The sequence below is a fragment of the Salvelinus namaycush genome, chromosome 2 (genome assembly GCF_016432855.1).
Source record: "Salvelinus namaycush isolate Seneca chromosome 2, SaNama_1.0, whole genome shotgun sequence".
Lineage (NCBI taxonomy): Eukaryota > Metazoa > Chordata > Actinopteri > Salmoniformes > Salmonidae > Salvelinus > Salvelinus namaycush.
In genome coordinates, this window is record NC_052308.1 from 34704526 (window position 1) to 34776614 (window position 72089).

At 42.5% G+C, this 72089-nt stretch overlaps 1 protein-coding gene across 1 annotated transcript; it reads left to right on the top strand.

Annotated features, from left to right (window-relative positions):
* The first annotated feature begins 328 nt into the window (after window positions 1–328).
* On the top strand, window positions 329–29556 carry LOC120025591 (E3 ubiquitin-protein ligase MARCHF9-like). Its single transcript, XM_038970146.1, has 4 exons — window positions 329–670; window positions 26397–26552; window positions 26891–27083; window positions 29222–29556. The coding sequence occupies exons 1-4, from the start codon at window positions 329–331 to the stop codon at window positions 29554–29556; spliced, it is 1026 nt and encodes a 341-aa protein (XP_038826074.1).
* Window positions 29557–72089: the final 42533 nt, after the last annotated feature.

The window sequence follows — 72089 nt, forward strand, 5'->3', positions numbered from 1 at the left end:
CTACACCTGGTAACAGAGAAAAATGTATCAAGGAGAGATACAATCTATTTACATTGTCATATTTGGATTTCTATTGACCAAGATTTGTGCCCGGCAGCCATACTTTTTATAGACACCTCTGATATTTTGTTTTGATACCATAGCCAATAGCTAGAGAAGGCTACTTGAACCAAATAGGCTCGCACTTGGCAATAATAATAATAATTCTAACGAAGCCCCTTTTGGCTCCCAAATCATGCAAACTAACTGCCTGATTCATCCAACTCCCTTTATTGATAGCTTCTATTTCACCCTACAGCTGCATTTTGCCTATGTGGGCTAGTTCATGATGTTTAAGTACCGGATCCGTATGTTTTTCAATGAACTGAAAGTGCTGGTTTTCATGCGGTCTGGCTCAAGAGGGGAGACCGATTCAGACACAGACACAGACAGGCGAACGAGCAGCATGCGAGGGCTCGGGGTAGGAGGCTGCGGGTGGCCACGCTTCGACTGCTCTACTCGGGACGATGAGGAGGAGTACTATGGCACCGATCCCCGGCCGCGCAGCATGGCATTCGAGGAGAAGGATCAGAAGCTCCAAGCAGACCTGGACGCTGTGTCGCTCACAAGCAGCTTGGACAGTGGCATGCGCTCGCCGCAGTGCCGGATCTGTTTCCAGGGCCCCGAACAGGTAGGCTCCCCTGTCCTGAACCGTAGCCCTGCACTTCACCTATCTATCCAAGTCTAGGCTACCCTACCCCCCCCCCCCCCCCCCCCCCCCCCCCCCCCCCGCTCCTTGTGACTTCCAATTGTTTCCAGGGTTATTTCTATAAGTTTCTTCAAGGCTTATAAGTTGGTTCTTTGCATGTACTGTATTTCAGGTCTATACATAAGCACACACTGCAGGGAAGCTCAGGTATCCCTCTACTAGGCTATGGCAAACAAGCATGTCTTTTATCAGGTCAAAGATAAAACTGTTTGGATCAAGCCAACCTTTGTCTCCAAAGACCCCATATTGGCAGGGCCTCCCGAGTGGCGCAGCAGTCTAAGGCGCTGCATCTCAGTGCTAGAGGCGTTACTACAGATCCGGGGTCATTCCCGGGCTGTGCCACAACTAGCCGTGGCCGGGAGTCCCATTGGACAGCGCACAATTGGCCTAGCGTCGCCCATGTTAGGCAAGGGTTTGGCCGGGGGGGCTTTACTTGGCTCATCACGCTCTAGCGACTTCTAGTGGCGGGCCGGGTGCCTGCAGGCTGACCCCGGTCGCCAGTTGAACGGTGTTTCCTCTGACACATAGGTGCGGCTGGCTTCCGGGTTAAGCTGGCGGGTGTTAAGGAGCGTGGTTAGTCGGGTCATGTTTCGGAGGACACATGACTCCACCTTCGCCTCTTCTTAGTCCGTAGGAGAGTTGCCGCGATTAGACAAGATTGAAATTGGGTTGGTAAAATATATTTTTTTTTAAATAATAATAATATGACATATTGGCTCAATGCAGACTGTTACATTTTCCTGGAACCCAATAACTAAAGCGGATACAAACCTTTTAACTTAAACTTTGTTGACATGTTTCTGCATCATCATGTTCCAGCTGAAGCCAAAACAGACAGTGATACAGGTTCCTTCTATTGAGGAGTTTAAAAAGGATTTTGGTTGAATTGAAACTTTGCCACTGTGACCCTATTAGGGTGCCAAAAGTCTCATTTCAGAAAGCAACACATTAAATATGTAAATGTCTCCAATGGGTAAAACATTGTTGTTTTGTTGCATACATTGATCCGTACATACATCTTGTTCCATACATACAGCTTGTTCCAATACATTTTTCCATACACATGTTGTAAAAATAAATATAGGAAGGAATGCACTGCCTGCCGAAACGTTGGTTACATTAAATGTTTGGGAGCATAATTAGGGTATGCTTCTTACCTTCTTTATTTTTATAATTTACTCCTCATTAGTGTCAGTTTATGTCTTTTACTAGACCGTACACATGTTGTTCCATACATTGTTCCATACATACATGTTGTTCCATACATTGTTCCATACATACATATCGTTCCATACATTGTTCCATATATACATGTTGTTCCATACATTGTTCCATACATGCATGTTGTTCAATACATTGTTCCATACATACATATTTTTCCATACGTTGTTTCCATGTAGATAATTTCAGGGAAAAACAGGCAGTGGTTTCACCACCAAGAACCAGATTCAAATGAATACTGTAGGTACATACCATGATTTTAACAGAAGTGCTTTTGATATTAATCTGATTGTTGTGATTTGATTCAATGTCAGTCTGAACCTGACACTACTGTATGACACCAACGGTCCTGAAAGGTTTGCATCCATCGCAAACCTTTTCAGGATTTCATCACAGGCAAAAAGGAAAACACAAATAATGTGAAGAGGTGTACAACATGTTAGGGAGCAACAATGGCATACAGTAGTTTTAACACAGTAGGACATACCTAGTCTGTTGCACAACTGAATGCATTCAACCGAAATGTGCTTCCACATTTAACCCAACCCCTCTGGATCAGAGAGGTACGGGGGGCTGCCTTAATCAATGTCATAGGCGCCCAGGGATCAGTTGTTGTTTGGGGGTTAACTGCCTTGCTCAAGGGCAGAACGGACAATTTTTCAACCTTGCCAGCTCGGGGATTCAAACCAGCAACCTTTCGGTTACTGGCACAACACTCTTAACCGCTAAGCTACCAGTAGATAAAGTGAAATACAGTTGTAAAGTGCATCCTGGGTAATGCATTTAATGACCTTTGCCCTTTTATAATGACATCCAATCACAATTAATCAACAAAGATTATTGTTTGCGCAAAATATTTTAAACATTGTTAAGAAATACTGTACGTATAAAAACAAGTCTAATTCAATCTATTAGTGATGGTAGAAAATGTCTGTTATTCTAGAAAATCAACTTCCTGTATTCTTGAGTCAATCAAAATACATTTTGTTTGAATTGGGCTATTTGTCAAAGAGCTCCAAATAAAAAAAGGCCCAAGCTAAGTCTAGCTTTGGGCTGTAGTTTTATAGATAGGAACAGTCTCTGTTGCAGCACCATGTCCTGTGATATAGGGATCCACTGAGGGAATCAAATGAGACAGGACCCTTGAACACTTTTAATTAGGCTTGGTGGTATCCTTTGAAAGGAGGCACGTGGGTCCATTAATAGAGTGGAGATGACAACATTGCATGGAGTTGATTTATAGGAGTGTCGTGATGGGGACTTACTGTGCAGGGAAATAAGAGATGAAGAGAGGACTGTGGAGTCTGCAAGACAAAACCATGTAGCTAAAGGTATAGTGCCCTAAACTTATCACAAATCTACAGTCAAGTGTATTATTCCACCTCTGCACTGGGGAATGATATTCCTTCCAAACCTCTAACTGTACATGTATATTAAAGGGGTCACATTTTGTCATTTAGCCAAAAGACTGCAGATAAAGAAGAGCTTAGGAAGGGGGTTTCAAATGGGAGGTCGAGGAGTCTTTTATCCTAGATGATAATTCATTTTCAAAGTGTAGCAAGTATGGTTCTAAGAATATCCTTGAAACGGCTGGCTATAGCTCTATGTTATTTGCAGTGATGTAATGGTGGTGGTGCACGTGTATGGACCCAGGCTCTGCTGGTTGGAAAGTGCTGATGTGTAAGGCATTGGACTGCAGGCAGATTCTGACATTCATCCAACATCACTGGAGAGACATGCTCATGGAACCAAGAGTGCCCACAGTGGATTGTCTAGATGGACCACTCCCACATGCAATCCCAGGGTTTTAGCTGAAACACACAATGAACACTGTATTCCACTCCATTACATTAAAGATATAATCAACTTGAGTCAGTTGAATCGCATTCTTCCATCTACTTGTGTATTTGTTCTCTGAATAGAAACTATACAGAAAGTGGTCATTACCATATGGGTGAAAGAATCTGATCACCTTGTGCATGAATTCATATACGCTGTTTTTTCACACTGGTCTAGTCAGAGAGGAATCTTGTAAATCATGTCTGAGACCAGAGACAATAACAACCTTTCTGTCACCGTCAGGTGTTTCTGGAGCACTAACTCTGTGTAATTGTGCACATGTCAACATATGTGTATGTGCGGTTGTGTCTGTGCACGCATTCGTGAATCCGTGTGCGTGTGTGTGTCTCATTATGTAGTACATCCTAAATGATATGAACCAAGCAGAGAGCAAGATCATAAAGGAGCGATGATAAGAGATGGAGAAAGACAGTGGGGGAGGGGAAAGAGACAAAGGAGAGCGAGGGATAGAGAGAGGGGGAAGTGAGATGGACAGTTAGGTAAAGTGTAGTATGGTGGGAAAAGAACAATAGAGTGGGAAATAGGTGATGAAAAGAAAATGCATATTTTATGGATTCTGTTATCTCTTAAAACCACATGGTTAATTGAGAGCGTTCATTTTTACATGTACCTTTCTAGCTTTTGAGGTTTCATTATGATGATTCTATGTAAGCTATTCACAAAAAGGTTACTCTGGCTTTGATATTGGTACAGTATGACATTTTAAATGTTCATACATCAGCCCTTTCTATAGCCAGGTTATATTAAACTTGATAAACACTTGAATGCCAGTTGTGTTTTCAATTCAGAAGGTAAACTGGAAATCCAATTCCAATTCCAAATGTTTCTAATTGAATGCCATTGAGGAAAATATACACTACCGTTCAAAAGTTTGGGGTCACTTAGAAATGTCCTTGTTTTTGAAAGAAAAGCACATTTTTTTGTCCATTAAAATAACATCAAATTGATCAGAAATACCGTGTAGACATTGTTAATGTTGTAAATGACTATTGTAGCTGGAAACGGCATATTTTTTTATTTATGGAATATCTACATAGGCGTACAGAGGCCCATTATCAGCAACCCTCACTCCTGTGTTCCAATGGCACGTTGTGTTAGCTAATCCAAGTTTATCATTTTAAAAGGCTAATTGATAATTAGAAAATCCTTTTGAAATTATATTAGCACAGCTGAAAACTGTTGTCCTGATTAAAGAAGCAATAAAACTGGCCTTCTTTAGACTAGTTGAGTATCTGGAGCATCAGCATTTGTGGGTTCGATTACAGGCTTAAAATGTCCAGAAACAATTAACTTTCTTCTGAAACTCGTCAGTCTATTCTTGTTCTGAGAAATGAAGGCTATTCCATGTGAGATATTGCCAAGAATCTGAAGATCTCGTACAATGCTGTGTAGTACACCCTTCACAGAACAGCGCAAACTGTCTCTAACCGGAATAGAAAGAGGAGTGGGAGGCCCAGGTGCACAACTGAGCAAGAGGACAAGTACATTAGGGTGTCTAGTTTGAGAAACAGACGCCTCACAAGTCCTCAACTGGCAGCTTCATTAAATAGTACCCGCAAAACACCAGTCTCAACGTCAACAGTGAAGAGGCGACTCCGGGATGCTGGCCTTTTAGGCAGAGTTCCTCTGTCCAGTGTCTGTGTTCTTTTGCCCATCTTAATCTTTTCTATTTATTGGCCAGTCTGAGATATGTCTTTTCCTTTGCAACTCTGCCTAGAAGGCCAGCATCCCGGATTCGCCTTTTCACTGTTGACGTGAGTTTTATTGCTTCTTTAATCAGGACAACAGTTCTCAGCTGTGCTAACACAATTTCAAAATGGTTTTCTAATGATCAATTAGCCTTTTAAAATGATAAACTTGGATTAGCTAACACACCGTGCCATTGGAACACAGGAGTGATGGTTGCTGATAATGTGCCTCTGTACTCCTATGTAGATATTCCATAAAAAATCAGCCGTTTCCAGCTACAATAATCATTTACAACATTAACAATGTCTACACTGTATTTCTGATCAATTTGATGTAATTTTAATGGACAAAAACTTTTGAACGGTAGTGTACATTTCAGTTAATGGGGGCAATTGAAATGGAATTGATCCCGACCTTAGTTATGGTCAGCCTTTTACCCAAACGTAGTGAGAGGTAACCGCTGTCCTTGAAACAGCTTCAGGAAAAAGCTGAGGATTTTGAGGGGCACAACATTAATCACACACAGTGCAATAGCACTACACCTATATCACACTTCTATCACAGTTTCTCTCTTCCATCTCCTCATCGATTCTTCAGGTTAAGTGTCTCAACAGGTGATGGCCCGACCTCCGTGGCGCTTGCCATTTATCTTCGACAAACACAATTAGCCACCTCGTCAGGAGGTATCAAATATTCATGATCATTAGCAGGCCGTCCTCCAGGGGCTCGGTGATGGGGGTGACTCCCTGTTGACACTGTCAATCTGAGATGGAGAGATGAACATTCTGTGTCACTGTAGGTCAACCGGCCTGGGCCTGTATTCACAAAGCGTCTCAGAGTAGAAAATTGGTTGTATGTGGTGAGAATAGATACATTTTACTCCTACTGTTATGGGTAAAAATAAAAGCTATGCATGAAGCCTCTTTAGTCATTAGAGTCACATCTAGTCTAAATATATTTAGAAGACCTCATGAGCTGTCGTAACCAGTTAAGAGTTACCAGCAGGTGTCTTGATTAGGAAAATGCAGCGAGTCAGCGATTCCTGTTGTTCCTGAGTTGTTAAAATAATGTTTTGATATTTCTATGAGGACCATAAATAATCTAGACCTACATGCAATAGTATCTCTTTCGCTTTGACAATGATTTCACACAAGGCCTATTTCACATCATATGCACATCATATAACCCCTACCCACTGGGCACAGAAGTCAGTTCAACATCTAGTTTTGGAGTTGTCAAGTAATGTGAATTCAATGTGAAATCAACAAAAATGTCACCTTGTCATTGGGTTTAGGTTAAACGTTGGGTAAAAAAATACGAAATTACCCTACGTTAATGACTTTTTTCAAATTCAAACCGCTTTCCAGGTTGATTCAACATCATAACAATATATTGTTTTGTTGAAATCAATCACATGGAAACAAAGTTGACTTAAACAGTTTTTACCAAGTGGGTGGGCTATAATAAACAAGTTTTTCTTTTGATGGTTTAATTACCTGCCTTCCATTCATTTTTCCCATAGGGGACTTTAGAAACACTTAAAATAAGGGCTGTGTTTCATGTAGGCTTACCCTGGCGTGATGTTTTGATAACCATGTAAATCTCTCTAGGACAGGTGACTTTTATCAATATATTCGCAAGTATTTACCCCCCAAAATGAAATGCTAATTAACTGCTAATGTGAATATCATAAAGAACTACAAATGCCATGATGACCCGCACAAGACTGCCAATAGAGGCAAAGGTCAGAATCTCTGGATTAACTATCTAATGTTAGCTAAATTTAGTAATCAATAAATTGGCTACATTTCTTAAAATTTACAATTCTGTGATCTGTCTTGTGCAAGTTTTCAATTGACACAATACCTGTTAGCAAAGGTTTCAATTAGTGATGACAGGGATTTTTAGTTTTGCATGATGTCTACTTTGATGCTAATTAACATTTTTGAATCTGAGAGTAAATAAACGTGAATATATTGGTAATATTCAACTTGTTCGAGAGAGATTTACATGGTTATCAAAATGTCACGCCAGGGTAAGCCGACACGAAACACAGCCCTTATTTTAAGTGTTTCTAAAATACCCTATGGGAAAATTAATGGTGGAAAAATTATTGGAACCATTTCCCTGTTTGACCGCTAGGTTTTATGGTTATTATGACTCATACTGTGGTACTCTATGTCATCATTGGTTCACCTGTCTCTCCATAACATCCCATTAACAAATAAATAATTGGTTACTTAGCTGTCTACATTATTTGATTCATAAGGCATTATGCCCAAGGAGCAGATTCACTTACCCTTGAATTAGCCTATTTAATGTTGCTGGTTCTTTTTGGACCCAGCTACTTCGGTCCTTGCCAATTGAACCATCAACTGCTGTGGATATTTATGCCCCGAAACAAATCTTATTTATATTAAGTTGTTGTGATGGGCACTCTGTGCGTGTTTTGGGATGGGAATCAAGTTTGGTCCCACCCATGCTCAATACTCCATACTTCATCCGCCAAAACATCATAGTGACAGAGAGGCAAAGATACAATCCAGCTAACAATTGTTGGTTCCCAGAATATTCCTAGGGTATTCCAATAATGTTAATGACAGACACATTCCATGAATTGTTCAGGAACGTTTTCAGTACTTTGTGTAGACATTCTTTCAACATTCAATTTGTATATGAAAATAATGTTTTGTCCATGTCTGTGATCGTTAGCTGTTAGCTGAGAATAAGTTGATTGACGAGATAAGTATTGATTGACGATAATAAGTATTGATCAAGACTGAGATACACTTGGTTGCAGGATTCAAATACAATATAATGTTCATAGAATGAACTACAGAGACCAATAACACATCTCAATGTAGAGAACAAAATCTGGGCAATAAGGGTGAGAGAAATTAGTCCTACTGTTTTGGATGAATTAGGATGTATCACAGAGGAAATAATCACTGTGATTGAATGAAGGAAAATACCAAATCAGAGCATCAGCACTGACTGACTATGATTACTCCACATACAGTGTCATCAGAATGTATTCACACCCCTTTACTTTTTCCACATTTTGTTCTGTTACAACCGGAATTTAAAATGGATTAAATTGAGATTTTGTGGCACTGATCTATACACAATACCCCATCATGTCAAAGTGGAATTTTGTTTGTAGAATTCTTTTGGGCTCAGCTGGTAGAGCATGGTGCTTGCAAGGTCAGGGTTGTGGGTTTGATTCGCACGAGGGGACCAGTAGTAAAAAGTATGAAAATGAATGCACTCACTGTGAGTCGCTCTGGATAAGAGTGTCTGCTAAATGACTAAAATGTAAATGTAATAAAACAAATAAAATCGGAAATGTCTTGAGTCAATAAGTATTCAACCCCTTTGTTATGGCAAGCCTAAAAATGTAAAGTATGTTCATGAAATGGACCGCATAAAAGCTCAAGAGTGTTTTGTAAGTGTGCGTAATTGTAAAGTGTTTTTATCCTAAGTGGACACTGGGCACTGTCACGATCGTCTTGATATGAGCGATTGGACCAAGGCGCAGCATGATATGAATACATCTTCTTTTTTATTATACGAAGACGTCACACGAAACACTTATACAAACTAACAAAAACAACAAACGACCGTGAAGCTACAAACGCAAGTGCACACACAAACTACTTACGTTCAACATAGACTAGACATAGAAAATGACCCACAAACAGCTAAAGCCTATGGCTGCCTTAAATATGGCTCCCAATCAGAGACAACAATAACCAGCCGTCTCTAATTGAGACCCAATTCAGGCAACCATAGACTTTCCTAGACACCTACACTGAACATTAAACCATCTATTCTACTAAACCCCCTAAACCAAACAACACCCTAGACCACAGGTGTCAAACTCATTCCACGGGGGGCCGAGTGTCTGCGGGTTTTCGCTCCTCCCTTGTACTTGATTGATGAATTAACATCACTAATTAGTTAGGAACTCCCCACACCTGGTTGTCTAGGGCTTTATTGAAAGGAAAAACCAAAAACCTGCAGACACTAGGCCCTCCGTGGAATGAGTTTGACACCCCTGCCCTAGACAATACAAAAAACACATACTTCACCATGTCACACCCTGACCTAACTAAAATAATAATGAAAACAAAGATAACTAAGGCCAGGGTGTGACAGGCACTACATAATTTCAACGTGGAAGATTGGGTAACATTTGGTTGAGACATTGATCAATAAGATTACAACCTATATTCACCCACTCAAAAAGACAGTTGAATTTCCAATGCTTTCAACCATCTAAAAGCACAACCAAATTCCAATGGAAAAACAATGTCTGATATTTTTTGGTTAAGTTGTCACACAAACGTCTTACCACTTCACTTTCAACCATTTAAAATCACAGCAGAGTTCAAATGGGAACAAAATGTCAGATATATTGTTAATTTATACAGTACAAAAGAGGAATGTAATATCACTGTGCTTCAATATAAAAAACAAATTACCTGGATTGCAGTTGAGATTACATTAAAAGTACATGGTGCAAGTGATCAATGCCGTTCAAGATTCTGCGTAGATTATTACAGCGATCTTGAAGATCTCCACAGACCTGCGATGACCTATGTATGCTATTTTGAACATGCATGCTTTATATGATTACTTAAGAAGAAATGTATAGTTACAGTAACCTCAATGTGGCCATGGATGTGTTACTCATTTTAAGGTCAAATGTTACATTAGTTTGCAAGATAGCCTTAACTTTTATAAGGGCACAAGGCGAGACCCAAATGCAGACACAGGAGGCAGATGGTTGAGCTCCGATATTTATTATAACAAAAGGGGTCGGTAAAAGGCAGGTCGGGGACAGGCGAGAGTTCATAAACCAGGTCGGAGTCCAAACAGTACCAGGCGATAGGCAGGCTCGAGGTCAGAACAGGCAGAGTGGTCAGGCAGGCGGGTTCGGCGTCAGGACAGGAAAGGGTCAAAACCAGGAGGACTAGTGAAAAAACAGAGACTGGGAAAAATAGGAGCTAAGACAAACACTGGTTGACTTAGCAAAACAAGACAAACTGGCACAGAGAGACAGGAAACACAGAGATAAATACACTGCTGATAAAAAGCGACACCTGGAGGGTGGTGGAGACAAGCACAAGGACAGGTGAAACAGATCAGAGCATGACAACTTTAGGCTATTTATGTCACGGCCGTCAGGAGGAGACCAAGGCGCAGTGTGGGATGCGTACATACTTCTTTATTACAAAGAACGAACACTAAACAAAATAACAAACGAACCGTAAAGATATACAAAAATGAGTGCTGACAGGCAACTACACATAGACAACTACCCACAAATACAGGTGGGAAAAGGCAACCTAAGTATGGTTCTCAATCAGAAACAACGATAGACAGCTGCCTCTGATTGAGAACCACACCCGGCCAAACACACAGAAATACAAATCATAGAAAAAGGAACATAGAATGCCCACCTAAATCACACCCTGACCAAACCAAAATAGAGACATAAAAAGCTCTACGGTCAGGGCGGGACAGTACCCCCCTCCAAAGGTGAGGACTCCGGCCGCAAAACCTGAACCTATAGGGGAGGGTCTGGGTGGGCATTTCACTGCGGTGGCGCCTCTAGAGCGGGACCCTCGCCGCCGACCCCGGACTGGGGACCCTCGTAGCGGCCCCCGGCTGGAGGGCGCCTATGGAGGCTCCGGGCTGGAGGGCGCCTATGGAGGCTCCGGGCTGGAGGGCGCCGCTGGAGGCTCGGGCTGGAGGGCGCCGGGCTGGAGGGCGCCGGGCTGGAGGGCGTCTCTGGAGGGCGCCGGGCTGGAGGCCGTCTCTGGAGGCGCCGGGCTGGACGCAGTAACAGGACTCACCGGGCTGGGGAGACACAGAAGGCCTCTTCCTTGGCCGAGGCACCGGATACACTGGGCCGTGGAGGCGCACTGGCGGTCTCGAGCGCAGAGCTGGCACCACCCGTTCTGGCTGGATGCCCACTTCCACCCGGCAAATGCGGGACGCTGGTACCGAGCACACCGGCCTGTGAATGCTCGGCCGAGACAGTGCGTATCACCCCATAGCACGGGGCCTAACCAGTCACATGCTCGCCACGGTAAGCACGGGGAGTTGGCTCAGGTCTCCAACCTGACTCTGCCACACTCCCCGTGTGCCTCCACCCAATTTTTTTTTGAGGCTGCCTCTCGGGCTTCCTTGCCAGCCGTGTTCCTGTGTAATCCTTGGCCCCTTTCCTAGCTGCCTCCGCATTCCTGGCTGCCTCCACCTGTTCCCATGGGAGGCGATCCCTTCCAGCCAGGATCTCTTCCCATGTGTAGGATCCCTTGCCGTCCAGGATGTCCTCCCATGTCCAGTCCTCTCTCCCACACTGCTTGGTCCTTTGGTGGTGGGTAGTTCTGTCACGGCCGTCAAAAGGAGGAGACCAAGGCGCAGCGTGGGATGCGTACATACTTCTTTATTACAAAGAACGAACACTAAACAAAATAACAAACGAACCGTGACGCTATACAAAAATGAGTGCTGACAGGCACCTACACATAGACAACTACCCACAAATACAGGTGGGAAAGGGCAACCTAAGTATGGTTCTCAATCAGAAACAACGACAAACAGCTGCTTCTGATTGAGAACCACACCTGGCCAAACACACAGAAATACAAATCATAGAAAAAGGAACATAGAATGCCCACCCAAATCACACCCTGACCAAACCAAAATAGAGACATAAAAAGCTCTCTACGGTCAGGGCGTGACAATTTACTGTATTACAAAAGTAAAATTGAATTGTGCTTGCTTGTCAAATGCTTGAATTGTGCTTGCTTAGCAAATAACAACATTTGAAGGAGATGTATCTTCTGCTTGGATAGTTCCATCTGTGCCACTAACTTAGTCTGGCTTTAATTCTAGTTTGTCAACAAATTAATAATTGACATGTTGGATTCACGTCTCCATCTCAACCTAAATCAAATCAAACTTTAAATCACTTTAAATAAAGTTTGATTTGATTTAGTCCTATTCTTTAACTTTGATATGTTGGATTCATGTCTCCATCTCAAACATACATTTAAGTTATAGAATAGGAATACATCAAATCAGACTTTAAATACACTTACATAAAGTTTAATTTGATTTATTCCTAGATGGAGATGAGAATCCAACATATAACTGTTTTATTTGTAGACAAACTGGAATTAAAGCCAGACTAAGTCAGTGGCACAGATGGAACTATCCAAGCAGAAGATACAGTTGATGTCGGAAGTTTACATACACTTAGGTTGGAGTCATTAAAACTTGTTTTTCAACCACTCCACAAACTATAGTTTTGGCAAGTCGGTTAGGACAACTACGTTGTGCATGACACAAGTACTTTTTCCAACAATTGTTTACAGACAGATTATTTCACTTATAATTCACTGTATCACAATTCCAGTGGGTCAGAAGTTTACATGCACTAAGTTGACTGTGCCTTTAAACAGCTTGGAAAATTCCAGAAAATGATGTCATGGCTTTAGAAGCTTCTGATAGGCTAATTGACATCATTTGAGTCAATTGGAGGTGTACCTGTGGATGTATTTCAAGGCCTACCGTCAAACTCAGTACCTTTTTATTTGACATCATGGGAAAATCTAAATAAATCAGCCAAGACCTCACGTTCATCCTTGGGAGCAATTTCCAAACGCCTGAAGGTACCACGTTCATCTGTACAAACAATAGTATGCAAGTATAAACACCATGGGACCGTCATATTGCTCAGGAAGGAGATGTGTTCTGTCTCCTAGAGATGAACGGACTTTGGTGCGAAAAGTGCAAATCAATCCCAGAACAACAGCAAAGGACCTTGTGAAGATGCTGGAAGAAACGGGTACAAAAGTATCTATATCCACAGTAAAACGAGTCCTATATCGACATAACCTGAAAGGCCGCTCAGCAAGGAAGAAGCCACTGCTCCAAAACCGCCATAAAAAAACACTCTACGGTTTGCAACTGCACATGGGGACAAAGATTGTACTTTTTTGGAGAAATGTCTTCTGGTCTGGTGAAACAAAAATAGAACTGTTTGGCCATAATGACCATCATTATGTTTGGAGGGAAAAGGGGGAGGCTTGCAAGCCGAAGAACAACATCCCAACCGTGAAGCACGGGGGTGGCAGCATCATGTTGTGGGGGTGATTTTCTGCAGGAGGGACTGGTGCACTTCACAAAATAGATGGCATCATGAGGAGGACAATTATGTGGATATATTGAAGCAACATTTCAAGACATCAGTCAGGAAGTTAAAGCTTGGTCGCAAATGGGTCTTCCAAATGGACAATGACCCCAAGCATACCTCCAAAGGACAACAAAGTCAAGGTATTGGAGACCTCAATCTTATAGAACATTTGTGGGCTGAACTGAAAAAGTGTGTGCGAGCAAGGAGGCCTACAAACCTGACTCAGTTACACCAGCTCTGCCAGGAGGAATGGGCCAAAATTCACCCAACTTATTGTGGGAAGCTTGTGGAAGGCTACCCAAAACGTTTGACCCAAGTTAAACAATTTAAAGGCAATGCTACCAAATACTAATTGAGTGTATGTAAACTTCTGACTCACTGGGAATGTGATGAAAGAAATAAAAGCTGAAATAAATAATTCCTTCTACTATTATTCTGACTTTTCACATTCATAAAATAAAGTGGTGATCCTTACTGACCTAGACAGGGAATTTTTACTTGGATTAAATGTCAGGAATTGTGAAAAACTGAGTTTAAATGTATTTGGCTAAGGTGTATGTAAACTTCCGACTTCAACTGTACATCTCCTTCAAATGTTGATATTTGGTTGCGTTGACAACCAAACACAATTCATTATCCATAAATATCATGACATTTTAAACCAACCGGAGCTTGAAACCCTAGACATACTGTATGGTATATTGTTTGTTTAATTCTGGGTTGAATTCAAACAATTGGTGTTGATGATTTCGACAGTATGCCTAGGGTTTCAAGCTTTGGTTGATTTAAAATGTCATGATATTTAGTGATTTTGAATTGTGTTGCGGCCTGAATAACATCATTGATCATTGATCAAGTATTGTCACATTTCATTTGATCTGTTAAACCTACCCTTTGGAATTACTTTGATAACAACAAAGAATCTATTTCGTTTTTAAGTGGAGATCTCTCAACAATCATTCTAACGATAGCATATTGGTAATAGTCAGTGACAAATAGCTAAGCGGGGCTTGGTTAAAACCTTGGATGGGAGAACATGGGGTAGCTGTAGTTTGGTCAATTCTCCAGTAGGAGGTGCTGCCCAGCCTATTGTATTTATTAAAATTAAGATAGTGGATATAACCTTGAAAAACTATCATTGTTTTTAAGGTACAAATTCAAAATATTTTATACAAGGTCTGTCTATGTTGAAATGTTGTTACCATGAGGGAAAGGGGATACCTAGTCTGTTGCACAACTGAATGCATTCAACCAAAATGTGTCTTCCTCATTTAACCCGACCCCTCTGATTCAGAGGTGCAGGGGGCTGCCTTAATCGACGTCATCAGCACCCGGGGAGCAGTTGTTGGTGTTATGCTGGTGAATGAGGACCCAAAAGCGACTTAATAGAAACAGAGTCTTTATTCCAGTCTTAACAAAACACGATACTCCTGGATATTATCTTAGGTAAATCCAAAACAGGAAAACTGAAATCCTCTCGTCAGTAGAGAGGAACGACTGGAGACGCGACCACAGACTGCAGGTCGCTTCGGGAAGGCACAGGCCGTAGCTGACATAGACACCTGCTCACACGCAGCATCTGAAGAAGGCAAAAACACGACAGGGCGGAACAAGGACACAGAACAGCAAACATCAAACAAGGATCCGACAAGGACAGAAGCGGAAAACAGAGGGAGAAATAGGGACTCTAATCAGAGGGCAAAATAGGGGACAGGTGTGAAAGAGTAAATGAGGTAGTTAGGAGAATGAGGAACAGCTGGGAGCAGGAACGGAACGATAGAGAGAGAGAGCGAGAGAGGGAGAGAGGGAGGGGGAGAGAGAGGGATAGAAAGAGGAAAAGAACCTAATAAGACCAGCAGAGGGAAACGAATAGAAGGGAAGCACAGGGACAAGACATGATAATCAATGACAAAACATGACAGTTGGGGGTTAACTGCCTTGCTCAAGGGCAGAACGGCAGATTTTTCCACCTTGCCAGCTCTGAGATTCAAACAGTGACCTTTCTGTTACTGGCCCAACGCTCTTAACCGCCAGGTTACCTGCCGCCCATGTGTGCAGATCTCTCAAAACAAGAGTTGATTACTTTTTTCAAATCCAATGCATTTTCCATGCAGATTCTACATCACAATACATTGAAACAACGTTGATTTAACCTGTTTGTGTCCAGTGGGATGCCATTGGCTTTCTGGATGGCCATGCCATGCCGGCAAACAGGCAGTGAGACATGTGCGCTGACTCACCGTCCACCCCTCCTTCCCGTCACCGTCCTCCCCTCCACTTCTCTCTCCTCTCTGTCTCTACAGCAGCCCTGTGGCTATCTGGAATCTGAGCACACAAAAACACATACATATTCTCTCACTCTCACTTACTCTCACTCTCACTCTCACACACACACACACACACACACACACACACACACACACACACACACACACACACACACACACACACACACACACACACACACACACTGCAAAGACAGAGCTTTAACTAAACTCACAACAACATAGGCTTGCCAGGGAGGAGAGCAGATATAGAGGAGAGAGAGAGAGAGTGTGAGAAAGGTAAACAATGTGAGGAACACAGCAAGCGAAAGAGAGAGAAACAAAGAGGAGAAGGAAATGGGCAGTGGGGAACCGTAAGGGCCTTCAGAGAAGGGTTAGGGTTATAATTGTTCTATTTTTTAAATATACATTTAGTTCGAATTTTCATTTAATTCCAATCTTTTCAATAATATTTAAATAAAATTCTGATTTAATGTCTTCAGTTTGTTTTGGAAAGGAAAGGGTTAACATTGAAGAGAAAAAAAGATCCAATCAGGATTTTTATTTGGTGGTCTCTGGGGATATAAATCTAGCTATCTAGCTTAGCTGTTGGCTAGGCCTTCAGAAGCTAGACAGAAGGCCTCTGCAATTCAACTGTATTAGAGCAGAATTCGGGAGTGAAAGTGGAATCAACAAATTACATTTTGACTTGTAATGGTTGAGAACGTTAACAAATGTAATAATTGTAAACGGATGCCATCTCGAAGGCCTAGAGACACGTCACTACCACATATTATCCATTATATTGACCAGATACTCAAGTGGCCCCTCTAACACTGGAAAGAAATGTATTAAAAAATTAAAGTAAGTTGGGCGTGTGAACAACAGAGGCAACTCAAATATAATGTTTTTTATTTTTCAAGGTTGCCTGGATGTCTTGTGTCATACTTACTATATATCAGTACACTCATAGCAACCTAAGCATTACAAAACTTTTATTCAATCTAATAAGCCATTACATTTTTTTGTTGACCAAATTCTCAGTAACCAGGTTTCCATCCAACCTTTTTATGCAAGTAAAGTACATGTCGGATAAAAAAATGTAATGACAGGCCTGATTGAAAGAGAAAACTTGTCTGGAAACTTTCCAAATGTCGACAAAACTAAATACGCTAGACAAGGTGGGATCTTTTTGTGTCTGTAAAATAAATTATGCAAGAAATGTAGGTGGAAAGTTTTTTTATGCGCAAATATTGATGTAATAACCATCATATCGAAGTAAACCTGGAGTCACGCGATGACATGTTGTAAGGTCCTCCCAATATAACTCATCGGGAAAGCATAACGTTCATTAGGCGTCAGATTCTTAAATTATGATGAACTTCACAGGGTGGTGAAAGTGCAAGGTGGCCTCCCGAGTGGCGCGGTGGTCTAAGGCACTGCATGGAAGTGCTAGCTGTGCCAATAGAGATTCTGGTTTAGAGTCCAGGTTCTGTTGCAGCCGGCCACAACGGTTGGGTTGTGTTTCGGAGGACGCACGGCTCTCGACCTTCGCCTCTCGCGAGTCCGTACAGGAGTTGCAGCGATGAGACAAGACTGGATACCACGAAATTGGGGAGAAAAATGGGTAAAAAAAAAAAGAAAGTGCAAGGTGATGAGCTTGATGCTCCTTTCTAATAAATGTTGAGGGTCTTATTCTGGTGACATGATCATCGATGCTTGGCTACCGTTTGACAAATAAAAAGAATCTCACTCTTTTATCCATAATAATCTCATCATGTAGAATATACCCACACTGCATCTGTGAGCTGTGCCAATACCAGAGTGGGCACACTCACTATGTAATGCACATTTTTTTGTGAGAAAACTATCAGTGGAGTTGAAAATGCAATAGAAACCCATTTAACTTGCATTTTCTATTTGGTACATGGGAATTTAACCGCAAAATATATTTGTATCTACACTACGTCGTCATGCACAGCCTTTTATCCCCAACAAGTCAATTTGATGGAAACACATTTCTGGTGGGGAAATGCGCATATTGTTTCATGCAGATTTTAGAATATTCACATGAAAATCTGTCGCCAATTGGATGGAAACCTAGCTTGTGACCTACTTACAAAAACTACTCGCTTGGTGAGTAAAAAAAAAAAAAAAACGCCACCTGCCGGTTTCGCTTCGCCTCTTTCTCTCTGTCACGACTGAGAGCGCGAGCCTATGGCAAGCACTAGTTTTCCCACGGTCAACCTAGTTTGTGTTATAGGCTAGTGTGCAGGTGTCTCATTTATAAACGTTGCGTACGCACAAAATATGCCCCAAAACATGCGTGCGCCAGTTTTCACGCAAAACTTGACATGAGAATGTCCCGCAAACTTTAGACCAAGCGTACACATAGCTTCTAGTGGTAGCCATACAACACATTTTATGAGCAACTCTCATTTAATTGGGCCTATTAAATAGACTATTGTAATTTCAAGTTTTTGCTCTATGCTCCGAAAGGAGCGCGGTTTATAACATACAGTCAAATTTAACAGGTGAACAGACAGTTGATATTTTATATTAAAGTGTGTAATTAGGCCTACTGCAGTTTTTTTTAAATTCAGAGGAGACAATGTTTCCTAATTCGCGGGCAGTGAAGCATATTTAGGTTCGGGAGAAAGTAAATGCAAAACATGATTGAATACAAAGGATCTGTTTACAGGTCCACAACAATTTGATATTGTTTTTGTGTTTCAGAAACGGTCAGATACAGCAAATGCCCCACCTAAAAAAAACTTTTCCCAAACACCTCCAAAGACATTTGATCAAGTTCGCCATTGATATTTCCTTTAGATATACTGTCTTGGCCTAATTCCAATACTTCCAAAGTATACAGCAAATAATGGCGTTATTGTCACCATAAAAGCTGATGGGCGTTATTGAAGCATAATATAATAATAATGCTCATAATGCTCATTCGCGTGCGCAGTTTCATGACAGGTCTGATTTATAATGGGAAACATGGGTATGTATAGCATGCGCCAAGTTGATAAATCTCAATATTTTGGGGCGTACACCGATATTTAGTGTAAAATTTACGCAACGGTTATAAATGAGGCCTTTTCAAGATTAACTTTCAACATGAAGTTAGGTTTAAAATGATAACTTAATTTCAACTTGACCTGTTGTCTGCCAATTTTTTGTGATATCTTTGATACCAGAGTTCCGAGGCATGCTAAACAGTATACTTCGAAGTAGTGTGCCCATGCCCGTATCACTTTATCAGAAGCATGTGATCAGTTAAGTCCGAAGCTTTGTTTCGTTGAGCAACCACCTGATTGGTTTGGTAGAAGACAAAAATGCAACGCTGCGCACAAGCTACGGAGTGTGGGACATCATCTATAACAGTGGTCACCAACCTGTCGATCGCGATCGATCTCTGGTCGATCTCCAAGGCATTCCTACTCGATCACCAAACATTTATGTAAAAAAGCCTTGCATTCCTATTTTTTTTATTTCTTTCGCGCTGTTGGCGGTGAGTAAACTTGATCTCAGCAGTCCTAGCACCTGGAAGGCAAAGCGTTCCCATTTTGAACAATTTCATGTGTCTGAAGGTAGAACTCCGCCCTCTCTGGCAGGCCCAGAGAGCAAATCAAATCCACCTATAAGCCTACCGCTGGCCAATTCGATAGCTCAGATCACCGTGTCTGTGCAGTTTCCTCGAGCCATAGACTGTAAAAAGAAACCTCGAACCCACAGCAAAGTTGATACTGTGATATTTCAGAATTTTTAAAGCCATGATTAGAGAGAGACTCAGCGAAGACTGTGTCCCCTTTTTCTCAGCTGAGGGAGGGTGAGCGGAGGGACGGTGAGTCGGGTGAGATCCAGCCGCTCCCTCCCCTCAGACTGATCATCAGATGCAGGCCTCATACAACAAATTATATATTACCAGTGTGATCATATAGCTATCATATAGCAGGATGACACACACTCTACAGTGCAGTCAAGCACAGCAAAAAACTTTGGTAGGGCTCTTTAAAATCTGTATTTATTTTTTGGCTAATTATTATTTTTTCTTTATATTCCATTTTCTTGGTTTGGTTTTTCCAGGTCTCGGATTTCCCCAAGTTTTTTTCTGGTTTTCCCACAGTTTTTTCTAACTTTTTTAATATAAAAAAAACACATTTGGATCTTCTTGGATTTTCTGTGTTCTAACTTGATTTTTTCGTGTAGTTACCCTTTTTTCAGTGTGCATGCGCTGTTTGTATTTATTATGGATCCCCATTAGCTGCTGCCAAGGTTGGGGTCCGGGAAGAGTGGTGTTTCTGGTTAGCAGTGTTTCTGTAGCGCAGTAAGCTAATATGTGATGGAGTTTGCGAATCAAATGCCCACTTGTGGTGCCACTGGACAGTGAAAAACAAGTAAGTGAACCTTTATTTATTGTCATTTAAATTAGTTTGCAGTAGTTATATAAGTGTTGAGTTAGATTACATAGCTACCTCAATCATTATTTCAAATGATTTTAGTGACTTTACTGCAATTGCTAGCTAGCTAACAGATCTGCTAACTTTCTTTGTTGTTACTTTTAAGGTTGGAACCAACATACAGTCCCTCCAGCAGGCAGAGAGGCAAGAACCATTCGTCCGCCAGATCATGGACAAGCTACACTACTCACAGCCCTGTGTAATGTTCAATATCACTGCATTGCTGGACTTTTTTAAACTTAATGTATTTGTATTGTATAAAAAATATATAAAGGAAATATATACATAACCGTTCAAAAGTTTTTGAAAGAAAAGCAAATTTCTCTCTCTTTGAGTCAGCTACTCACCACATGTTATGCACTGCAGTGCTAGCTAGCTGTAGCTTATGCTTTCAGTACTAGATTAATTCTCTGATCCTTTGATAGTGTGGACAAATTGTCAGTTCATGCTGCAAGAGCTCTGATAGGTTGGAGGATGTACTCCAGAAGTTGTCATAATTACTGTGTCTATGGAAGTCTATGGAAGGGGGTGAGATCCATGACCCTCCTAGGTTTGGTATTGAAGTCAATGTACCCAGAGGAGGACGGAAACTGTCTGTCTTCCGGCTACACTATGGCGCTACCCTACAGAGTGTTGTTGAGGCTACTGTAGCCCTTCATTGCAAAACAGTGTGTTTTAATCAATTATTTGGTAACATGAAGTAGTTTTACCTAAAAAGGACAGCTTTTTACATGCTTCACTATTGAAATTTTTATGAAATTTACTGAGGAGGATGACCGAAGGTGTCTCACTTCAAACAAAGTATTACACGGCACTACATTACATTTACATTTAAGTCATTTAGCAGACGCTCTTATCCAGAGCGACTTACAAATTGGAAAGTTCATACATATTCATCCTGGTCCCCCCGTGGGAATTGAACCCTGGTCCCCCCGTGGGAATTGAACCCACAACCCTGGCGTTGCAAGCGCCATGCTCTACCAACTGAGCCACACGGGACACTACATGAAGTGTCAATAAATAGATTATAAACGTTCTGCCAATTTATTAAGGTTCTCATGATCCACAGGTTACTGTAAGGTGTGGGAGGTATTTAGATGGCTTGATGGAACTGAAAAGCTTGCGTTTGTGTGTGTGTGTGTCAGAGCCGAGATGATTTGGAGTAGTCCTAGAGTACCCGAGACTAACGCACCAGGTATTCCTCTTCTCTTCCCATGCTGGAGTCCAGGGCTTTTTAAAATTTTATTTCACCTTTATTTAACCAGGTAGGCCAGTTGAGAACAAGTTCTCATTTACAACTGTGACCTGGCCAAGATAAAGCAAAGCAGTGCGACAAAAACAATAACACGGAGTTACACATGGGATAAACAAACGTACAGTCAATAACACAATAGGAAAAATCTGTATACAGTGTATGCAAATGAAGTAAGGAGGTAAGGCAATAAATAGGCCCATAGTGGCGAAGTAATTACAATTTATCAATTTACACTGGAGTGATATATGTGCAGATGAGGATGTTCAAGTAGAAATACTTGTGTGCAAAAGAGCAGAAAAACAAATGTGGGGATGAGGTAGGTAGTTGGTTGGATGGGCTATTTACAGATGGGCTGTGTACAGCTGCAGCGATCGGTAAGCTCCTCTGACAGCTGACGCTTAAAGTTAGTGAGGGAGATATAAGTCTTCAACTTCAGTGATTTTTGCAGTTCATTCCAGTCATTGGCAGCAGAGGACTGGAAGGAAAGATGGCCAAAGGAGGTGTTGGCTTTGGGGATGAACAGTGAAATATACCTGCTGGAGCGCGTGCTATGGGTGGGTGTTGCTATGGTGACCAGTGAGCTGATATAAGGCGGAGCTTTACCTAGCAAAGACTTATAGATGACCTGGAGCCAGTGGGTTGATTACAACCTGTTAACAATGGTGCCAACATTTTGTGGCTGATCTTTCAGCAGGAGAGAGGGTGATGTGATGTCCACATCACCAACGAACTATCATGGTCCAAACACACCAAGACAGTCGTGAAGAGGGCACGACAACACCTTTTCCCCCTCAGGAGACTGAAAAGATTTGGCATGGGTCCACATATCCTCAAAAAGTTCTACAGCTGCACCATCGAGAGCATCCTGACCAGTTGCATCACTGCCTGGTATGGCAACTGCTCGGCATCTGACCGTCAGACGCTACAGAGGGTAGTGCGTACGGCCCAGTACATCACTAGGGCCAAGCTTCCTGCCATCCAGGACCTATATACTAGGCGGTGTCAGAGGAAAGCCCAAAAAATGGTCAAAGACTCCAATCACCCAAGTCATAGACTGTTCTCTCTGCTACCGCACAGCAAGCAGTACCGGAGCGCCAAGTCTAGGACCAAAAGGCTCCTTAACAGCTTCTACCCACAAGCCATAAGGCTGCTGAATAATTAATCAAATGGCCCCCCGGACTAACTGGGTCCAGCACCGCACGGTATGGCTTGTTATACACTATACATGTACAGTATATACAAAAGTATGTGGACACCATTTCAAATTAGTGGATTCAGCCACACCTATTGCTGACAGGTGTATACAATCGAGCACCCAGCTGTGCAATCTCCATAGACAAACATTGGCAGTAGAATGGCCTTTCTGAAGAGCTCAGTGACTTTCAACGTGGCACCGTCATAGGATGTCACCTTTCCAACAAGTCAGTTCATCAAATTTCTGCTCTGCTAGAGCTGCCCCGGTCAACTGTAAGTGCTGTTACTGTGAAGTGGAAACGTCTAGGAGCAACAACGGCTCAGCCGCGACGTGGTAGCCCACACAAGCTTACATTGACTGTCCTCAGTTGCAACACTCACTACTGTCACAGGCCGGCTCATAGCCTGTGGCATAAATGAGGGGACACGAACAACAGGTATAGGCCAATCAAAAAGGTTCTTTATTATAAACCAAAAACTATTCACTTTAAACAAAGAAAAAGGAAAGAGGTGTGAAAGTATCATAATGTAGGGTGTATGTAAAGTGCAGGGATGCGTGAATCTGTGTGTGTGAATATGACTGAGTAAAAACTACCTAAAACTACAAAGGAACAAACAAAACAGGATCATACCTGGAGGAGCAGAGAGAGAGAGACAAAAGTGGTTAGTGAAGCAGCTTAAATACCCTGAGCCCAGGTGGCTCCAATCACTAACGACCCTCCTCTGCCTGCAGGAGGAACCGCCCCTGCAATGCAGAGGAGGGGCCGTGACACTACCGAGTTTCAAACTGCCTCTGGAAGCAATATCAGCACAAGAAATGTTCGTGGGGAGCTTCATGAAATAGGTTTCCATGACCGAGCAGCCTCACACAAGCCTAAGATCACCATGCACAATGCCATGCGTCGGCCATTGGATTCTGGAGCAGTCAAAATGCGTTCTCGTGATTAATCATTCTTCACCATCTGGCAGTCCGATGGACGAATCTGGGTTTGGCGGATGCCAGGAGAACGCTACCTGCCCCAATGCATAGTGTCAACCGTAAAGTTTGGTGGAGGAGGAATAATGGTCTGGGGCTGTTTTTCATGGTTCGGGCTAGGACCCTTAATTCCAGTGAAGGGAAATCTTAACGTTACAGCATACAATGACATTCTAGACAATTCTGTGCTCCCAACTTTGTGGTAACAATTTGGGGAAGACCCTTTCCTGTTTCAGCATGACAATGCCCCCTGTGCACAAAGCGAGGTCCATACAGAATTGTTTGTTGAGATCAGTGTGGAAGAATTTGACTGGCCTGCACAGAGCCCTGACCTCAACTCCATCGGACACCTTTGGGATGAATTGGAACGCTGACTGCGACCCAGGCCTAATTGTCCAACATCAGTGCCCACAGCAATGTTCCAACATCTAGTGGAAAGCCTTCCCAAAAGAGTGGAGGCTGTTAAGAGCAGCAAAGGGGGGGCCAACTCTATATTAATGCTCATGATTCTGGAATGAGATGTTCAACGAGCAGGTGTCCACATACTTTTGGTCATGTAGTGTATTGTTGTCAAAGACCTGACTGGGCTCAGCACCCCATGGTATGCCTTGTTATTTTGTTGTGTGCATGTTTGTGTACTGAGGAACATACTGAGGAACAAGAAAGCCACTTTCAATTTCTTTATGTTGGGGGCTTTCATGAAAGTAATTGTTGCCTGGTGTAATGTAAGTAACATTATATCTCTTTAGAGTGTGTGTCAACCTACAGCACAACATGTCACCCTTTATAAAGCACATGTTTGTCATATTCGACATAGTGGGTTATGTCACATTTGACATTGGTGATTATGTCAGACAGTTATGCCACATTTATGAACCCTTTATAAAGCACGACATATGGTTATAGATGCTTTGTAACACATTTATGTAGTGCTTAGGAAGGCATTATGAAGGCTTTATGAAGCCTTTATAAGCTGAACGTCATTTAAAGAGGGACCGTCTTTTCATTGATTATCTCTGTTACATTTACCTGTAATCGTCACAGTCAGCCCTTACCATTCCACGCCATCTCTCTTCTTCTTTGTACCTCACCTGCCCTACGTCCTCTTTCTCAAACCCAGCCAAACAACGACAACGACAACGACAACGACAACGACAGAAACGATAGTGTACAGCATAATCATGGGAATTGTACTCCAAACCACTCTAGACTTTCACTGCTATGTACAAATACTGATGACATATTTTGGAAACATATCCTCTGGTGTGTGTGTGTTTTTAGGTTTTCTGGAATGGTTATAGTTATGTAAAAATGTGGATCAACAGCAATGCCATTCTCTCACAAATCATGTAACAATATATAACACTATACCGTACACGTTCTTTAAATCAATACATTGTTGACAAACATTTTATTAATGAAAACCCATTCCCTTGTTATTTCTGTTTTTTTTGGTTGGGGGGAGGGGGGGTTCGAGAATGGTGCCAATCATCTACAATTAATGTGGGGGCTATGTCAGGATTAGCAATGTCATCCTCTCCCAAATCATGTAAAGCTATACAGCTGTACATTCTCTCTCATTAACAACTTCCATCATAAAATGTGAGCTACGGTAAATAAATGTTCTGCATTCAACAATTTCCTTGTTCTTTGCCTGTGTACAGTTACAGTACAGTATCCTGACCTTATTATGTACCATAATGCCCCCCTCACTTATCCAATGACATTAATATGCCTCTTACTGTACTATACCTTACTTACTGTACACACCTGCTTCCATCACACAAAACATCACTCACCTTTTATGCTTTTATGTACAATCCCTGTACTCCATTTTGTAATGTGTTGTACTGGACTATCCTGGCAAATGTATACCATCTTATTACCATGGAAATGCTTGTCCTCTTCCATCCTCCATCCAGACTACCACAGTGAGTAATGTCCTGGACTAGATGGCAGGACTTAACGGAATGGAATAAACCACAAGATGATGGGGATAAGCCACCTGACCCTGACCTCTAACCTCAGCCAGTGGCTATATGACATGACATTGATATTTATGTGGATCTCATGTTGAAGGAAATCAAGAATATGGCGGAAGTCCTATTTTAGATAGCAATCCAGGAATATTGCTAGATACCAAGGTGTAGGTGTACTCATGTGTGTCTCAAATGACTATTCAAACAACACCCTTAAGAAAACCCTGTACCCAGAAGTGCCTCTAGAGATCCAGGTGCACACTTGTTTTTGAACATCCGTGTCAGCTTCACCAACGATTCAGTGCTTAGTGCCTGGTCTCAGGGTTTGCACGCTTTTGTAGCAACCCATCACTAATACACTTGATTCAACAAATCTATGAATCATCCGCATCATGCTTAGCTGAATCAGGTATTTTAGTGCTGGTCTGGACCAATAGTCTAGGATCAAAAGACCAGAGTAGTTGCCCATGCCTTCAGTAGATATTTAGATACATTTAACTGAAGCATATGTCTCTGTTTCCTTCTCTTTGTCCTGCAGGGGGAGTTGCTGAGCCCGTGTCGCTGTGACGGCTCTGTGCGCTGTACTCACCAGCCCTGCCTCATCCGCTGGATCAGCGAGAGAGGCTCCTGGAGCTGTGAGCTCTGCTACTTCAAGTACCAGGTCCTGGCCATCAGCACCAAGAACCCACTGCAGGTACAGGATCTGTTTGTGTGTGCATGTGGGTGTAAGTGACTACAAGTGCTGCCCTATACCTCAGGGTTTCCATACCAAATCCAAGGTATTCTGTGAATGCTGAAGCATAGCACTCCAATGCTCCGAAAATACATACAAATGTAACAAAACACCTTTTCACGTCTTCCTGCCTGCAACTGCGTGACATCAGTGCACAGATAATTATCTCCACCAAAAAGACACACACATTGATCCACCTCTCCCTCCCCTCTCTCCTTCCACCTCCCTCTTTCTCTCTCCACCGCCCCCTCCCTCTCTTTCCCTCTCTCTCTCTCTCTGTATATCCCCCCTCTCTCCAGTGGCAAGCCATCTCTCTGACGGTGATAGAGAAGGTGCAGATAGCAGCCATCATCCTGGGTTCTCTGTTCCTTATCGCCAGCATCTCCTGGCTGGTGTGGTCGTCCCTCAGCCCTTCGGCCAAGTGGCAGCGCCAGGACCTGCTCTTCCAGATCTGCTATGGCATGTACGGCTTCATGGACATTGTGTGCATAGGTAAGCTAGAAGGTTCTATAACATAGACCTCACTGATATACTATCAAAGATAATCATAAGCTTTTGTGATTGCAATTGCAGGTATGAGTAGAGTTGCATATGACAACAAAGGAGAATACCTACATGCTCCCAGAGTTTGAATGTAGGAAGGGTGGTTGAAACGTTCCAGTGTTACAGCACTAGGTCTAGGATCTAAACAGTGTACAGATATTCTACTTTCTCTTCATAAGCTTTTGTGATTGGTCAATCTCCTGACAGTTACTATGTCTGACCTGAACTTTGACACAGTGAAGCATCTTACAATTTTTTTAATTTCAGTGGTGCAATTTTCACAAGTATGCGGTACATTTTCATAACTCTTAGTACAAAACTCAAAAACAGTTCATCATAAAGGCATTTGTTTCAAAACTCAAAGCACACTTTCAATTGACTAAGTACAACACACAAAATTGTACAGTCACTTTTTCTCCAAACTTAATCTGTGTTTCATCTACTGTAGAAATACATGTTTTGTTAAACAACATTTACTGTTACATGATCTGATCGCTCTTAATTGATGATCGCTTAAACGTCTGGTAAACCTAAAGATTCTACATGTAAACCGGTTTGTCTACTACAGATTTTGAGAACTACATAATGAAAATGTATGTCTGTAATGTAGAAACATAAAAGTATGATTTATACTCAAATGTACTACTACTATGATGACTGTTATGATTTTACTTCACAGTAAGTTTTTTAAAACTCAGATATTGACAAGACCAGATATGTGCAACAAATCTAATTTTATTGGTCGCATAAACAGATTAGATGTTACAGCAGGTGCAGCAAAATGCTTGTGTTTCTAGCTCCTACAGTGCTGTAACTCAATTTCAATACAGTACCAATATGCAAATAATCCAGAAATTCCAAAACAAGAAAGAAATGCATCCCTACGGCCAATACCAAGGGTAGGCAACCCTGGTCCTGGAGTGCTGCAGGCACTGCATGTTTTTTATTTAACCGACCTGGAAGACCAGGTGTGTTGAATTTAGACAATCACTGAACTGATTAATGAGCTCAGTTTGTCAGGTGTGGGATCTAGTTGGAACAAAATAGTTCCTGCGAATCTTGCCCATCACCGGCAGCTAAAATCAAATCAAACGATGTGTGTGTCACCCAACACTCTCTCTCCTCCTCCACTGAAGTAACGTATCTGCTCCTTGGTGCACCTTGGAAGGAACCACTTATTATGGAGAATAGGGGGGTACTCTTTTCCTCATCCAGTCAGTGAGCCCCCTCTGCAAAGTACAGCTGACAGATATTTTTATAAATAAATGTTATCAAATGTGGGCTTAAAGATTTACTTTAGTTAATAATTTAACATCTGAAAAATAAATAAAAAACAGGACATATCTGTGGGTCCACGTGCCTAGCAACCTTGCACAACAAAAGGTTTTGAATGTAAGACTGGCTGCATTACAAGTGTTACCACCAGTGTTACCAGTGTTTTGTAGTAAGAGTTTTGAAAATTCACCACATTCTTCTGAAAATAGTACCAAATCGATAAAAAAAACGGTATTAACTATTGATCATTTTAGCATTCATGGTCAGTCCTCCTTGTAGTTGTCAGCTGTGTGTGTGTATAATTTAGTTAGTGAGAGCAATTTGTTTGTTTTGCTCGTTTCTGTTTGGGCTTTCATCTCACTTAGGTCGTAGTCTGTGTGACATGTAATGCTGAAAATGTACAGCCACTTCTCAAGAGCCTTGTACATCCAGACTGTTTAAATATTTACAGCATACTTGTGCAAAGGTAGCCGACAATAATTTCTGCCTTAAAGGTTTTTTTCCCCCAGAGTGCGTTCTTACTTTCTCTCCTGTCCTTCTCTTTCTCTGTGTCCTTTCATCTGTTTCCCTCTTTGTCTGGCTATTCACACTCTGTAATCTTTCACTTCTCTCCATCCACTTGCCTTCCTCCTCCCTCCATCTATTTTCTATTCACTGTCTCTCTATCTCCTACCTCTTGTATCGCTCCTGCATCCCTCACGTTCATACCGGTCCTCTCTCTCCCTTTCTCTCTCTTACTTGCCCATGTCTGTCTGTCCATGTCTGTCTGTCCATGTCTGTCTGTCCATGTCTGTCTGGTTTTCTCTGTCCAGGTCTTATAATTCATGAGGGATCGTCTGTATACCGGATCTTTAAGCGCTGGCGGGCGGTGAACCAGCAGTGGAAAGTACTGAACTATGAGAAAGACAAGGACCTGGGCGACCCCGTCAGCTCCAGCGGCAAGGGTGGGGGGCGTGGGGGTCGAAACCCTCCCCACAGTTCAGCCGGGGCGGACAGGGGAGGCCGGGCAGGCCAGCGTGTTAGGACTATTCTCAACCACCACTGTGGCTACACCATCCTGCACATCCTTAGCCAGCTGAGGCCCAGCGATGCACGCATCAGCGCCACGACCAACCGCGAGGTGGTCATGAGGGTCACCACCGTATGAGACCGGACTCTGCGGGTGGGAGGGATTTGGACAACAGCCAACAACACCCCTGATCCACCTCCTTAAAACTCCCAAATGACTCTCACCCTTCGCCCCTGGCCTTACCCCCCCCCCCCCCCCGCACTGAGTATCTCCCACAACAGCATAGACGCAGAGATCCTGCTTCTGATAACCCTCCTATGAGACACGAGGGGAGGGAGAGCAGCACAGTTAGAGTGTTGTTGAAGTTACAGACACAGACTGTAGGACAAAACCATTAATAAAAAAAGACAAAAAGGAAATGGCTTCGATTAAAAAAAAGAAAAAAAGCTGGAGGGCTTTCTTTCGCCAGGTGAAATACACTACGTATTGTCATTATTCTCGTTCTTCTATTTTCTGAAGAAAAACTCAAAGTATTGTTACTGATTTAGATTTTATAATTGAGAACATATTGAGGAAAAATGGCAAGGGACATTTTCTTACATCTGCCCTCCAAACCCATGCCACCAATTATGACCCACATCTCCTCCCCCTCCTCAACTCAACTCAACTCATCCCTGTATCCCCATAACCCCCTCCCCCTCTCTTTCTCTTTCTTTTTTCTTCACGGTGTCTGTGAAAGACATTCTCTGTCCACCTGTAACACCTAAACTGTCCCTTTGGCGCAAAGCAGACATGGAACCCTCTGAAGAATACGAGCATAAAAGTGCAATAAAACTATTTAAAGAGATATGACTGACACATCTGAATGAGATTCCAACATTACAATTCATCTTCTGCAATAAAGAAACCTGTACATGTCATGGTGAAACCCTGTGTGACGTCACAGTTTTATATTGTGCACAATATTGGGTATCAATAGTATATGTTGTATTGTTTTCATCAGTTACTGTGTGAAGTTCTGAGATTTGTACCTTGGAATATTTGAATATGTTAAAGTTAACAATACAAGGTAGGTAAAGCATCAATAATTAGAGTTAATCAACAGGAACAGATTAGATTTTTTCTTTAATGGTTTGAATATAATATAAGCTAACCTCAATCGACTGAAATTGACATGGAATTAGCCCCATCTGCCAATGGGTAGGGTAAGGATTCAATTGCAGAATGGCGTGTATAATAATTTTGGCCTTTCACAAGAGAAATTGTGAAGCTTTGTGAACCCACTATTACCATTTTCCGTATTCTGGCTGTAGTTTACAGAATGCAAGAGAGTACAATGCGTATGTGTTAGAGTGGACTACTTATACCCTCATTGTTTGTGAAAAGTAATTATTTTGAATTCAGTAAATGCGGAGTAGGCCAACAGATGGCGACAAATGACCAATATAAAAGATTGATGGTCTCTGGTCTATGGGCAGCAATGAGCGTTTTGATATCTTTAAAACAGATTAAAACAGCCACAACAATAAGAACATGCCCTTTAAATTGAACCTTTTACTGCAGTGGGCTGAATCAGGGTCACACAGAGTGATTATTGGTAGTCTTAAACAAATCTACTTTACAACACCTCACACATTAGTCTTGGTCTTAAAAAAAGAAAACACCTGTACCATGTCAGATATAGAGTTGAAATATATAAACATTTTGCGTTTGCATCCCAATATTACACATTATATACATCACAGAAGACTGAAATATAACAAAATTGTTAGACATAGAAACACCGGATTTTCGTCAGGTTTTCTGAAATAATATTAATTATTATTATTATTTATTAAATATTAATAACATTCCACGCATGAGGACAAAAAGGGCACTTTTGGTCATTGACTGCAGGAAAGGGCTACCGTATCCATAATACGGAACAGGTGAAATAGATGTGTCCCGTTGCAAATAAACTGGTATGCATAATATGTCTTTCATTGAAGTGAGACACATCATGCAAACATTTGCACAGTGGTGGAAAAAGTACTAAATTGTCATACTTGAGTAAAAGTAAAGATAACTTAATAGAAAATGACTCAAGTAACAGTAAAAGTCAACCAGTAAAATACTACTTGAGTAAAAGTCTAAAAGTACCTGGTTTTAAATGTACTTAAGTACAGTGGTGCAAAAAGTACTCAATTGTCATCAATTGTCAATGCTATACATCAAATTCCTTAAACCAGAGAGCACGATTTTCTTGTGTTTTTAAACACTCCGACCCTCAGACATCATTTACAAATGCAGTATTTGAGTTTAGTGAGGCCGCCAGATCAGAGGAAGTAGGGATGACACTGCGTTATATTGATAGGTGCATGAATTGCACCATAATTCTGTCCTGCCTGAGCATTCTAAATGTAACGAGTACTTTTTGGTGTCAGGGAAAATGTATGGGAGTAAAATTTTAAGTTGTCAAAAATATGAATAATAAAGTACAGATACCCCCCAAACCTACTTAAGTAGTACTTTAACATACACTGCTCAAAAAAATAAAGGGAACACTTAAACAACACAATGTAACTCCAAGTCAATCACACTTCTGTGAAATCAAACTGTCCACTTAGGAAGCAACACTGATTGACAATAAATTTCACATGCTGTTGTGCAAATGGAATAGACAAAAGGTGGAAATTATAGGCAATTAGCAAGACACCCCCAAAAAAGGAGTGATTCTGCAGGTGGTGACCACAGACCACTTCTCAGTTCCTATGCTTCCTGGCTGATGTTTTGGTCACTTTTGAATGCTGGCGGTGCTCTCACTCTAGTGGTAGCATGAGACGGAGTCTACAACCCACACAAGTGGCTCAGGTAGTGCAGTTCATCCAGGATGGCACATCAATGCGAGCTATGGCAAAAAGGTTTGCTGTGTCTGTCAGCGTAGTGTCCAGAGCATGGAGGCGCTACCAGGAGACAGGCCAGTACATCAGGAGACGTGGAGGAGGCCGTAGGAGGGCAACAACCCAGCAGCAGGACCGCTACCTCCGCCTTTGTGCAAGGAGGTGCACTGCCAGCGCCCTGCAAAATGACCTCCAGCAGGCCACAAATGTGCATGTGTCAGCATATGGTCTCACAAGGGGTCTGAGGATCTCATCTCGGTACCTAATGGCAGTCAGGCTACCTCTGGCGAGCACATGGAGGGCTGTGCGGCCCCACAAAGAAATGCCACCTCACACCATGACTGACCCATCGCCAAACCGGTCATGCTGGAGGATGTTGCAGGCAGCAGAACGTTCTCCACGGCGTCTCCAGACTCTGTCACGTCTGTCACATGTGCTCATGTGCTCAGTGTGAACCTGCTTTCATCTGTGAAGAGCACAGGGCGCCAGTGGCGAATTTGCCAATCTTGGTGTTCTCTGGCAAATGCCAAACGTCCTGCACGGTGTTGGGCTGTAAGCACAACCCCCACCTGTGGACGTCGGGCCCTCATACCACCCTCATGGAGTCTGTTTCTGACCGTTTGAGCAGACACATACACATTTGTGGCCCGCTGGAGGTCATTTTGCAGGGCTCTGGCAGTGCACCTCCTTGCACAAAGGCGGAGGTAGCGGTCCTGCTGCTGGGTTGTTGCCCTCCTACGGCCTCCTCCACGTCTCCTGATGTACTGGCCTGTCTCCTGGTAGCGCCTCCATGCTCTGGACACCACGCTGACAGACACAGCAAACCTTTTTGCCACAGCTCGCATTGATGTGCCATCCTGGATGAACTGCACTACCTTAGCCACTTGTGTGGGTTGTAGACTCCGTCTCATGCTACCACGAGAGTGAGAGCACCGCCAGCATTCAAAAGTGACCAAAACATCAGCCAGGAAGCATAGGAACTGAGAAGTGGTCTGTGGTCACCACCTGCAGAATCACTCCATTTTTGGGGGTGTCTTGCTAATTGCCTATAATTTCCACCTTTTGTCTATTCCATTTGCACAACAGCATGTGAAATTTATTGTCAATCAGTGTTGCTTCCTAAGTGGACAGTTTGATTTCACAGAAGTGTGATTGACTTGGAGTTACATTGTGTTGTTTAAGTGTTCCCTTTATTTTTTTGAGCAGTGTATTTTACCTAAGTACTTTACACAACTGCATTTGCATTGATACAATACATCAGTAAATCCATATATACAGTTGAAGTCGGAAGTTTACATACACCTTAGCCAAATACATTTAAACTCACTTTATTTTAAGAATGTGAAATGTCAGAATAATAGTAGAGAGTGATTTATTTCAGATTTTATTTCTTTCATCACATTCCCAGTGGGTCAGAAGTTTACATACACTCAATAAGTATTAAGTAGAATTGCCTTTAAATTGTTTAACTTAGGTCAAACGTTTTGGGTAGCCTTCCACAACCTTCCCACAATAAGTTGGGTGAATTTTGGCCCATTCCTCCTGACAGAGCTGTTGTAACTGAGTCAGGTTTGTAGGCCTCCTTGCTCGCACATGCTTTTTCAGTTCTGCCCACAAATTCTCTAGGATTGAGGTCAGGGCTTTGTGATGGCCACTCCAATACCTTGACTTTGTTGTCCTTAAGCCATTTTGCTACAACTTTGGAAGTATGCTTGGGGTCATTGTCCATTTGGAAGACCCATTTGCGACCAAGTTTTAATTTCCTGACTGATGTCTTGAGATGTTGCTTCAATATATCCACATAATTTTCCTACCTCATGATGCCATCTATTTTGTGAAGTGCACCAATCCATCCTGCAGCAAAGCACCCGTGCTTCGCGGTTGGGATGGTGTTCTTCGGCTTGCAACCGTTCCCCTTTTTCCTCCAAACATAATGATGGTCATTATAGCCAAACAGTTCTATTTTTGTTTCATCAGACCAGAGGACATTTCTCCAAAAAGTACAATCTTTGTCCCCATGTGCAGTTGCAAAGCGTAGTCTGGCTTTTTCATGGCGGTTTTGGAGCAGTGGCTTCTTCCTTGCTGAGCAGCCTTTCAGGTTATGTTGATATAGGACTTGGTTAACTATGGATATAGATACTTTTGTACCTGTTTCCTCCGGCATCTTCACAAGGTCCTTTGCTGTTGTTTTGGGATTGATTTGCACTTTTCACACCAAAGTACATTCATCTCTAGGAGACAGAATGCGTTTCCATCCTGCACGGTATGACGGCTGCGTGGTCCCATGGTGTTCATATTTGCATACTATTGTTTGTACAGATGAACGTGGTACCTTCAGGTGTTTGGAAATTGCTCCCAAGGATGAACCAGACTTGTGGAGGTCTACAATTTTCTTTCTGATGTCTTGGCTGATTTCTTTTGATTTTCCCATGATATCAAGCAAAGAGGCAGTGAGTTTGAAGGTAGGCCTTGAAATACATCCACAGGTACACCTCCAATTGACTCAAATGATGTCAATTAGCCCATCAGAAGCTTCTAAAGAAATGACATACTTTTCTGGAATTTTCCAAGCTGTTTAAAGGCACAGTCAACTTAGTGCATGTAAACTTCTGACCCACTGGAATGGTGATACAGTGAATTATAAGTGAAATAATCTGTCTGTAAACAATTGTTGGAAAAATTACTTGTGTCATGCACAAAGTAGATGTCCTAACCGACTTGCCAAAACTGTAGTTTGTTAACAAGAAATTTGTGGAGTGGTTGAAAAACGAGTTTTAATGACTCCAGCCCAAGTGTATGTAAACTTCTGACTTCAACTGTAGTAGATTGGCTCCACTACAGGCTACATTGTATCATAACCGTCTGTGATTGTATCGATGAATTAGGGACAAGAACTCAGGAAGAATTGTCGCAGCTGAGGTATTCTTGGTATTGCGGGATGTCACAAGCAAGGAGCTACATGAAGTACTGGCTGGAGCAGTTCCGTCCTCTCAGTTTCCCAGACCTGTGTAGCTCTGATTGAATTGTGAATGAATGAGGATTACCTGTGTTCTGTATTTTGTTTTCAATCAAATCAAAACTCAAATCAAATTTTATTAGTCACATGTGCCGAATACAACAGGTGTAGTAGACCTTACAGTGAAATGCTTACTTACGAGCCCTTAACCAACAATGCAGTATAAAAACAAAAGTAACAAGTAATTAAAGTGCAGCAGTAAAATAACAATAGCGATACTATATACAGGGGGGTACCGGTACAGAGTCAATGTGCGGGGGCACCGGTTAGTCGAGATAATTGAGGTAATATGTACATGTAGGTAGATATTAAAGTGACTATGCATAGACGATAACAACAGTGTCACGCCCTGACCTTAAAGAGCCTTTTTATGTCTCTATTTTGGTTTGGTCAGGGTGTGATTTGGGGTGGGCATTCTATGTTCTGATTTCTATGTTTTTGTATTTCTATGTGTTGGCCGGGTATGGTTCTCAATCAGGGACAGCTGTCTATCGTTGTCTCTGATTGGGAATCATACTTTGGCAGCCTTTTCTCTTTTGTCATTGTGGGAAGTTGACTTTGTTAGTGGCACTATAGCCCTCGGAAGCTTCCCGGTAGTTTATTTTGTTTCTTGTTTTGTTGGCGACATTAAAATAAAAGAGAATGTACGCTCACCACGCTGCACTTTGGTCCACTTCTTTCGACGGCCGTGACAAACAGAGAGTAGCAGCGGTGTAAAAGGAGGGTGGCAATGCAAATAGCCTGGGTAGCCATTTGATTAGATGTCTTTGACAATTTTTAGGGCCTTTCTCTGACACCGCCTGGTGTAGAGGTCCTGGATGGCAGGAAGCTTTGCACCAGTGATGTGCTGGGCCGTACGCACTACCCTCTGTAGTACCTTGAAGTTGGAGGCCAAGCAGTTGCCATTCCAGGCAGTGATGCAACCAGTCAGGATGCTCTCGATGGTGCAGCTGTAGAACCTTTTGGGGATCTGAGGACCCATGCCAAATATGTTCAGTCTCCTGAGGGGGAATAGGTTTTGTTGTGCCCTCTTCATGACTGTCTTGGTGTGCTTGGGCCATGTTAGTTTGTTGGTGATGTGGACACCAAGGAACTTGAAGCTCTCAACCTGCTCCACTACAGCCCCGTCGATGAGAATGGGGGTGTGCTCGGTCCTCCTTTTCCTGTAGTCCACAATCATCTCCTTTGTCTTGATCACATTGAGGGAGAGGCTGTTGTCCTGGCACCACACGGCTAGGTCTCTGACCTCCTCCCTATAGGCTGTCTTGTCGTTGTCTGTGATCAGGCATACCACTGTTGTGTCATCGGCAAACTTAATGATGGTGTTGGAGTCGTGCCTGGCCGTGCAGTCATGAGTGAACAGAGAGTACAGGAGAGGACTGAGCATGCACCACTGAGGGGCCCCTGTGTTGAAGATCAGTGTGGCTGATGTGTTGTTACCTACCCTTACCACCTGGGGGCAGCCCGTCAGGAAGTCCAGGATCGAGTTGCAGAGAAAGGTGTTTAGTTCCAGGGTCCTTAGCTTATTGATGAGCTTTGATGGCACTATGGTGTTGAACGCTGAGCTGTAGTCAATGAATAGCATTCTCACATAGGTGTTCCTTTTGTCCAGGTGGGAAAGGGCAGTGTGGAGTGCAACAGAGATTGTGTCATCTCTGGATCTGTTAGGGTGGTATGCATATTGGAGTGGGTCTAGGGTTTCTGGGATAATGGTGTTGATGAGAGCCATGACCAGCCTTTCAAAGCACTTCATGGCTACAGACCTGAGTGCTACAGGACGGTAGTCATTTAGGCAGGTTACCTTAGTGTTCTTGGGCACAGGGATTATGGTGGTCTGCTTAAAACATGTTGGTATTACAGACTCAGACAGGGAGAGGTTGAAAATGTCAGTGAAGACACTTGCCAGTTGGTCAGCGCATGCTCGCAGTACACGTCCTGGAAATCCGTCTGGACCTGCGGCCAGGTGAATGTTGACCTGTTTAAAGGTCTTACTCACATGGACTGCGAAGAGTGTGATCACACAGTCTTCCGGAGCAGCTGGTGCTCTCATGCATGTTTCAGTGTTATTTACCTCGAAGCAAGCATAGAAGTAGTTTAGCTCGTCTGGTAGGCTCGTGTCACTGGGCAGCTCTCGGCTGTGCTTCCCTGTCTAGTCTATAATGGTTTACAAGCCCTGCCACATCCAACGAGCTTCAGAGCCGGTGTAGTACGATTCGATCCAAGTCCTGTATTGACGCTTTGCCTGTTTGATGGTTCGTCGGAGGGCATAGCAGGATTTCTTATAAGCTTCCGAGTTAGAGTCCCGCTCCTTGAAAGCATCAGATCTAGCCTTTAGCTCAGTGCGGATGTTGCCTGTAATCCATGGGTTCTGGTTGGGGTTTATACGTATGGTCACTGTGGGACAACGTCATCGATGCACTTATTGATGAAGCCAATGACTGATGTGGTGTACTCCTCAATGCCACCGGAGGAATCCCGGAACATATTCCAGTCTGTGCTAGCAAAAGAGTCCAGTAGCTTAGCATCAGCTTCATCTGACCACTTTTTTATTGATCGAGTCACTGATGCTTCCTGCTCGAATTTTTGCTTTTAACCTCTCTTGGGTACATGAGACGTTAGCGTCCCTCCTCTTCAACAGCCAGTGAAACTGCTGGGCGCCAAATTCAAATACAGAAATACTCATTATAAAAATTCAGAAAACAAAACATATTTTACATAGGTTTAAAGATTAAGCAGGAATCAGGAGGATAGGATTATGGTCAGATTTGCCAAATGGAGGGCAAGGGAGAGCGTTGTATGTGTCTCTGTGTGTGGAATAAAGGTGGTCCAGAGTTTTTTACCCCTCTGGTTGCACATTTAACATGCTGATAGAAATTTGGTAAGACCGATTTAAGTTTCCCTGCATTAAAGTCCCCGGCCACTAGGAGCGCCGCCTCTGGGTGAGCGTTTTCCTGTTTGCTTATGGCGGAATACAGCTCAATTAGTTTGGTCTTAGTACCAGCATCAGTCTGTGGTGGTATGTAGACAGATACGAAAAATACAGATGAAAACTCTCTAGGTAGATAGTGTTGTCTACAGCTTATCATGAGATACTCTACCTCAGGCGAGCAAAACCTTGAGACTTCCTTAGATATCGTGCACCAGCTGTTATTTACAAAAATACATAGTCCGCCGCCCCTTGTCTTACCAGACGCCGCTGTTCTATCCTGCCGATACAGCGTATAACCAGCCAGCTGTATGTTGATAATGTCGTCGTTCAGCCACGACTCCGTGAAGCATAAGATATTACAGTTTTGAATGTCCCGTTGGTAGATTAATCTTCCGCGTAGGTCATCGATTCTACTTTCCAAAGATTGCACGTTTGCTAGCAGAATGGAAGGCAGTCTGGGTTTATTCGATCGCCTAAGAATTCTCAGAAGGCAGCTCACCCTCCGGCCCCTTTTTCTCCACCTTCTCTTCACACAAATGACAGAGATCTGGGCCTGTTCCCGGGAAAGCAGTATATCATTCACGTCAGGCTCGTTGGACTCGTTAAAGGACACAAAGGATTCTGCCAGTTTGTGGTGAGTAATTGCTGTTTTGATGTCCAGAAATTATTTTCGGTCATAAGAGACGGTAGCAGCAACATTATGTACAAAATAAGTAAAAAAATAAGTTACAAACAACGCAAAGAAACGAACAAAAAAACATAATTGGATAAGAACACGTAAAACGTCAGCCTTTCTCTCCGGCGCCATCTTAAAGTATCTAAGTTAAAAGTTTAACAATTTTTCCAAATTGGAGTTTCCCCCCTTTTTTCCAGTAGTGGGCGGCAATATAACTTTTAGGATGTAGCCTGCCTTAAAACCCCAACGAAGAAGAAGAATCAACACATTTGATAAGTTGTAACACCACAACCAATCAGAATCTGTTATCCAAATTGTGGTGACGTGAAAGGGAAGCGACCGACAACTAACGTGGGGGAGATCCAGAGGGGTTCGTGCTGATTGTACGAAGATTGTGACAGCCGATTAAATGGCGTCCCTTGACAAGGTAAGAACAAGATGTACGTCAGGAGAAGTATACTTGGAATACGTCGGAGGAATGGCAGGAAAAAGAGAGGCAGAGGAGGTCTAAGAGAGAGAGAGAGAGAGAGAGAGAGAGAGAGCGAGAGAGCGAGAGAGAGAGAGAGAGAGAGAGAGAGAGAGAGAGAGAGAGAGAGAGAGAGAGAGAGAGAGAGAGAGAGAGAGAGAGAGAGAGAGAGAGAGAGAGAGAGAGAGAGAGAGAGAGAAATGTAGGAGAAATGGAAGTAAATGAGTTCGAAGTATCATAGGTGGTAGGTGTGGTGAAGTTCTCGGAGCCCGAGGCTTGCACCGGGGGTCAGGATAAAGATGAGTCTGTGACAGTAGGAGGGAAGTTTTTAGAAAAAGTGGACCCTTGCCTTTTGGCTGATCCATTTGTGGTTTCAGGGTGGGGGAAATCAGAGTTGAGTGCTGTGGAATCGGTGAGGGTAACCAAAAGTGATCTTGTGATAATTGTTTGCGTTTCTGCTGGTCAGAGGCTCTCCGCGTTAAACGAATGGGGGCAAGAAATGTGAATTGTTTTGCTCTCAAGAAAAGGGTGCCGTTGAAAGGACTGAGTACTGGGGTAGCAGTAAATGTAAAAGTTGACCAACTGAAGGGGAAGATTCCCAGTGCTTGTGATGCTCGTCATTTGGTGCGACGCAGACAGGGTGTTGTGAGTGGTGAAACAGTCATTGTTTGTTCTTTTGAGTTTTGATGTTAAGTCTTTGGCTGACAAAGTGATGTTAGGATATATAAGTTATCCTGTACGAGCTTTGGTGCCGAATACATTAAGTTACAAATAAAATAAAATGTTATTGGTCACATACACATGGGTAGCAGATGTTATTGCGAGTGTAGAAAATGCTTGTGCTTCTAGTTCTGACAGTGCAGCAATATCTAACAAGTAATATCTAACAATTCCACAACAAATGCCTAAAACACACAAATCTAAGTAAAGAAATGGAATGAGAATATATGGATGAGCAATGTCAGAGCGGCATAGGCTAAGATGCAATAGATAGTATAGAATACAGTGTATACATATGAGATGAGTAATGCAAGACATGTAAACATTATTAAAGTGACTAGTGTTCCATTTATTAAAGTGGCTAATGATTTCAAGTCTGTATGTAGGCAGCAGCCTCTCTGTGCTAGTGATGGCTGTTTATCAGTCTGATGGCCTTGAGATAGAAGCTGTTTTTTCAGTCTCTCAGTCCCAGCTTTGATGCACCTGCACTGACCTTGCCTTCTGGATGGTAGCGGGGTGAACAGGCAGTGGCTCAGGTGGTTGTTGTCCTTGATGATCTTTTTGGTCTTCCTGTGACATCGGGTGCTGTAGGTGTCCTGGAGGGCAGGTAGTTTGCCCCCGGTGATGCATTGTGCAGACCGCACCACCCTCTGGATAGCCCTGCGGTTGTGGGCAGTGCAGTTGCCGTACCAGGCGGTGATACAGCCCAACGGGATGCTCTCAATTATGCATCTGTAATATTTTGTAAGGGTTTTAGGTGATAAGCCAAATTTCTTCAGCCTCCTGAGGTTGAAGAGGCGCTGTTGCACCTTCTTCACTACACTGTCTGTGTGGGTGGACCATTTCAGTTTGTCAGTGATGTGGAACTTAACCGAGGAACTTAACTTTCCACCTTCTCCACTGCTGTCCCGTCGATGTGGATAGTAAGGGTGCTCCCTCTGTTTTTTCCTGAAGTCCACGATCATCTCCTTTGTTTTGTTGACGTTGAGTGAGAGGTTATTTTCCTGACACCACACTCTCTCACCTCCTCCCTGTAGGCTCTCTTGTCGTTGTTGGTAATCAAGCCTACTACTGTTGTGCTGTCTGCAAACTTGATGATTGAGTTAGAGGCGTGCCTGGCCACGCAGTTGTGGGTGAACAGGGACTACAGTAGGGGGCTAGCACACACCCTTTGGGGCCCCAGTGTTGAGGATCAGCGATGTGGAAATGATATTTCCTACCTTCACCACCTGTGAGTGGCCCGTCGGGAAGTCCAGGACCCAATTGCACAGAGCAGGGTTGAGACCCAGGGCCTCAAGCTTAATGATGAGCTTGGAGGGTACTATGGTGTTGAATGCTGAGATATAGTCAATGAACAGCAATCTTACATAGGTATTCCTCTTGTCCAGACGGGACAGGGCAGTGTGCAGGTGATTGCATCGCCTGTGGACCTATTGGGGCGGTAAGCAAATTGAAGTGGGTCTAAGTTGACAGGTAAGGTGGTGATATGATCCTTGATGAGTCTCTCAAAGCACTTCATGATGACAGAAGGGAGTGCTACGTGGTGATAGTCATTTAGTTCAGTTACCTTTGCACTCTTGGGTACAGGAACGATGGTGGCCATCTTGAAGCATGTGGGGAGAGATTGAATATGTCCATTAACACACCAGCCAGCTGGTCTGCATATGCTCTGAGGACGCGGCTATGGATGCCGTCTGGGCCGGCAGCCTTGCGAGGGTTAACACGTTTAAATGTCTTATTCACGTCGGCTACGGAGAAGGAGAGCCCACAGTCCTTGGTAGTGGGCCGCGTCAGTGGCACTCTATTATCCTCAAAGCGGGCAAAGGTGTTTAGTTTGTCTGGAAGCAAGATGTCGGTGTCCGCGACGTGGCTGGTTTTCCTTTTGTAGTCCGTGATTGTCTGTAGACCCTGCCACATACGTCTCGTGTCTGAGCCGTTGAAATGCGACTCCACTTTCTCTATATTGACATTTTGCTCGTTTGATTGCCTTGCGGAGTGAATGACTACTCTGTTTGTATTCTGCCATATTCCCAGTAACCTTGCCAAGGTTAAATGCGATGGTATGCACTTTCAGTTTTGTGCGAATGCTGCCATCTATCCACAGTTTCTGGTTAGGGTAGGTTTTAATAGTCAGTGGTTACAACATCTCCTATACACTTCCTTATGAACTCACTCACCCAATCAGCGTATACGTCGATATTATTCTCTGAGGCTACCCGGAAATTATCCCAGTCCACGTGATCAAAACAATCTTGAAGCATGGATTCCGATTGGTCAGACCAGCGTTGAATAGTCCTTAGTGCAGGTACTTCCTGTTTGAATTTCTGCCTATAGGAAGGGAGGAGCAAAATGGAGTCATGGTCAGATTTGCCGAAAGGAGGACGGGGGAGGGCCTTGTATGCATCATGGAAGTTAGAGTAACAATGGTCCAGTGTTTTTCCAGCGAGAGTGTTACAGTCGATATGCTGATAGTATTTAGGTAGCCTTTTCCTCAAATTTGCTTTATTAAAATCCCCAGCTATAATAAATACAGCCTCAGGATATATGGTTTCCAGTTTGCATCCAGTTCCTTGAGGGCCGTCGTGGTTTCGGCTTGAGGGGGGATACACACAGCTGTGACAATAACCAAGGAGAATTCCCTTGGGAGATAATACGGTCGGCATTTGATTGTTAGGAATTCTAGGTCAGGTGAACAAAAGGACTTGAGTTCCTGAATGTTGTTACAATTACACCGTGAGTCGTTAATCATGAAACAAACACCCCGCCCTTCTTCTTCCCTGAGAGATGTTTATTCCTGTCGGCGCGATGCACTGATAATCCAGGTGGCTGTACCGACTCCGACAGCATATCCCGAGAGAGCCATGTTTCCATGAAACAGAGTATGTTACAATCCCTGATGTCTCTCCGGAAAGCAATCCTTGCCCTGATTTCGTCAACTTTGTTATCTAGGGACTGGACATTAGCGCGTAATATACTCGGAAGCGGTGGGTGGTGTGCGCACCTCCGAAGTCTGACTAGAAGACCGCTCCAACTCCCTCTCCCTCAGGTGGCTTTGTTTTGGGTTGGCGTCTGGAACCAGTTCAAATGCCTTTGGGGGTGCGGACAAAGGATGTTAGCCCAGAAAATGGGGCGGCAGGTAGCCTAGTGGTTAGAGCGTTGGACTAGTAACCCGAAAGGTTGCAAGATCGAGTCCCCGAGCTGACAAGGTAAAAATCTGTCGTTCTGCCCCAGAATAAGGCAGTTAACCCATTGTCATTGAAAATAAGAATTTGTTCTTAACTGACTTGCCTGGTTAAATAAAGGTTTTTAAAAAAATGTAAGAAATAATACATAAAAAAACAAAGTACTGCAAATGTTTCTTAAGGACTAGAAGCGAGGTAGCCCTCTGTCTCGCTACAGGTGTCAAGCTTAATGAGAAGTGTGCAGAAGGGCATGAGACAAAAGAATGTGTAGCATTGGGGAAAGTAGTGGAATGTGTTAATTGTAGGGATGCCCATGGGGCTTTTTCCCCTCTTTCTTTTTTGCGTGAAGTGTATTGTAACAATTTAAAAAAATATATATATATATACACTTCAATGTTGATGATGAGGTAGCCAAAGACAGTCTAAGGTTGTCACCCACATAATACTTCTGCCTTGTATTTATCGTGTTTATAATTTATTTGTAGACACGTCTGTCAAACATCTCACCTCTAAATAATACAGCACTTGATCCCTTCAGCAAGTTTTCTAAATGTTTTGTTTCCTGGTGATGAGGCTCAAATTCAAATGGTGTTTGCTACAATTTTTTACAGCTTTCTGGCCATTGGGCATTGAGCTTATGTGAAGTTATCCACCTTAGGAAGGACACGTTATTTAATAATTACTATCAACCACAATATAAATATTTCTGTATATCACAAAATAGTGGATACAAACAGAGTGAAAGAGGCGAAGTGAGACGGATAACTCGGCCCAAAATGTGTCTTCTCCAGCAGGTGGCGTTCTTTTTCTTCTTTTTTCCCGCTTACCATGGAGGTCAATGAGAGTGTTGAATTTGGTCCAAAAAAATGTAACGGCTTATTTGCTACGTGATTTTTATTTTGTCGAATAGAAGTTTTGTAATGCTTAGGTTGTACTGATATATAAGTAGGACACGTGACATCCCGGAAAAAAACACTTTATATCGGAGTTGTGCTATCTGGTGTCCTTGGGATGTCACTACCCTAATCCGTAACTCCAACCGGTACTTTAACCATTTTCAATTTCAACTTCAATGGGGTAGGGACGTCCCAAGGATCCCGGATAGCAAACGCTTAGCTGCCGTCTCATTCACTAGAATGGTCCTACCTGATCTTGCCTCCCCCCGACTGCCTTCCATTTTGAAGACATTTATTTGCATTGTTAGAGTGGGCAATGGACTATCTGGTCAATATAATGGAACATCTGTGATATAAAATATGTTCATAACCTTTCAGTGAGTAAAATCACCCTGTCTATATCAGGTAGTTTACAACCCTCTAGTGGTAACAATAGGAAGTGTTTGATCAGCACCAACAATAGGAAGTGTTTGATCAGCACCAACAATAGGAAGTGTTTGATCAGCACCAACAATAGGAAGTGTTTGATCAGCACCAACAATAGGAAGTGTTTGATCAGCACCAACAGGGACCAATGTGACCAGTACAGCAGCTTGGTTCTCATCTCTATAACCGGAGAGTAACAATAGATAATGATTTCTAACCCTTATGTCACAACACAGAGATTTTAGCCTCAAATTAATAATTTGTATTTTGGATAAATCCAGGATTTCTCAACAAAGGAGACACTGCCAGTGACCACATGTCAGGTGTCACATCAGCTGAGTATAGGACCATACACCAATCAGTATTTTACAGCTGACTAGTGGAGAGTTTATCCTTTCAAATGTGTATTTGTATTTATTATGGATCCCCATTGCAGCTACTCTTCCTGGGGTCCAGCAAAATTAAGGCAGATCATACAATTTTAAAAACATTACAATACATTCACAGATTTCACAACACACTGTGTGCCCTCAGGCCCCTACACCACCACTACCACATATCTACAGTACAAAATCCATGTGTACGTGTGTGTGTGTGTGTGTGTGTGTGTGTGTGTGTGTGTGTGTGTGTGTGTGTGTGTGTGTGTGTGTGTGTGTGTGTGTGTGTATGCATGTGTCTGTGCCTATGTTTGTGTTGCTTCACAGTCCCCTCTGTTCCGTAAGGTGTATTTTTATCCGTTTTTTAAATCAAATTTTACTGCTGGCATGAGTTACTTGATGTGGAGTAGAGTTCCATGTAGTCATTGCTATATGTAGTACTGTGCACCTCCCATAGTCTGTTCAGGACTTGGGGAATGTGAAGAGACCTCTTGTGGCATGTCCTGTGGGGTATGCATGGGTGTCCGGTGCATTCAACATGTCAATACCTCTCATAAAAACTAGTTGTGATGAAGTCACTCTTCCTGGGGTCCAGCAAAATTAAGGCAGATCATACAATTTTAAAAACATTACAATACATTCACAGATTTCACAACACACTGTGTGCCCTCAGGCCCCTACACCACCACTACCACATATCTACAGTACAAAATCCATGTGTACGTGTGTGTGTGTGTGTGTGTGTGTGAGTCTGTGTGTGTGTGTCTGTGTGTGTGTGTGTGTGTGTGTGTGTGTGTGTGTGTGTGTGTGTGTGTGTGTGTGTGTGTGTGTGTGTGTGTGTGTGTGTGTGTGTGTGTGTGTGTGTGTGTGTGTGTGTATGCATGTGTCTGTGCCTATGTTTGTGTTGCTTCACAGTCCCCTCTGTTCCGTAAGGTGTATTTTTATCCGTTTTTTAAATCAAATTTTACTGCTGGCATGAGTTACTTGATGTGGAGTAGAGTTCCATGTAGTCATTGCTCTATGTAGTACTGTGCACCTCCCATAGTCTGTTCAGGACTTGGGGAATGTGAAGAGACCTCTTGTGGCATGTCCTGTGGGGTATGCATGGGTGTCCGGTGCATTCAACATGTCAATACCTCTCATAAAAACTAGTTGTGATGAAGTCAATCTCTCCTCCACTTTGAGCCAGGAGAGATTGACATGCATATTATTAATATTAGCTCTCTGTGTACATCCAAGGGCCAGCTGTGCTGCCCTGTTCTGAGCCAATTGCAATTGTCCTAAGTCCTTTTTTGTGGCACCTGACCACAAGACTGAACAATAGTCTAGGTACGACAAAACTAGGGCCTGTAGGACCTGCCTTGTTGATAGTGCTGTTAAAAAGGTAGAGCAGCTCTTTATTATTTATATATTTCTCCCCATCTTAGCTACTGTTGTATCAATATGTTTTGACCATGACAGTTTACAATCCAGGGTTACTCCAAGCAGTTTAGTCACCTCAACTTGCTCAATTTCCACATGATTTATTACAAGATTTAGTTGAGGTTTAGGGTTTAGTGAATGATTTGTCCCAAATACAATGCTTTTAGTTTTTTAAATATTTAGGACTAACTTATTCCTTTCCACCCACTCTGAAACTAACTGCAACTCTCTAAGTGTTGCAGTCATTTCAGTCGCTGTAGTAGCTGACATGTATAGAGTTGAGTCATTCGCATACATAGAAACTCTGGCTTTACTCAAAGCCAGTGGCATGTCATTAGTGAAGAATGGAAAAAGTAATGGGCCTAGACAGCTGCCCCGGGCATTCCTAATTCTACCTGGATTATGTTGGAACGGCTTCCATTAAAGAACACCCTCTGTGTTCTGTTAGACAGGTAACTCTTTATCCACAATATAGCAAGGGGTGTACAGCAGCAAACTATGATCAATAATGTCAAAAGCCACACTGAAGTCTAACAAAACAGCCCACACAATCGTTTTATCATCAATTTCTTCAAGCCAATCATCAGTCATTTGTGTAAGTGCTGTGCTGGTTGAATGTCCTTCCCTATAAGCATGCTGAAAGTTTGTCAATTTGTTTCCAAAAGTTTACTAAGGGTTGGTAACAGGCTGATTGGTCGGCTATTTGAGCCAGTAAAGAGGGCTTTACTATTCTTGGGTAGCGGAATTGACATTTGCTTCCCTCCAAGCCTGGGGGCACACACATTCTAGCATTCTAGTAGGCTTAAATTGAAAATACGGCAAATAGGAGTGGTTATATCGTCCTCTATTATCCTCAGTAATTTTCCATCCAAGTTGTCAGACCACAGTGGCTTGCCATTGTTGATAGACACCAATAATTTTCTCACCTCTTCCATACTCACTTTAGAGAATGCAAAATTACAATGCTTGTCTTTCATAATTTGGTCAGATATACTTGGATGTGTAGTGTCAGCGTTTTTTACTGGCATGTCATGCCTAAGTTTGCTAATCTTGCCAATGAAAAAATAATTAATGTAGTTGGCAATATCAGTTGGTTTTGTGATGAATGAGCCATGTGATTCAATGTATGATGGAGCTGAGTTTGCCTTTTTTTCCTAAATTTAATTTAAGGTGCTCCAAAGCTTTTTACTATCATTCTTTGTCATTTATCTTTGTTTCATAGTGTAGTTTCTTCTTCCTTTTATTCAGTTTAGTCACATGATTTCTCAATTTGCAATACGTTTGCCAATTGGTTGTGTCAGACTTATTTGCCATTGCTTTTGCCTCATCCCTCTCACCCATACAATTTTTCAATTCCTCATCAATCCACATGGAATTAACTGTTTTTACTGTCATTTTCTTAATAGGTGCATGCTTATTATTAACTGGAATAAGCAATTTCATAAATGTGTCAGGTGCAGTGTCTGTTTGCTCCTCTTTACACACAAACAAATATATTTTACATCAACAACATAGGGCGAGTAACCTAAATTAGATTGAATCAAACTTTATGCATTTAAAATCGCAACACACTTTACAGGGAAAACCAATCAAATGGAAAAAGTAAAAGCAAACAAGAAATTATAAAACGTCTCATTTTCTTTCAGCATTGGAGCAAAGCTCCTAGGCTGAATTTGAACAGATGCGTTGACATGATGACATATGAAAAGAGACAGAGTAGGCAGTGGAAATTTCACTCATGACATGCTATCGTGTATTGCTGTCCTAAAAGGGAGTCATTCTGAGTGTGGGCTCCTGGGGCTGACAACTGAAACCAATGCAAAAGGTGTCTGTTGACTTGACTCGCTTACAAGTGTTAGTAAAGTTTCGGAGCGCCACAAATATCCAGACAATGATGTCATTAAGACCTGCCCATTTTGTGCCGAGGATTAGGTGCTTTGGAAAAACACACAGACCGACTAACACACACATAAATACACTTTCAGTCATAAGGACACACATTAACGGGAGACCCTGATAGATATTTGTGCACCCACACGCATGATACTATACTCCCCAATATGTCGTCGTTCTTTTTTTCCTCTGTGCCAGAGCACTAATTAAAGTGTGAAGTTTTTTCCATCTTGTGAAGTGTGGCCCAGTCGAAACCCCCCTGGGGCAACGGCAGTCCTCCATGATTATCTCCCTGTTTGTCTGTCTTTAGCTGTTTCAACTAATAAAAAAAGAGTGAACTGGAACAGTTTTACTAATAGTAGTAAGTTGTGTACACCTTGTTAAAGGTAGAGACGAGAGGGACTTGATCTTAATAAAAATCCCTTAGAGAATTTCCACCTTTACATCCCGGGCTGCCTGACAACTGACACCAAAATATTATGAGAACTACATAGCGCTAACACATTTCACAAATATAATAATACTTGATAGACTGGTTTGAATAATAACCACATTGATACACTGGTTTGATACAAGAGAATATTTAGCAGCATAGTTTTCTTGCTTTCACAGTAAAATAAGTACCAGAGGAAGTAACAGCAGGAGGAATTTGTTTCATAGATCTGTGGCCTCAGTCTGTCTGGTCGTGTCTGCGTTGTGTTCTATTTGTTTTGTTGATTTCTCTCCTCAGCTCAGTAAGATGTTTCTCCTGTTTCCTGAGCCGCACTTCAAGAAGACCCAAGCGCAAGTAGCGGATCGTCAGTCCCACTCTGTTGGCGGAGTACGCCTACACACTGAGAGAAGGGGTAAGGATAGAGCACAGCGTGGGGGGGATTTCATCAAGGGAACCCAAAGTCAACAGTTGTGGGACAGCAAGACATATGATACATATGAGAGGACAGTACTGGCTACATTGGGTACATGGAGAGATACAAGGAGAGACTGCGGATTGAGAGAACAATGGGAGGCTTGTGCATGTAGGATTTTAATCTGCTCACATGCGCGTGGGTGTGTCTGTAGGCGCTACCTGCACACTCAGCAGCACTGACACAGGGCCCATGCCAGACCCTGATCTCCTCTGGGGGGGAGGAGAGGAGAGCGGTCTAGAGAATTTTCCACTATGGCGGTTTAGATTGCAAAATCGATCTGCCCAGAACACACATGCACACACCTCCATCACACACACCCTCCCCCCGCCTCCACACCTCCCCATTTCCTGGCCTCAACGTGAACACAACATTACTGAGTTAACACACAGCTGCTATGCTAATCTGTGCCATCGCTGAGTTTTCCAAGAAAGCCCTGTTCAAATGACACCATCTGTCCGCAATCCAATGTAAACTACAATGACACAGGTGATAAACCTCTATGTTGGTTTTGGGCTATATCTGTCCTTTTGGGGGGGAGAAAGATTTGCTCTTCAAAGTATTTAAGGCCACCACACCAAGGCATGTTTTGTGAAAAATGTTGAAAGATCATAGGAAAATGGGAGATCGGGGTCAAATGTATTAGTACACACGGATTCATTAGTGCAACTTCTTATTGGAGAGGTCCAGGTAGTCCCTCCCTGTTTTGGTTCACTATCTCGGCATGTAAAACTAGTGCTATGGCATTTTGCATCCTTTGTGCCAGGTTTGGCAATTTACCTATCTAACATCAGCTCACTTGCGCTGAGGTGGGAGGGGTGGCAATATTTGAGGTATGTCTTTAAAAAGTAGTGCAAAAATGACAATATCATTCTGCGCAAATAGTGAGATTTTAGACTCCCCAAAAGCATGTCTTAGCAGTAACGAGGTTGGTTATGGGATGGATTTTGACAGCAAAAGCTCAGCCTATCCAGCTATGACCAAATCTGTATGCATTTTGCACACAACCTGCATGCATTTTGTGTAGCATAAACACAATTTGAGGTCAAAGTACACTGGTATGAACGTGGCAGAGAAATTACCACTAAATTTAACCTAGAAAAATATGAAAGTGTAATTTAGACCAGCTCAATTTAATTTAGGATCAAACATAGACTAATGTGTTGGCTACATTGTTTGATATAATGTACGACTCTAGGTTTCAGGAAATGCCAGTTACAGGTCAAAAATAAATAAAAATGCTACCCCCTGTCCAACCTTAGGCCTACATCACCACCACCTTGTCAGAAATTCCTAGGTAAAGCCCTGATTGTACATTAAAACCTATTTATAGTTAGCTACTGAAGAGTAACTAATTACCAAGTACCCATAACAGTCTGGTGTCTGGAAAATAACCTCTCCCTCAACATCAACAAAATGAAGGAGCTGACCGTGGACTACAGGAGACAGCAGAGAGAGAACGCCCCCATCCACATCTATGGGGCTGCAGTGGAGAGGGTCAAAAGTTCCACGTTTCTACATCACTGACAACCTGAAATGGTCCCTTCACACAAACAGCATGGTGAAGGCGGCGCACCTAAAGAGGCTGAAGAAATGTGGACTCACTTAAACTTCTACAGATGCACCATCGAAAGCATCCTGTTGGGCTGTATCACGGCCTGGTATGACAATTGCACCGTCCGCAACCACAGGGCTCTCCAGAGGGTGGTGCGGTCAGCCCAAAGCATCACCGTGGGCACACTGCTTGCCCTCAAGGACATCTACAGCACCCGGTGTCACAGGAAGTCCAAGAAGATCAACGACCTCAGCCACCCGAGCCATGGCCTGTTCACCCCGCTACCATCTAGAAGGCGGAAACCGTACAGGTGCATCAAAGCAGGGACCGAGAGACTGAGAAACAGTCACCACTAGCCTTAGTCACTGTTCTAGCTGGCTACCACCCAGCACTCTACCCTACACAATTGACTTTTCTATTCATATACTGTCCATACACATCATTAGATGTATAATATATTTATATACGGTACCAGTCAAAAGTTTGGACACACCTACTCATTCAAAGGTTTTCTTTATTTTTTACTATTTTCTACATTATAGAATAATAGTGAAGACATCAAAACTATGAAATAACAGATATGGAATTATGTAGTAACCAAGAAAGTGTTAAACAAATCAAAAATATATTTTAGATTATTCAAGGTAGCCACCCTTTGCTTTGACAGCTTTGCACACTCTTGGCATTCTCTCAACCCAGCTTCATGAGGAATGCTTTTCCAACAGTCTTGAAGGAGTTCCCACATATGCTGAGCACTTGTTGGCTGCTTTTCCTTCGCTCTGCAGTCCAACTCATCCCAAACCATCTCAATTGTGTTGTGGTTGGGTGATTGTGGAGGCCAGGCCATCTGATGCAGCACTCCATCACTCTCCTTCTTGCCTGGAGGTGTGTTTTGGGTCATTGTCCTGTTGAAAAACAAATGATAGTCCCACTAAGCGCAAACCAGATGGGATGGCGTATCGGCGTATCGCTGCAGAATGCTGCGGTAGCCATGCTGGTTAAGAGTGCCTTGAATTCCAAATAAATCAGTGTCACCAGCAAAGCACACACACACCATCACACCTCCTCCAAGCTTCATGGGAACCACACATACGGAGATCATCCGTTCACCTACTCTGCGTCTCACAAAGACACGGTGGTTGGAACCAAAAATTTCAAATTTAGACTCCAGACCAAAGGACAGATTTCCACTGGTTTAATGTCCATTGCTCGTGTTTCTTGGCCCAAGCAAGTCTCTCCTTCTTATTGGTGTCCTTTAGTAGTGGTTTCTTTGCAGCAATTTGACCATGAAGTCTCCTCTGAACAGTTGATGTTGTCTGTTACTTCAACTCTGACACATTTATTTGGACTGCAATCTGAGGTGCAGTTATCTCTAATTAACTTATCCTCTGCAGCAGAAGTAACGCTGGGTCTTCCTTTGCTGTGGCGGTCCTCATGAGTGCAAGTTTCATCATAGCGCTAGAATAAACGTTCAAAGTTCTTGACATTTTCCGGATTGACTGACCATGTCTTAAAGTAATGATGGACTGTCATTTCTCTTTGCTTATTTGAGCTGTTCTTGCCATAATATGGACTTAGCCCTATTTGGTAAAAGGCCATCTTCTGTATACCACCCCTACCTTGTCACAACACAACTGATTGGCTCAAACGCATTAAGAAGGAAAGAAATTCCACAAATGTACTTTTAACAAGGCAATTGTTAATTGAAATGCATTCCAGGTGACTACCTCATGAAGCTGGTTGAGAGAATGCCAAGGGTGTGCAAATCTGTCATCAAGATAAAGGGTGGCTACTTTGAAGAGTCTCAAATATAAAATATACCTTTTTGGTTACTACATGATTTCATAGTTTTGATGTCTTCACTATTATTCTAAAATGTAGAAAATAATAAAAATAAAGATAAAGTCTTGAATGAGTAGGCGTGTCCAAACTTTTGACTGGTACTGTACATGACATTATTTTTATTTGTCAAACGGCAGCCAAGCATCACTCATCTTGTCACCAAAATAAAACCCTCACTATTTATTTGAAGGGAGCATCAAGCTCATCACTGTGCACATTCATCTTCCTGTGAAGTTCATAATAAATTATTGAATCTGTAGCCTAATAAACTGCATACTTTCCCAAGTCGTAGTGGGAGGACCATACAACATATCATCGCGTGACTGCAAGTTTACTTTGATATGATGGTTATTATATCCATATTTGCCTGTTGTGACTTTTTAAATTTTATTTATCCGATGTACTTTACGCGCATACAACTGTTTGATGGAAACCGGGTTACAGAAGGCAGTTTTTTTGGTCCTTCCCAATGCATTCGCCAAGACTATCAATAAAGGGTTTGGCTCGTGAGACTGCTTTGAAATACATCTTAATCACCAACGCTTTATTAAAAGATCAAGTTTGGGAGCAGCAAAACAGTGAGCGGACATCCCCTTTTCATCTGTATATTGTACCTCATTTTAGCCGGCTATTTTGGATGTGCTTAAAACCCCCTCCATGTAGGCTACGTGTCCATATGCCCATCATTGAACCAGTGACGAGATGTTGCTGGTGACTCGTATTTTGAAATATTTAAGATATTTTTCTGTAACAATTGTTTCATTTGATAAAAATATATATTTTATTGTCACATACACCAGATAGGTGTGTTGTTTTTCAGGGTCAACCATAGTAGTACCCCGCTCCTGGAGCAAATTGGGGTTAAGCTCAAGGGCACATCGACCGATAAAAAAAAAAAACATCAACCTTTCATTTACTGGCACAACGCTCTTATCCGCTAGGCTACTGTAAGAAATTGTATTAGATATTGGTAACTTGTTTTAACAACTTCTCAACATTAGCTATAGTTGACACAACATACACACCCCCTCTTTTTCTTGGACATATGCTGGACTCATTAGACATATACACGATACCCACAACTCCCCTCCCCCATGACAATCACACAGACACACACAACTCATGCTTGGAGCTCAGGACAAAGAACTATCTCAGGAACCAATGGAACGTGGACACCAGGCCTGTTCAGGACTACCCAAGACCCAGATCGACCAATCGGAAGGCCAGACTCGCAGATCTACCTACTTTGCTTGTTGTCTATATAATACTGTACGGTTCTTGAAACTATCTCTTTCCCGGACGATTCAATAGGAGTCAGACAGAAAGAGCCTTGCTGCAAGATTTTACTAAGATATCTTTACATGTGATTAAACGGCCTTATTATAAAATGATCCACCTCGTCCTATTGTCTCCTCTTGTTCTCCTGTCAACAGTAAACGTTTTACTAACAGACTTGGTAGCAGAGGATGGTTTCATCTTTGAATTCGGCCCAATAGAAAATTAATCGGACAGGAGACGAGAGGGAGAAAGATTCCAGAGGAGAGGTGACCTTTTCGAGGGAGAATCGCGATTCAACCCACCCAGGAAACTGATCAGAGAGCTCGATAATAAAGGGTGAGCAGATGCCCGTTTAACCAAAATCTGTATATTGTATTATAGCCAATATCTAAATTCAATGATCAGGAGTACTGTGGTGAGTGTGAATTGTTGCTAAATTTATGTGGAATTGTTTAGAATTTAAGGCATTGTGTACAGATATCTAAGTATTAATAGGTCAAAGACTTATTCACATAGTCTGACACTACGTGGTATGCTGATCGCGTAGGTGTACAGTGAAGGATAAGCTTTATAACGATTCACATAGTCGGGCCATATTTGACAGTCGATCAGATAGGGGTTACCGTGAAGAATCCACAATTAAAAGATGGGATCCATATAGCCGGGCAGTAGTTAGATTTGGCAAATCAGCTAAGTGTTACCGTGAAGACCCATAAAAAATAAAAATATATAACGATTCACACAGTCGGGCCATATTTGACAGTCGATCAGATAGGGGTACCGTGAAGAATCCATAATTAATATAATACGATTCAAATAGTCGTGCAGTAGCTATATTTAGCTAGGTGTTACGTGAGAAATCTAATGTGAATTCAAATAGTCGTGCAGTAGCTATACTTAGCTAGGTGTTACGTGAGAAATCTAATGTGATATTGAAGTTGTGTTGTCGCAATGTGGGGGATTGAACGTTCCACGAGACCGAATGCTACTAATTAGCTATATGCTAAGTTCAGGCTGCAGTTCATAGTGACCGCCGAGTCAGAATCTGTGGGCCGCGTTGAAGCAGCCATTTGCGGCTGATGAGTTGACCTGCTTTTCCCCTCTTGTGCTGTTGGCAAATCCTTAAGGGTTAGAATACATTTGAAAATTATTATAGAAGCGCGTGAATTACTAGTATATTGTCCCCAAAGGAAACTTCTGAAATATTTTGCCAAAGTATTTAATTAATTAAATAAGCGAAAAGCAATAATATTTTTTATTATAAGTACCTAAAACTGTCATTCCAATTATAACAGGAGCGCGTGAATATATTCGTATATTGTTTCAAAAAGATATAGCTGAAATATTGTTGGAAAACGAAAATAATTCATCGAATACACGGCAATAAAATTCTTTGTCCACGCGAGTCGGACACGAGACTGAGGGAGGTTAGAGGAAGAAAAATACATCGCTGGTTTCGATCAGTGACGGGCTAAAGTATACAAAGATAATAATAGACCCAGACATAGCTTAACGACAAAATGACCACGACTATCGTCCCCAAACACAAATTCAACGAATATTTAGATCAGAGAATGAAAGACAGAGCAGGCGGGAAATTACACTACAAACCCGTTAAAAGAATTTGGGAGGAAGTGAGGCTGAGATGGACTCAAGCAGGTTTCCTTAGTGGAGTCGCCCCATCAAAAGGGCAACTCCTCATTATGGAGAAAGAATTGGAGGAAGCAGTGAAGCAAGGGATAGAATGTGAAGTTGATAAGAATAAGAGTCACTTATTTAAAAAGGAAGGGACAAAGCAAAAGGAAAAAGGCAGAGGCTGAGATGAAAATAGGATTGTGGGCGATTGAAGAGATCAGAAGGGCACTCCCCTTTAGAAAACTTGACACGTTGGGGGTGGGCACTGGAGCACCAACTGACACCAAAGAGGGCAGGCCCAACAATAATGACGCCCCACCTACCACCACAGCAACCCCATCGGCCCCCACCCATCTATACCCAGAACTGCCACAGGGAGAGAAAAAAGCACCACCTCCCTATTTTCAAAATCCATTCACTCAGCAATCACCTCCCCCTTTCCAGGGCATGTCTGACGAATATGCCCCATGGCCCTGAAGCTGCTCACCACTAACCTACACTCATCATTGACCTGGACTACTGAAGCATCAAAGGCTTTTGCACTCTTGAAAACAGATCTCTAAGTGGCAGTAGCCTTAACAGCACCTGACTAAAAAAAAAAACAAGTTCCATCTGGATGTTTCTGAAAAGGAAGGATTTACATCATCCATCCTTTTCCAGAACCTAGAGGGGGAGAGTAGAGTGTTGAGGTATCACTCCTCCAAACTGGACCACATTGAAGAAGGACAAACCACATGCTCCAGGTATGTAGCTGCAGTGGTAAAAGCTATTGGAAAAACAGCCCACATGATAATGTGCCATCCATTGGAAATCCACACCCACCATGGGGTTGCAGCATATCTGATGAGCAAAGAATTCACGTTCAGCGCTGAAAGGAAAACGAAAATCCAGAATAAATGCACACAATCACACATCACATTTGTCAACACTGACAAAAACATGGCAGACGCACTCAATGCTGAAGGTCTACCCCACTCCTGTGCAGAAAGAGCTGCACAGGAACTGAAACGGAGACCTGACCTGGGGAACGAACCACTCACCAACACACACAGATATGGAGAAAGACAATGTGACAAATGGAAAAAGGTACCTGTTAGTTATGGTAGACAGGTTCTCTAAATGGGTTGAGGCAATACCAACGGCAAGGGAGGATGCAAAATAGGTCATTAAGTGGCTGCAAACCGAACTCATGTGTATTGTTTAATGACAAACGCTCCATGTACCAATAGGGTCGGATGTGTAAATGTCAACTGATTGTTGTTTAATGATGGGGTTAGTGTACAGGCCACAATCTCATAAGTCTCGTGGAACGCGCCAATCAAATGTATGTGCAGGTTTGAAGTTGATTTGGGTTGAAGTCCTGCCCCTGGCGTTGCTGGCCATGAGAGCCTCTCCAGGTGCAGGCACCCATCTCTCTCCTCATGAGACAATGGCTGGAGGAGTCATGCTTGGTCCACCAAGGAAGGGAGGTCATATGCCCGCCCTTGATGTACAACAAATTGTAATGTCTGATAATTGACGGAACTTTCTGCAGCTCTCTTCACACAGATTCACAAGGTCCAACAGGGAAGCTGACGGGAGATCCGGCACCACTGAGGGAAAATTGGTGACTGGGTGGGGTTAATGTCCACAAGAGAAAGTGGCTAGAACCCAGGTGGACTGGACTGTACGAAGTGAGGGAGGTTACTTCACACTCAGTCCAGGTCAAAGGTAAATCAGGCGCACCTTGGCACCACCTCACACATTGCACTCCAGCCCCAATCCCTTCTAGAACACTGACAGAAGTCAGAGCTGATTTAAACAGCTTAAATTCGATTCCAAATGAAGACATTTCTGACTCAGGTGATGCGGAATCAAACTCCGCCTCCCCTGATAAAGGAACCTCGCCCAGTTAGAGGGATATTTCTCCCTCCTTGAATAAGGCTAGGGATATCTGGCCCCTTATTTGTGATATTCCTACTGATATTTGGGGTGTCCCTGGGCACTTTCACATGGTTAATAGAATAACTATAACCGGATCCCCATGGATGTATGTCACGGACACTCTAGTCTAACTAGATAATAATAGATTAAAAAAATTAAAAAAATTAAAAATTTGGAAAACAATAGTTAAAATAAGGAACTAACATTGCTCAAATTGAGAAGGTTGAATAAGAGTGGGTGGAGAGCTGTGCAGAGAATGGACAGAAGATGGCAGTATTGCAGCACCCAATGGTCTCCCAGCCGACGGGGGGGCCTGGTTGAATGCTGGTGACATAATTTTGTTTTTTGGAGTAAACATTAAGGTTAAGGGTTTCCGTGTACCCAGAGATAAGATATCTTAAAAGAATACACTCATATGGGAATAGGAGTTTTACTTTCTGAGTTTTATTTAGGCAAGGGACTTTGAGAAGATAAAGGGTTCTTTTGGTATGTCTAGATATGGAACACGAATGTAGGTGTAACATTTTGACCTGTTTTCTGTTTCCATTGCATTTTCCGGCGACTTGATCACTCGCGGGGAAATGTAGTGAGAATAATGAGATTGTGTCATTTGGGATACTAGTTTTGAGGTAAATTGATTATAATAGAGTTTATAACTCTTGACCATAAGGTAAGCATTTGTATTGGCCATTAGAAGATAGAGATAGGTTAATTAAGGTTATGTTAGGACTTTAAAGATTGACACTATAAGACCTGTTGTTATTTTTAAATCCATGCAGATAAAGTCAAAACAGTGAGACACTTAGTTAATATTGTAAAGGAACACATAGAAAAAGGCAGACAGATGGGTCTACCCCGCACTGTTGAGACCTTGAAGGTTTGAGAGCAGGTTAGGGAGGGTGGACCAGGAAATGAGCAAGGTAGGCTGTGAAATAAGATAGGAGAGAAAAGGGTTAACATATATAAGCAGCACAGATACATTTCAAAGTAGATAAGTCACTTGACAGAGAATTGGAAAAGAATAGATATGAATGTACGCCCAAGGGAGAATTGGATATGCGGGGAATAAAAGGGACATTCTTATAATATGATGTACTAAGTCATTATTTAGATTAGGTAAGGTTGATACCTGGCCAGAGCCAGGTATCAAACGAAGGAGGGTACATTGTGGTCTAGGAAAGGATGGGGCCTATTGGATAATAAACGTATTTAAAATTAAACATTTCTAGTTAACCAAACCTGTATGTCCAAGAGTTTATGCATTGCAGGTGAATTAAGGGAGAAGGTGAATCACTCGACCTGGGGGCATATCGCACTTGGAGGGTGAGACACACTGACACTGCCGAATGATCACAGAGTTAAGGAGAAGAACCGTTGCTAATAGAGTTCGGGGATCAACTCCTTAATGAAGAATCCCTGACCCTGACCTCTCAACCCTGTGTACGTTCATAGAAGTGAAAGTGTTGCTTGATCTCTGGCTGATGATGTGTTCTCTGGGAGAGGGTGGGGTTTTACAGGACTGCTTGTAGTCCTGAGCTGTCTGATCAGGATACGATGGGGATGTTACCATCGCAGTGCTGCCAGAACCACCACCAGTTCCAACGGACCAGGGTTCAGCCGGCCTCCTCCACCACTTCAAGACCAAGTCCCACGCCATCACCTAAGCTCTCCAATCTGGTACAGATAATAAATATAAAAGACATCTCAGATAGTGAACATTTGGGGACTGAAACTGGTTATGAGGAAAGGGAGAATATGTGGTTGGCCTACAAAACACTTAATAGAAAGGACTGTGTCGTATGTGGACATGCCAGACCTATTCTGGCTGCTCACCCATTTGTCCTAAGTAATGGGGAAGGTTGGATGTGCATATTGGAAAAGTTCAAGCCAAATTCAACCCTGTTTAAAACTCTGAGTCTTGTGTTCCCAGTAGTCCCTCCCCAGAAGGTACCGTGGGGAGTTAAGGCATATGGGGGATATAACAGCTGTATCACTGGTACAGGTAGAGGTATAGACTATGGAGGGCTCCCTGCTACTACCTGCATCACTAATACCACTAGGAACTAGAGGTGTTGCTGATGTATGGTGGATGTGTGGACCTGCCAGGCGGTTGACCCCATTTTTGAAAGGAAATTGTCGTTGCTCATGTGTTTTGGCCAGTCTGATACCACCATTGCCTATTATTATAGCTAATCAACTTCTGGGAGCTACACAGGACACAGAGGCTTGGGACCAACCCAGGAGACGGCAGAAACGTGACGCTCCTTGGTCCGAGGGTACAGATAACATGCACACCAACCTGTTGGGGGTCCCAATAGGGGTCCCCCACGAATTCCAGACATTAACCAGGAATGATGGCCTGTGGCATCTGATGCCCATCATTGGCCCAGCTATTGTTGATGCTAAAACAAAAGGTCTGGATCAATTATATCTACTATAATTAATGATGATTTGTTAAACACACCCACACAGGACTTACAGGGATGGCTGAACAATTGGATGCTACCTCACAAACCAGTAGACACAATAGACTAACACTGGACATAAGTCTGGCCAACCAGGGAGGAGTATGTAAAAAGATTGTAGAACAGTGTTGCACGTTTGTTCCTAACAATACTAGTCCGGATGGGAGCATTTCAAAAGCTCTGAGTGGGTTGGCAAGGTTATCAGTGGAGATGAAGGGTCTTGCAGGTGTGGAGGAGAGTGGACTGTTCCCCTGGCTGGGTGGTTGTTCTGGTAAGTACACTGCAATGATGATTACTGGATTTCTGACACTAGTTGTTGTTTTTCATTTCTGTGTTGCCTGTATCATACCTTGTTTGAAGAAGTTTGTTACAGATGTGTAAGGGGCCTCTGGTATGATGCCGTTGCTTGATGCTCCAGTTGGAGAGGCTGATACGAAAACGAGCTTCCGCAGGAGAGTGGGCTGACAGAGGAGGACCCTTGGTTTGCTGTAGATGATGTTGTTGAATGAATAAAAAGTGATGTTTGTCCTCCCTGTTGTGAAGGTTTGAAGTTCCCGGGTGGCGACGAGCCCACCTGGTACAGGTTGTATAGAGGGATGGACCGGAGGGTTTAACATATTCTCGTTTTTTGGTTTACTAATGTGTGGTTGGCCACTCCAGGTGTAGTTATTGGAGTGGTCTCCTTTTTGGTCCTTGCTCAGTTACGACTCAACTTACATTGATGCTATTGGTGTCCCTAGGGGGTGCCAGATGAATATAAACTGGTGGACCAAGTGACAGCTGGGTTTGAATCATCATTTTGTTGGTGGTGTACAGTTAATAAAAATGTGGACAGAATTAACTGCATTCATTTTAATGTCCAGAAACTGGGCAATTGGACTCAACAAGGCTTCGAGGCGGTCCATGGACAATTGGCAGCTACGTCCCTGATGGCATTTCAAAATAGAATCGCGGTTGATATGTTATTGGCTGAACGGGGGGGGGTCTGTGCAATGTTTGGTGAACAGTGTTGTACTTTCATTCCCAATAACACAGCTACGGATGGGAGTCTGACTGTAGCATTGGAGGGACTTCGTACCCTTAATGGTAAGATGAAGCAGCATTCTGGAGTGGACACTACTATGTGGGACTCATGGATGGATGCTTTTGGTAAATATAAGACGCTGGTTTCCTCCATCCTAGTATCAATTTCTGTTTTTGCGGCCATTCTTGTACTTTGTGGATGCTGTTGCATTCCATGTGCGCGCACGCTTGCTAGTCGTGTTATAACTGCCGCTATAGACCCTAATCAGGAAAGGGCCCAAATGTTCCCATTGCTTGATGATGGGGAAGCTGGACCTGTCTATCTATTTGAGGACTAAGATACTTTTATGTCACGTCTCTTGTGAGACGTGAAGAGAGGGAATTAAAAATTTGTCTTCTGACAAATTTTATCCTTTAGTTTTGTCTTTTTATACTTTTATGTCACGTCTCTTGTGAGACGTGAAGAGAGGGAATAAAAAATTTGTCTTCTGACAAATTTTATCCTTTAGTTTTGTCTTTTTATATACTTTTATGTCACGTCTCTTGTGAGACGTGAAGAGGGGGATTTGTAAGAAATTGTATTAGATATTGGTAACTTGTTTTAACAACTTCTCAACATTAGCTATAGTTGACACAACATACACACCCCCTCTTTTTCTTGGACATATGCTGGACTCATTAGACATATACACGATACCCACAACTCCCCTCCCCCATGACAATCACACAGACACACACAACTCATGCTTGGAGCTCAGGACAAAGAACTATCTCAGGAACCAATGGAACGTGGACACCAGGCCTGTTCAGGACTACCCAAGACCCAGATCGACCAATCGGAAGGCCAGACTCGCAGATCTACCTACTTTGCTTGTTGTCTATATAATACTGTACGGTTCTTGAAACTATCTCTTTCCCGGACGATTCAATAGGAGTCAGACAGAAAGAGCCTTGCTGCAAGATTTTACTAAGATATCTTTACATGTGATTAAACGGCCTTATTATAAAATTATCCACCTCGTCCTATTGTCTCCTCTTGTTCTCCTGTCAACAGTAAACGTTTTACTAACACTACCTGCCGCCACAATTAAAAACCTGGCCAAGAATTAGCCAAGTAGCCTATCCATAGAAGGTCTCTAAATGGTCAACTTTGGAGGCTTTAGCCATCATGCTTTTGCGTGATTGCCAATTCACATAGGCCTACCTACCTACTCTATTTCGCTTGTATCCATTCCCATTTCTAAAGAGCGACTTGTCCAGTTACGAAGGATGCGCTCCTCCAAACATATTAAAAATATTCAGTCCTATTATGCCATATCAACGGTGGATAGGCCTATATCTTGATTGACATTTTAAGGGGAGCCTAGTATTTTTTATGTGACTTATTTTTGTATGCGTAAAGACATGTATGGCCTATACTCGTTGAATCAATTACAACAATGTTGACTGCCAACACTCCAAACATATTTAGCAAAAACGGGATGTATTTTACTGTTGCTATTATTTGTTACTGTAACCTATGCTGTTTTATAGTTTTTCCTCAATCGCGTAAAAGCATTTTTTTGGAACAATGTTGTCGATTTACAAGAGTTCACAAGACGCACAGTAACTCGGTGGCCTTTTGCAAATCAGTAAATACGTTTTCGTGTAGTTGCCTTCTCAAAACATTAATACATGAATGAAAAATGTTACACTGTCAAAATTGCAAATACATTAATTTAAAGAACACGACTGCCTGCAAAAAGATTAACACAACCATACTTATCACTTGAGTCCAAGCAGACAAAACAGAAAGGTAGTCTGTTTTAAAAATCCCAGTCAATCAGTACATTTTTCTTTGCAGTCACTAAATCATGATGATCTAAATTGAAAGTATGTCCGCAATATTCCAAAAAATCATAACAATTAGATAATCCCATAACCTAAATATTGGCATATGTTGTACATGGTACAACTGTTGTACACCTCTGACCCCACGAGGGAAAACAAATGTCGTTGGTTATCTTACAAACCAGGTCTACCACAAGGGCCATAGTCCTATCCCCTCCTCTTACGGCCCTTAATTATCAAACGGGGTCAAACTAGACACTTTTTTATGATTAGCATGTGTTACACAGAATTAGTCAACCAGACATCCTGGCACCAAATGTGCTGATTTTAAGGAAGGGGGAGAAGAGAGGAATATTTAGCCTGATGCCTCTTTTGTTCTAAGGAGGGAAATGGCACCAAACACAATGTGGGCCATTTCACCAGTTTTTTTTTTTTAAATCTCAAAATGAATGCCTCACCACACTGTTGTTCCTATATTATTAAAAGTGTAATATGTATTTCACTATAACATAAAATGTATGTATCTTATTCCAGTCATGTTTAGAATCTATGGGCTCCTTATCCACTTTCAGGAATTAATAACTTTTTCTATATAGTAGGGACTTATTGTGTACACTCACAAGCCAATCTCAGGTTTTATTCCAATATTGGCATGCCATATGCTTAACTGTACCTAACTCATTTTCAATCTTAGTCTAGTAATAAAACTTTGAAATAAATCTGTTGTTGCAATGAAGGCCTTAGTGAGCGATTGGATTCTTGAAGTCTGAGATCTCGATGACCATTTAGAATTAGAATATAGTAAATTGAGTGTTGATTAAGACTATTGTTGATGGTTAATGATAACTACTGATAGAGTTACTTCAAGGAGTCTCTCTATCAAAACCCATAATGATTAATTAGATTAAATTGGATAGGATTACCAAATTAATTAGAAATTGAATCAATTAATTGTTCCACTAATTAATTAGTAAATGATCTTGAATATTCATAGACAAAGTCACAACACTGTAATAAACAGTATCAATATACAATGGACTAGAACGAGAATATTCCGTGCCCCCCAGCCGAATTGGAGTTGATGACAACACAAAGACAATAACGTACACAACTGCCGCATCAGTATTAGGCCATGGAACACGTTGATTGGCCAGTGAATGGTCAAGCCCTTGTCACACCTACATCTTTTTTAATTAATCAAAACCCAGCCCTTTCACAACACCGCCAGCTATTGCGGCAATAATTCCTGCTGTGAAAATAGCAAAAATATTTCCGACACACCTCTGGACTCAGTGCCAGCGCTAAGATTTACCATTTGCATTAGGTTTGTTAAAGTAGACCCCAGTATTTGTCCCCTGTCTCAAACTAGATTGATACTTAAAGTACAGACCACAGTTGGTATGATGTTTGTATGTGTCAATCACCTGCTGCACTATATAGGAGCTTTAAGTGACCGTTCACTCTAAAATCAAAGTTTGTCAGATGTTTAGGTCTAAAAGTGGACCTAAAACCCAACTGAACGGAAAACATTTGGCACAGACTGAAATGAGGATCATATGGTCCTTGTTTTCCCCATTCCTTTGGAATTGAGTAATACATCTGTATCTAGAACAGATTATGTGGGACGTGGACTCATCTCAACATTAGTCTACTTTTGGGATCTGAAAGGTTTTGACAAAGGCTTTCTGTTTACTGTTTATACTTATGAGGACATTGTTTAACTCGTTTTATGGGATCTCCCAGGGTTTGGTGTACACCAACACAGACATGGAGGAGGTGCATCACTGGATGGTGAAACACTTCAGTGAGCATCCACTGTTCACACGGGTCCCCGACACAGAACTGGTATGATGACGCACACTTTGAACAGTCCTTCCCCACAATTCATAGAGATTCTGTTTTGACTGATGTGATACTGTATGTAATAATATTTGTCATATAGCAGCCAACCTTGAACCCCATATAAGTAAGCCATAGAGATTGATCGTAACAAAAAAGTTAAACTTATGTCAGAGCTTTGTTGGATATGCTTCACAAATCTTCCTACCTTCCAAATTTGGAAAACATTGTTAACATACTTGCCAGTATCCATACAGTTTGTAACCCAAGTATGATGAGTAGGAAACCTGGTAAGAGACAGTCAGCAAATAGCAGGAGTAGGGTAGCTCTCTTCAGATCCCTCAAAAGTTTCCCTTTGTTTTGCAGGTTGATGATGTCATCATCAGAGGAGGGGAAGAAGGTGCAGAGGAACGGAGGGAAGAACTACCTGGCAGTTTTCCACAGAGTGGCATACTAAAATCCCAGTATTGCAGATATCAGTTGAACTCTTTGCCTTGCTGATAGGAGCACCAGCTCTCTCCTTGCAAGGACAACAAAATGGACGACCAAAATGACTGCTAGGTTTGCTCCAGGGGTGGAGCTTGGCCTGTCCGTCTTAAACTTAGTTTCTCCCTGAATGGTGGACAGGAATATGAATGGGTCTTCATTGGTCAAGGGTTTAAATGGCCAGACTGAAGCATCCCACCATGATCTTTTGTGAACAGGTGCCTGATTTGGAATTATCATGATTCACCGTTAGCTAATTTGACTGCTCTCTACGGTGTCCTGAGTTGGTGATACATCTGCAATGAAGCTTTATTGATTCATTATACTTTCATGAAAGCCTTAATAAATATTTGTTTTGTCATGCCTTTTTTATTTGCATCTTTATTGTGGGATGCAATCACCTGTTCCGACCCTCTGCCAAACCTTAACTGCTGCTTTTGGTTTCTGGTTGAGCCTCCAAGGCTTTCTCTGTTCCAGCTTGATAGGGGAAGTGTTGGTTTTGGCTTAGAGACGCTAGTGTTGGAGAATCCCCCACCCCAAAAAAAGGGGAGAGAATAAGAATAATGGTCATAGATGGTACAGTTTGAGGAGGTTGACTAGGAGTGCTTCAGCTAAAACTTAAAAGGCTTCTTCATTTCCTATTGAATATTTTTATTTTTACCTTTCTATTTAACTAGGCAAGTCAGTTAAGAACAAATTCTTATTTTCAATGACTCTCTAACCACTAGGCTACCAGCCGCCCCAAGAATCTGAAAGCATTTGCCAAAAGTGCATTGACATCTGCATATCACAATGGATGATACAGCTAATGGTAGCCCAAAGTTTTTGCCACTGCACTCTGACAGCAAGAAGTACATTGAATGATGTATATTGTCTGTAAATGTGTGTACTTAGGACTGCACTTGCTGTCTGAGACCTACACAAATCTGTTGGCTCTGTCCTGAGCAGGGAGAGAGGAGAATGGAGGCATCTGCCTGGAATAGTGGCTTTGTTCCAAATGGCACCCTATTTCCTACATAGTGCTCTACTTTTGTCACGTTCCTGACCTATTGTTCCTTTTTCTTTTATTTATTTAGTTGGTCAGGGCGTGAGTTGGGGTGGGTTGTCTTTGTGTGTTTTTGTATTGTCTAGGGTGTTGTATGGTTTAGGGGGTTAAGTAGAGTAGATGGTTTAGTGTTCAGTGTAGGTGTCTATGTCTAGTCTATGGTGCAGGTTTGCACTTAGTTCTGTTTAGCTTCACGATCGTTTGTTTTGTTCATTTTGTAAGTTTTGTTGTTTTCCTTTATTAAAGAAGATGTATTTTTCACACGCTGCGCCTTGGTCCACTCTCTCACAAGAAGACGATCGTGACAACTTTTGACAAAAGTATTGCACTATATAGGAAATTGGGTGCCATTCGGTACACAACTAGTGGGTCCATTTAAACTTAAGTTGACCTTTGGTCCTTTCAATCCACACTGGTATATTATTCCCGAATCGTGATCAAATGTGTTCATTCAGCACAATGTGGACCATATGGTTTGATTCATGTCTGTAGAAATCCAGAAACGGGATGGTGCAGGTTTGAAAGTTTCCCTTTTCTACAGCTGCAGGCAGTGTTGGCTAGAAACAGGACAGCACTCGCCTCAATAGTGGAACCCCACAGTCAGGAAACCAGGGATGGATACAGTCTGAAACCTCAGGATCTCTCTTACACACACACACACACACACATACCGAGTTTTAAAAAATCCCCCGAAACTCAAAAGGAACCATTGTCTGGTTGACAATCTGTTCATTGTGTATATTCGTTGGGGGCAAAGTCGGGCATGAGGGGTGAATGCCAGGAGGGCATGAGCACACCAGCTCTAAGCAAACAACGGAGACTCATCAGTAGAACTCTGCAAAAGTATGTAGTTGAAAGCACAGTGAGTCAGCATGATTATGTAGTTGAGTGTAAATGACTGTTTTTCAGCACTTTGGATGCCGTGCTGGGGGAAATGTCATCACGATTTTAGCTAGGGAAATAGTCAACTGGTGGAGGCTCTATGTGCCATGGATCCCGAGAGCCCAGACATTTTGGATGTGAACTAGGTCAGGCCATTGTTGGATCTAAACAAAACTAAACCAGTGGAAGCAGAGTTTATTGTGGCTCTCACATTCTTGCGAAGTGAAATCGCAACCATAGCCAGCAACAACAACATGGACCCCACTCAGTGTTTTTCAAAGATACTGTGGTATATTAACAAGCCAAGACACAGCCATGCTGTTTAGCATCAAGTTTAATAACAGAATGAACTTGCGTGCATTCCCACAATGTACTTTGACCTGACTAAGGTACGGCATCCTGCTCATACCAATATTACTATTAACCCTATAATGTAATACCATAATTAAACCATGTAGTTATTATAGGCTAATACACTACATCCCCCTTTTAGTCTTGATAACAAATAATTCCCGGTAAATGCTTATACTGTACTGTAAACAGCTAAAAGAGCATTTATCTTTTGTACTGTAAACGACTAAAAGAGGATTTGTTTTAAACCTGTAACATTTCAATGTGTCATCAAAAATGAACAGTTTGACAACATGTTTCTTTTTTACAACTGTCTTTTTCACACATTTGTTTTCATCACAAGTCATTTTTTCCGTCTCTTATCAGTGTGTAAAAGTCTTTAACCGTGTGTTTCAGACTGTAACGCTGGTGTGGTCTGATGACCCTGTGAGACTGACGTGGACTTTTACCTGTACAGTGTCGTTGTGCCCCTGTTCGTTCTCACACATTTACCCCTGATCATCAGTTATGTCCGTTGTCAGTAGCAAGATGGTGTGTCAGTAGCAACTCGTGCTCTCAGCTGATCCCAGTGTCATCGTAGACTGTCTGTGTTTCTGCTTATCACTATGTAATATACCGGACCTGTCTGTGTGACAAACCCAGGTATCCATCTCGGTCCTCCTCCCGTTGTATTTTGCAAGTACACGGCATCATCCACGCCGAATGACCGTTCCACTTCACGTTGGTCATGGCAGAACTTTTGTCGGTACTGTATCCTGCGGGCAGTTTTGGCTGTGCTGGTTTGAATAAATTCTGTCTGGTACCAACATGTCTGCTCAAGAACAGGTCAGCAGGTATTTGTCCTGTTGTGCAGTTCGGTGTGGTGCGGTACTGCAGTAAGAACAAGGAGATCTTGTACTCGATGTCCAGAGTGGTATCGGCAAGCTTTCGTGCCATTTTGTTATGTCTGAACATACCTGTCTGCCAGCCCGTTTGAAGCTGGGTGGCCAGGTATGCTGTTTGAGTGCAGGATCCTGTTCTGCCTCATGGACATCTGGAATACGTTTGAAATTAATTTCCGTTACGATTTGCTCAGCCAATGCTTTCATTTTCACGATGCCCCGATGTCTTGTGTGAATTTCTTTTAGCACTGCCCTTCTCAGTTTAGTTGGAACTATAACTCTTGTGCCCCACACCTTTGTTCCACTGACAGCTCATTCCTCTGTATGTAGAATGATTTCAAGTTGTCTTCAACCTGTTCAGGCCAAACTTCATGATATATTTGTAGACTTTTGAGTGCTTGCTGACCATGCGTGTTGCTCTGGCTACTTGTGTAGTGTTCAGTGGTGCTTCCTGGAAGTGCTCTGTTAGCAGTGTGTGGATGTGAGCTGACTGCCTCGGTTCCGGCGTCACTGGTCTCAGGTAAAGGAAAGCGCGATAAATCAGTGTTGCTATGGTGTTCCGATTTGCAATAACCAATGCGGTAGTCATACGTTGACAAGATGATGGCCCACTGCCGAATGCGTGCAGCGGCCATCGTGCTCCCCAAACAAGGTAGAGGTTCTTGATCAGTCAATAGGCTGTTTGTTTCTACTCTGTTAACTGCCAAACTTTTCACATTTTACTTTAAAGATTTTATTTATCAAACTCTATTTAACAAGTATACCAACTTCTTAGCTTTGTCCTACGCTTAGCTTTGTCCCTGGACGCTTTATCTGGACATGGATATGCAGGACCTCCACCAGACAAACGCTAAGTAACACTGTGCCTTCTCGTTGTACTCATAACATACAGGAGAACTATTGCCTTATGGTGAGGATAACCGAGTTGCAAGCCCAGCTTCAGATGCAATCGTTAGGCAAGAGCAATTTAAGTGTAGGAAAGTATGAAACAGAGTCTGTGCCACCAGTAAGTACAGGTAGTAGTGTTAACCCCCACACAGTCCCCACAGCCGGACAATTTTTTCATGGCTTCTGGAAAGAAATGCTGTTGGCATGCTCAACCGGTGTCGCTGATAGAAACTTTTAGAGGAGCATGCGTGTACCAATCGGAGGCAAGGGGTGTAAGTAGCGCCGTTGTGTACCGACAAAACTGTGGTTACATGTACAAACCAGACAACAAAGGTTAAATCAAGCCTCTAAACCTAATAAATCAACATATCCCCAAGCAACTGGAAAAGCAAACCAATCAGTGTGTAAAACTACGCAGCGGCACGAATTACAAAAGGTAAAGAACAACTTGGAGACACAAACGAGAGTAATGAACAGTTAAATGCTGTCCAGGGAAACGTAGCTAAAATACTCTCAATGCACACCAAAAACAAATGAACTGCTACAATCTGTTCAAGTAGATGCGTTCAAAAAGAATGTAGAGGCTATCGTGTCAGACATGCAGAATCAAGGTGTGCCATCAAGGAGTGCACATGAACCAACAAGACAACAAAAATAGCGATGAACCTGACCAGCAAAAAAAAAAGATTGAGACGTAACAACATGAGAACGTTGTTCTTACCAGAAGACTAGGAAAAAGGAGACCTTTCTAGCTACTTGGTCAAACTAATATCAGAGGAACTTGACGTGGGTATATCACCAGAAGATCTGGAACGATGACATAGGATCGGCGTGAAGCAGAAGAACGCTAAACAGCCATGCATGGTAATCTTCAAACTATGGAACTATCAGACCAAAGTCAACATTCTGAAGGCACAAAGGGGAAAGGAGATCAAAATCCAAGGACATACCATTCTATTCGTCCAGGACCTATCTGCTAAGCTGAGAAAAAGACACAAGGAATACCTTCCAATCAGACAGTCACTGGACAAAGAAGGGATTCAATATCATCTCCACTTCCCGGCAGTGCTGTGGGTATGGAAGGGAATGCAAAGCATGGAATTCACAGGCGCCGATGAAGCCCTAATCAAGCTGCAAGAAATCTTTCCAGTCAAAGGCCTACAAACACTGAGTGTAATGGAGACCTTCACGGGCAGAGGAGAGTCCCCTCCACCGAGAAGATGTTGAAGTGAGAAAAAGCGATGAACATAGTGAGACATTATTTCCCCCTCCCCCAAAGCAATCTATACTCTACTTTCCCCAAGTAACTGTTCTTCTCTATGAAGTAACGATAGAAGTAGCCGATGCCAATGGGCTACATGGACACTGAAAAGACAATTCAAAGGGGGAAATATAGCATGTATGTCAACTGTTCTCTGTGTGTGTGAATGGATGTGTGAGGGAGGGATGTGTGAGGGAGGGTGAATATGTGTAAGAGGGTGGGAGAGCAGTTGTGTGGCTGCATTGGGCAGGGTTCCCCAACTGGATGCCCCGGGCCAAATCTGCCCAGCAATAATATTATTATTTTTTACAAAATGTAACTAACATTCTCAGACACATGATGCAAAAAGCCGCAAATACAATGTCCCAAGAAGGAAGTTACCCCACCTAAATAATGCAAAAGTTACTTTTTAACTTAATTCATGAGGGAGAATGCAGGAGACAGTCAACTAATAAAGCTGGCAGCGGACCATTTTGTGGTGCTGAAACGTAAAGCTGCAAATGCTGCGCAATCAATAGGTGAACAACAATCTTAATTTTAATTTTCAAATAACAAAACTTAATTATTGGAGCCTATTTCTTCCGAGCCTAGGCCTATATAAAACTACCTACCTCAGCCGGTTTTTATGTGGCTTAACAGTATCTTTCACAAGGGAAAAAAATGTGGCCTAATAGAAGTGTTTTTTAAATTATTATTAGGCTTACTTACAATGGCAACTGGCCAAAAATTGAGCATTCTACATAAAACAATCATTTAAAGAAAAAACGTCAACGTCTGTAAATGTCTGCGTCTGTACCGGGAGTCTCGGGATGGCCTGCTCCTGTAACAACAGAACAAACAGAAAATACTGTCAGCAGGAGACCTAAATAGCCATAGGACAAGCACTCACAATACTGTTAGTATTTATTAAATAAAGTCATATAGGCTACTAAGTTACTTAAATGGGAAAAGTTGCATTTCCGCTCAGACACGTTCTGGTGGATGTCAAATGAGATGGATGACTTATGTGAAAGCCAGTTCCTGTCGTAAGTCTTGATTGTGTTAATAGAGGAAACGGTGTACTCGCAGGTGTAAGTCGATCCAAACATTGTTCGTTTCTTTATTGTGCTGCATTCCTCTGAGCATGCCACCCAAAACGCACACAGGGACTCGGCACTCCTGAGCGCATAGCTGATTTGGCTCGATGTCTGGAATTCAATCAGCTCAGTTTGAATTGTGGCCTCATCCAGCAAGGGTATTGTTTTCTTAGCAAGGGAGGAGAATTCTCCACCTGGGCGACTGAGAGGATCACATAGAAACGCAATGATATCCTTGGGCCTGCTGTAGGTCTTCAAATCTGGTGGAGAAGTTGTCCCTTAGCTGATTGATGAAATCTTCTATCACTTCTGGGACAATGTTGCGGCCTGGTCCCTCTGCCTCTCATTTCTTCAGCGCGCTGAAGTGCAGTAGCCTTCCAGATGACAAGTCCAAATCGGAAAACTCAAGCTTCCTAGTAGAGGCCTCCACATTTTTCCACAATGTCCACGACTGTTTTCCCGCTTCCTTGTAACTGCAGATTTAACCTGTTTAAGTGACAGAATATGTCAGCCACAAAATTCCTAAATTTCCAGAATGTTAAGGTGATCATGCAGCTCATAGAATCCCTCCACCGCTTTTCCTTCACTCAGCCAGCGCACGTCTTTGGGAAGCAGATCATCGTG

What these genes read in the sequence shown, in the direction of transcription:
- LOC120025591 (XM_038970146.1), top strand. Translation starts at nt 329, where the DNA reads ATGTTTAAGTACCGGATCCGTATGTTTTTCAATGAACTGAAAGTGCTG. An exon ending in GTTTCCAGGGCCCCGAACAG is followed by an intron (nt 671 to 26,396) that starts GTAGGCTCCCCT and finishes TTTGTCCTGCAG; the next exon opens with GGGGAGTTGCTGAGCCCGTG. An exon ending in CATGGACATTGTGTGCATAG is followed by an intron (nt 27,084 to 29,221) that starts GTAAGCTAGAAG and finishes TTCTCTGTCCAG; the next exon opens with GTCTTATAATTCATGAGGGA.